General features: G+C 45.6%; 2 long non-coding RNA genes across 3 annotated transcripts; both read right to left on the reverse strand.

The window, feature by feature from the left end:
* Window positions 1–11,997: 11,997 nt before the first annotated feature.
* LOC131487698 (uncharacterized) lies at window positions 11,998–29,469 on the reverse strand. Of its 2 annotated transcripts, none has more exons than XR_009249895.1 (4): window positions 28,528–29,469; window positions 26,315–26,981; window positions 21,996–22,574; window positions 11,998–12,404 (listed from the first exon to the last, which is right to left on the reverse strand). It is a non-coding gene; the product is annotated as an uncharacterized LOC131487698 (long non-coding RNA). The 2 variants fall into 2 exon arrangements; XR_009249894.1 differs by having other exon boundaries at window positions 22,745–26,981.
* Window positions 29,470–30,365: 896 nt separating this feature from the next.
* Window positions 30,366–55,523, reverse strand: LOC131487699 (uncharacterized). Its single transcript, XR_009249896.1, has 5 exons — window positions 54,468–55,523; window positions 50,221–50,295; window positions 45,164–45,307; window positions 31,842–32,076; window positions 30,366–31,461 (listed from the first exon to the last, which is right to left on the reverse strand). It is a non-coding gene; the product is annotated as an uncharacterized LOC131487699 (long non-coding RNA).
* Window positions 55,524–72,089: the final 16,566 nt, after the last annotated feature.

Consider the following 72,089-nt stretch of genomic DNA (forward strand, 5'->3'; position numbering starts at 1 on the left):
AAGTCTCCTGGAGAGGCAGGCTGGCACCATGAACTGGCGCTAAGCCCGGACTAGTCTCCACATGCTCTGTAAGCCATGCCTGGGGCCAAAAGGCAGTGTCAGATGAAGCAAATGGGGACATAGAATCTCACTAACTTCTGTGAACTTAGCAGAGATCTCATTCTTTCATACGTGATACCTGTCTATATTCCAATTCTGCTGTCTCTCCCCTTTGGTGCTTCCTCTCTTTTTAAAGAGAAAGTTCAAATTTCTTAGCCCACGGGACAAAGGCCTTCATGAACCGACCGTGACTCCAGCCACTCCCTTGGTTATGCCCTTCTGTCTGCTGCAACCACATCAATCCACTTGTTTTTTGGACTCTTCCAAAAGGCCTGCTATTTGTCCTTTAGAGTTCAGGTCAAGCATCATTTCTTGGCCTTTGGATGGATTTTCTGGGATCTGCACACCTACAAAGGCCTTGCAGACCTTTCCTCGGAGCACGTATTGCTTTTCTAATCATGACCTTATCTTGTTCACGGTATTGTGAGCGTCCTGAGAGCAGACCATGTTTCTTCATCTCTGGGTCCCCAACAAAGAATGGTTACTCTTCAACTAGTGCTGGAATGAATAAATGATCTGTTGCATCACTCAGAATCACTGAATTCTATTCATTAGAAATTAAAACTAATGAATAAGAAGAGAAGTGGGGGGAAGTTAAGAGATTGTCTCTGAGTTCTATTCCTAAGGAATTCAGAATTTTAGCACTGCTCAGAGAGGAAAGGAAAGATACCCCCCCCCCCCTTGCCCGTATTTGATGAAGGCGGGAAATCTGACAGTTGACTCAGTTGACTAGGAGTATAAAGCCTTGAGAAAGGACAAGCATACTGCTCAGGAAGAGCTTAAAAGAAAAATTATCATTAAACAAACACTGAGGGAGAGGTGCCTTCGGTAAGAAATAATGCCCTAAGAATGCATCAGGCTTCAGAACAAATAAATCTAGATAAAGAAGGGATTGTATCAAAAGGAACACGTTTTGTGAGCTGAAAAGTTAGGAAGGATGATTCATAGTTTTGGGTTACAAAGTACAGTAGATAAATCAGTGACATGGTGGCAAAGAATCTGTAACTTCTTATTATGGCGTGCTGTTCGCTCCGGGGGAAGAAAGGTATTGCGCTCAGTATGATAGGACGTATGCCACATAGCTATTCAGTTGATAAGGTCAAAGAAAGTGTCAGTACGTGGCATTCCTTCCAAGTTGGCCATAACACCTGTCATCAAACAGCACTGGTGTGTTAGATTCCCCCAAAAGGTGGTGTTGACTTGCGGCTGTGCTGGTTTGCCCAAGGATAACTGCAACCTGAATTGTTATACTAGTTCCCGGCTCAGCCCCACCCTGCTCCAAGAGGACTGAAGACGGAAAAGACCCGAAGGGCACAGAACGAAACAACGTCTAACACCCCATGATGTTTTAGCGTTGAAAAGAGGCCCCATTCAAGACCTTGGGCCCTAATGGCCATGAGCTTAGACTCAAGATGGCTTTCTACATTTTCATCACTACCTCTCTGTAGTGAACTGGCAAGAACTTTCCTCGTAGAGTCTTGTTGAGTTTGGGGTTCTTAATGGGCCTGTTTTAGAAATGAGTGAGCATGTTGTCTTTCCTGTGCAAAGATCTCCCTGGGCTAGGATTGGCTTCAATGAAAGGCACTAAATGCACTTGCTCTTGAGGGGAACAGCCAGGACATCAGAATGGGGCGGTCAGGACCTCAGGGTGGCTATGTTTGCAAGACCCCTGGAGACACAGCTTATTTCTTGAAATGGGTCTTGGGAGTGGCTCTCTTTGGCAGGTTTCTTGTGTTCCCTCATTCAGTATCACGTGAACATTTCTTACCCCGAACGACATCCGTACGCTGACAGGTCGGTAGGAGGCGAAGAGATCCCAAGCTGGTCGTTTTATCTTCGTGATTCTAGGCTTTGCCTTCCAGAATCATCCTGATTCACACCACTGCCACACAGTGCTTGTGCTTATCCATGGTAATAGGTGTCCGAAATAACGCGGGAGAACCAAGCAGGTGGTGGAGAGGGCACCGGCTGGTTCTCGTCTTGGTTCCTGCTAACTGCTATTGACTGGCAGATAAACTGTGATTCTCACCTAAGCACAATAACGTCAAGGGAGCTCGGTCCTCAGATCTGCCTATTATCCTGTATCTCTCCTGGTCTCTAGTACCTAGCTTACGGCCAGAATGTCTGAGTTCAAATCCCTTTGCACTACCCGCTGCATGACAGTTTAAGCTGCTCGACCTCTGCGTGCCATTCTCCTCACCCAGCAAATAGGAGGCACAATTACAATACTCACTCATAGGATTCTAAAGAGGATTAAATGCCTTAATACATGGAGAGTGCACGTTAGGTACTATTATTTTTAAGTCCTTCTGGAGCGTGCGGTTCTGATCTTCAACATTTCGGTTACAAAGCGCAGAACGTACAGCGGAGGGGCGCCTGGGTGGTTCAGTCGGTTGAGCGTCTGACTCTTGCTTTCGGCTCGGGTCACGATCCCAGGGTTGTGGGATGGAGCCCTGCACCAGGGCTTAAGATTCTCTCTCTGTCCCTCTGTTCCCCCACCCTGCTTGAGCGCTCTCTCAAGTTAAAAAAAAAAAAAAAAAAAAAAAAAAAAAAAAAAAAAGAACGTGCAGGTGAAAGAAATATGACTGACTGCCCAGCCAGCTTCTCATTTGTAAAGAGGAGAAAACTAAAATCTAGAGAAAAGACAGGTCTTTCCCCAAAGTCAAATGGCTATTAGGGACAGAGTGAAACCTAGCTGTCCATGGATACTGGGCAATGAGAGGAACAAATTTTCGTGGAGTCAATTGGCCACTGCCTAGATGCATTAGTCTTGCCTGCTTAGTTAGGTCTTCTGAATGGCCGTGAAGTGAAGGGCTTTACCGTTGAAGAATATGATGCCAAAATCCAAGTGTGTGAGCTCAGGAGACATAAGGGTTTCAGGGGGCAACATTACAAATACCAAGTGGCCAGAGGTCCCATACTTCGAGGGCCATGGGACTTTGCTTTGGAGGTAATTGATGGCCAGGGAGGGACCGGGAGAGGAGGAGCTGCAAGTGTATTTGCCAGGAAGGGCTAAGAAAAGACCTGCAGTCCATATTCATACGTGGCAGTCGAGCAGTGCAATTGGCTTCACCAGCCAGGTGGTAAAACGGGCGCCTTCAATCTTTGGTCCTGTCTCACATATCTACACTAAATCCCCCCCAGCCCACCCCAAGATCATGACTATCCTTGTCGACCAAAGTAGGCCTTCTGACCCCTCTTTACCGCCTCTTCCCCCATTCGTGGTTCCTTGACGACGCTCAGAGTTCATTTCCGTGTGATCAAACCTGGATATAAAGATTTGAGATGGGGCACAGCATGGAACAGCCATGGCAGGAAGAGAAGAATTTAAAATCACCCTTAGAGTAAAAACAGTCCACAGATCCGAGCGGTGAGCAGAGCAAGCATTATGCCTTTTTTTTTTTTTCTTTTTTTTTTTTTTTTCAAGCAACTGTCAATTTTGCTGGCTGGGTGGTCTCTGAGAGCCAGGGACCCAGGGGCACCCTCAAAACAAGAGAAGAGGTCCTCTCCAAATCTGCAGAGCACATCACTCCTTTATTTTTATGGATCAAGATAGTCTCGAAACGCTCGCAAAGGTTCAGGATCCCTTTTAGGGTGTCTCTTTTAAGTTCTCAGGAACTGGCAATTACCAAATTTTGTCAGTTAATTTACTTCATTTATTCTTTATGCCCCACTGAGCCCCAGCACGTTGGGAAGTAAATGGTATTTTCTTCTAGAATTGAGCCTGCAGACATGTGGCAATAGCCTAGGGTAGCCCTGGTGTTGACGACAGGGGGGCTCTCCCTCTGAGGTCAGGACAACCTCCGGTTGACCTGCCTCCCCCTTTCCTCCAAACTCCAGCTTCCTTGCAGCTGAAGATGAAGTGGGGTAAGAAAATGAATAGCCTGAGAAAGCCTAGCAGGATGTGAGTAAATTAAAGAATTGGGTTTTTTCCCTTGGGTTTTTAGGCAAAGGGGAACCTACCTACTCTAAAAACTTAAATAAAAAGTACCAACATGAATGAATGTAGGGGCAAGCCCAACGCTGAGATACCATTTTTGCTCTAAGGCAAAATATCCACTGAGGGAATTTCCTCCTGTAAAAAGAAGAAGAAAAGAAGGGTTAGAAACCGCTGCTTTCACCATTCTATCTATGCCTAATTTTCCACTCTTCTAAGATAGGGCTGTGGAGGCTAATCAAGGAGAAAAATGATGGGGCACCTGGGTGGCTCAGCTGGTTAAGCATCTGACTTTGGCTCAGGTCATGATCTTGCGGTTCATGAATTTGAGCCCCACGTTGGGCTCTGTGCTGACAGCTCAGAGCCTAGAGCCTGGAGCCTGCTTTGGATTCTGTGTCTCCCTCTCTCTCTGCCCCTCCCCCTCTTGCTCACTCTCTCTCTCTTGCTCTCTCTCTCAAAAATGAACATTTTTGTCATTGTGTTGGGTGGTGAAGAAACTAATGATTTGAGCAGACTGACATGAACCAGGCACTTGAATGTGAGGCAGAGGTCACCCATAAGGATGGGGAGGGAGTATGACCCCTATGTTACTAACGAGTAACAGAGTGATGACCTTGGTTGCTCCGAGGAAGAGGGATCTGGCTTTGGACTCGCCTGCCTCAAGCACTACACAAGCCAACTATCTCGGGTATTTTACCTGCTGACTTTCTTTATCTTAAGGGGTAGAGCTGGCTAAACATCTCAGTAGCCCAATTTCTAGGTCCCTGTGTTTTGAAAGAAGGCAGCCAACATCCTGACCCTACTCAGTTTCCTGATTACCTTGAATCAGGTGGCCAGGAAAGCCCCAGAGATTTCACTGTCTGATTTCTGGGAGTCAATTGCAAGAGAAGGTTAACAGCAGAAAACCCAAAGAAAACACAAAAGCTAGTACCTTCCAGGAGTAGCTTCTTGGTCTCCGGAGTTAGTGTCTACATGTAGCCAGCACCATTTCGAATGATGTCCCTTGGTTTGGGGAAAGGCACGTAGGGCAGCGTAACCTTTGCTTTCCCTCGGAGGTTTGCCTACTTGAGGGAGATGTTGCTTCTTTTCGTGTTGTTGCTTTGAAACACAATCGTCTTTTATTTTGCTCTTGCCACGGAAACTCATAAATAAAGGGAAGCGTGATTTCTTAACGGCCTCCATCTTCAGACGAACTTCTCCGCCCAATTACCTGGGAGAGCACACAACTATTTGGAGTAAAGAAAAGGAGGAGGGAATGTGAATATTGGAAGTACTGGTCAGTAGACGTCTGGGCTTCATGTCTGGAAAATAATGTACCCTTGTGTCGCTTTCGGACATTTGGTGTCCTTTTATTTGCAAAAGATACAGTATATGCATTATGCTTTTAATTTTTTTAGAAAATGGAGTTAAATCCATTTTTTGGTGTGTGTTTTGGCCATCCTTCGCGTAGCTTTTTTGCGGGGGCGGGGGGGTTGTGCACAATTACTTTGACGTGGTGTCACATAGGCTCATTCCAGTGGAATCCACTTAGACAGTCCTAATGCTTTCGGTCCAGCTGTGGACATGTGGTTTGATTTACATTGCGCTTGGATGGACCATGTGTATGCTTCATTCCTGTGGAAGACATAATTTGCAGCAGAAGGCTTGGGATAGCAGCATCCTGCTTTGCAAAATTATTTAAGAAAAAGAAAAAAAAAAAAACTTGGTTAATTCCAAAATCTTCAACTGCCCTTCAGATAGGTACCACTTCAAGAGGTTAACCCAGTGTGATTCTCAACCCTGGGTCTCTAAGAGCCTCCCCTGGCTGGAACATTGATCCCTTCCACGTCTTCCAGGAGATGAAGATTTCAGTCCCAGAGATTCCCAGCATGTCTTGGATGGGGGCCTTGGAATGGATGGATGGATGCATGGATGGACAGATGGATAGATTTTTTTTTTTTTAAAACACAGATGATTTTGTGGCCCAGCCATGGTTGAGAACCACTATGTTAAACAATGTGGTCTTTTAAAGGCAATTTGCTTTAATGATAAATCATACACACAGCTAAGGACATGATGAGAAGGAGATGCTCACCGAAATAACAATCAAATAATGCCCATGGTCACCAGGGGGCTTGCTTCATGGTTATAACCAACCGTGCCCTTATCTCATGGGCTAATTCGGCTTTACATAAAGGTAAGTGCTACAAAACTCTATTACGTTTCATTGTGTTTTGGAGATCAGACACACGGGGCAAACTCACCTTCAGCTGCTAAAAAGTAAATAAAAAGACCACCATTTTCCTGGCTAAACCCGGCCTCATGTGCAAAGCTGACAAGGATTAGTCCATAATTAAGAGTTGTCAATTATCTGGATAGTGGTTGGCTGGTTCCCGATAAATACAGCATCGGTTAGAGATGGACCCAAGCTTTATGGGGTTGCTCGGCACATACAAAAGATACATAAGCTGATAACGGCCACTTACCCCGTGCTAGGTACCCTTCCAATGCTTTTCCTAACATCACCTCCCAACGTCTCTATGAGGTAGGTAGTATTGTTCCCATAATATAAATGGGAAACTAGGTACAGGCAATTGCCCACCACTGAGCTGGGATTTCTGGGATTGGAAAGCAGATCTGCATGGCCCCAAGGCCATGCTGCAACCACTACACCGTCTGGTCTCGTCCCTGCCCTGCGGAGTGGGCCATATTGGAACAACAAAGACCACGGGGCTGACAGCCAGGTAAGCACTTGAGAGAAATATGTCGAACTTACACACAAGGATGTGCTCATACCACCCGTCATAGCAAAAGGAAAAATATTCTTGTAAATACAGCAGTGATGTATTTCCACTGGGCATATATGGTGGAGTACTGCTAAAGCCGGGTGATTTTATTTACCTGGTTCTCTGTATGTTTGAAATATTTCATTGCTAATCATTCTTGGGCAAAGGGAAATGGAAACAAGCCGATAAGCTCATCTGCATTATGAATTATTCAGACAGCTTTGCATAAGTTGGGGCAGATAGTTGCTGGTACAACCTCAAAAAAGAGAGAAGGTGGCGAAAGGAATGTTTGCGAATTAACTACCAAAGGAAAGAGACATGAGACAAATGTGAGAAATAATTAAATCACCTTGCTCTCTGTGCCGCTCCCAAGCCTTCTCCCCACGCAGCTCTTCGAGCTTAACAGCTGAGAGCAATTAGCCAACAATACATTCTAGTAGAAAAGGGATCTTGTTAAGTTTTGAGCTGGACCCCAGTTCTGGGTGTACTGCTTTCACAAATTACCTTAGTGCTTGTGGACTGGAATTGCACTGCTTTAAATCCTCAGAATGATGAGGCCAGCTGTTCCCAGTGGCCGTTCAGCCTTTGGAGTGAACCTCAAAGTCAATCCTTCGCTAGGGGAGGAGTCTTCCAGATTCCAGCAGCTTTTGTTCCAGGCAGAGCACATCTCATTGACCCTTCCCTCCAAGTTCACTGTGACCCTGGAGGTTGTGCTTTGATTTTTGACTCGGTCTGTGAAAATCATAAATGAAGTTTCGTTGTCTCGTCTCCTACGCCAGAGCAGCTGGCACATCTCAGCAAATGTTGTTGCACGGGCGGTACACAAGGAGTAGCCACTTGCTGTGGTCACATTCTTCTTTGAATTCCACCTGGGGTTACATAGATGCGGATGCTTCTTCAGCAACGGATTCGAATCCTCTGGTTTTCCAGCTGGTTGGCCATTTTGCCGTGACACTCTTCATGGATAGCAAATGCCAAGCACATTTCATGCGCCATCATCAAGTGTCAGAAGACACAGAAGTTTAGTATTTAATTTTCCACCAAACATACCCTTTTAGTTGAGTTAAAAATATACGGGTTTTTGTTGCCTAAAGGATTTATTGCAAAATTGTCAAACAAATAGTCATAGAGTTAAACTGCATGATTAATGACAAAAGCACTGCACAAGGCTATTCTGACTACTCCCTAGAAATTCGCTAGTAGAATTGGGCAGTCGCTATTTCTTGCACATAATTCATAAACACCTAACCTATGATTTCCATTCTCCTCTGACTCCTGTGAATGGTGGCCTGGCATTTTCATCCATCTCATAGACTGTGGCAAGTCCCGTTGCTACATCAAGTGGCTCACAGGGATGGCAGCCGCATCAAATGGGTGTCCCAACATCACTGGAGACCAGAAGGAATCAAATCGTCCCTAAGCCCCTCTAGCTGAGCTCTTGAATAAGCCATGTTAATTATGTGAGTAGAAACCTGATTCCACTTGCATGAAACTCTGCAACAGGTGAAACTAACCTATGGTGGAAAAAAATCCGTACATGTGTTGCCTCTGGAGAGTGAGGGCAGAAGTGACTGGGAAAGGGCAGGAGGGAACTTTCCCAGGTGATGGTCATGTACTAGAGCTTGGGAGGGTTGGATTACACAGCTGCATGCATTTGTCAAACCTCAGTGGATGTGCAAGATTTGCACATTCCATTGTACACAAATTATGTCAAAACAGAAGTTAAAGTGCATGATGAAGTGTTGGGGGTGATATGTATTGACCCCTACAAGTTTACAAAAAAAGCAGATAGATGAATGGAAAGAAGAATAGATATATATGTGATAAAAGAAGCATAATGAAAATGTTAATGGTTGAACGTAGGTGGTGGATATAGACTGCTCACTATGAAATTATTTCAACTTCTTGTTTGTTTGAAAATGTTCATAATAAGGGGCACCTGGGTGGCTCAGTCGGTTAAGCATCTGACTCTTGATCTCATTCCAGGTCTTTATCTCAGGGTCATGAGTTCAAGCCCTGCATTGGGCTCCGCACTGGGCACGAAGCCTACTTTAAAAAAGGAAAGACAAGAAAATTTCCATAATAAAATGTTTGGGGGATGAAGCAGCTTTCGTGTATATAATGGTCCAGAGAGTAGAAAGGACCACCCTTGTCTGTTCAGCCCCATCTATACCCACAGATAACAATTCTCGTTGGTATATTTTACATACACACGCATATCTACAACATATTTAAAGGATATACACCAAAAAGTCTTTTATTGAAAAGACTGTCCTTTCCCCATTGAATAGTCTGAGCACTCTTGTCAAAAATCTTTTGACCTTATATGTGAGTGTTTCTGGACTCCCCGTTCTAGTCCACTGACTATATATCTGTCTTTATGCCCACCCTACACTGTTTTGTTTATTATAGCTTTGTAATCAGTTTTGAAATTAGGAAGTGTGAGACTTGTAGCATGGTCCTTCTTTTTCAAGATGGTTTTGACTCTTTGGGGTTCCTTCAGATTTTATATGAATTTTATGGATTTTTCTATTTCTGGAAAACACATCGTTGGGATATCCAGAGGGATTCAATGGAACATTGAATCTATAGATCACCATGAATGGTATTAACAACAATGTGTCTTTTTTTTTTTTTTTTTTAATGTTCATTTATTTTTGAGAGAGACAGAGACAGAATGCGAGTAGGTTAGGGGCAGAGAGAGTGGGAGACACAGAATCCGAAGCAGGCTCCAGGCTATGAGCTGTCAGTACAGAGCCCGACGTGGGGCTCAAACTCACAAGCTGTGAGATCACAACCTGATCCGAAGTTGGACGCTCAACTGACTGAGCCACTTAGGCACCCCAACAACATTCTGTCTTCTAATCCATAAACAATGGATGTCTTTCCACTTATTAGTGCCTTGTCTAATTTCTTTCAGCAACATTTTATCGTTTTTGGTGTATAAGTCTTTTGCCTCCCAGGTTAAGTTTATTACTAAGTATTTTACTCTTTTTGATACTATTGTGAGTGGAATTATTTTCCTAATTTCCTTTGAAATTGTTCGTTGTCAGTGTATAGAAATGCAACTGATTTCTGTGTGTTGATTTGTATCCTGCAACTTTGCTGAATTTGTTTGTAGGTTCCAACAGTTGTGTGGGTATGTGTGTGTAATGTTTAGGGTTTCTACATGAAAGGTCATATCGTCTGCAAATAAAGATGATTTTACTTCTTCCTTTCCAATTTGGATGCCTTTTATTTCTTTTTCTTGTCTAATGGCTCTGGCTAGGCCTTCTCCTATCGTGTTGACTAGTAGTGACAAAAGTGAGCATCCCTGTCTCATTGCTGACCTTGGAGAAGAACCTTTCAGTCTTTCGCCACGGCATATGATACTACCTGTGGGATTTTCATATATGCCCCTTAGTATGTTGAGGTCATTCCCTTCTATTCCTACTTTGTTGAGAGCTTTTTCATTACCATGAAATGGTGTTAAATTTTGTCAGAGGCTTTTTCTGTATTATTTGCGAAGATCCCATGGGTTTTTCACCCTGCCTTCTGTTAATGTAGTGGAATATGCTGATTGTTTTTCATATATCATATATCGAACCATCCTTGCACTTCAGAAATAAATCCTAATCGGCCATAGTGTAAAATACTATAATATGCCGTTAGATTCTGTTTCCTAGTAGTCTGCTGAAAATGTTCACACTGATATACAATACTGGTCTCTAGTATCAGAATAATGCTGGCCTCATAGAATTAATTGGGAAATGTTTCCTGCTTTTCCATTTTATTTGGAAGAGCTTGAAGAAGATTAGTGTTAACGCTTCTTCCAGCGTTTGGTAGAATCGAACAGTGAAGCCACCTGGCCCTGGGCTTTTCTTTGTCGAAAGGTTTCTTTGGTCACTACTTCATCCTGCTTTCTAGTTATGGTTCTGTTCGGGTTTTCTATTTCTTCATGACTCAGCCTGGGTAGATTTTGTGCTTCAGGAATTTGCCCATTAAATGCAAATTTTAAAGGGATAATCAAGGATGTAAGTGGCGAGAACTTCTGCTCTCACATCCCCATCTATTCAGTTCCTCCCTTCCCCCACAGGTAGCCAAGTGTATCCATTTGGTGGGTAGTCTTCCACTGTTTTATATGCTGTTACTGTAACCTGAAGATATTTGCATGTTTGCCCTCCTTTTTAACACTAAGCGTTTTTTGTTTGTTTGTTTGCTTCATTGTCTTGTTTTGTTTGTTTGTTTGTTTGTTTCACCTGAGATTGTATTAAAATGCTCTCTCCATTGTGTGCTTCCACTGTGTGAATAAGCCATACTTTATGGTGGGACGAAAATGTTCCCGGGTTTAGAATTTCTAAATGATGGGACTGCCACCTCGGCATTTTAAAGATTTTATTTCCTTTTTCCTGGCATGCCATGTTGCTGATAAAAAGCCAGGGATCCCAAGCCAGGTGCTTTGCATACACTGTTGCTGTCTTCTCATCGTCGTATAAACCACACTTTACACATAAGGGAACTAAGGTTTAGAAAGTTTGACAGGCTTTCTCAGAGCCACACAGCCGTAATCCCAATTGCTCATTACTTTTCAGGTAATCTCTTTTATTTCTGGTTGTTTTTCATCGTCTTTGACAGTTTCCTCACAAATTGTTTAGGTGTGCATTTATTCTTATTGATCCTGACCAGGACTCTTGGGTACATTTTCTGAGATCTGAAAACGTGCGTCTTTCTGCCATTTTGGAAGTTTCTAATCTATTATCTTTTTTTTTTTTTTTTAAATGACCACTTTATCCTCATCTTCTCTATTCTCTCCTTTTGGAGTTCTTATCAAATAAGGGCTGATATATTATAAAAATCCAAAACCCACCATTTATATTGGGTTCCCAATGAATGGGATAGACTTTAGAATTGTGCATCATGGCAGCCTGATTTTATATCTGCTGGATTTTCTCAATCTAGCTTTCATATTTTCTATCCAGCCTTTTGTATTTGCCATCTGCTTTCTGTGATACAGTCTAGATAGTTTCCTCAGTTCTGTCTTCCAGTTCACCAATTTTCTCAGCAGCTCTACTATCCTGTTAATTCTTTATTTTATTGACTGCATTTTCTTTCAATACTTTTGCAAATCTGTCTTTTCTTTTGCTGTACTTTCCTCTGCTCTCACTATAGATCTTATTGCCTCCTTTTAAAAAAAATTATTTATTTTTGAGAGGGAGAGAGAGAGAAAAGAGAGGGAGAGAGAGTAAGCAGGGGAGGGGCACAAAGGGAGGGAGAGAGAGAATGTTAAACAGGCTCCGTGCTCAGCATTGAGTGTGGTCCCATGACTGCAAGATCCTGACCTGAGCGGATATCAAGAGTCAGACATTGAACCTACTGAGCCACCTAGGCGCCCCTCCTTCCTCCATTCTTAAAACTCCTTAGTTACTTGAAACATGATGATTTTGTTGTCTCTTCTAGATTGTTCTATCAAGTTCAGCACCTCGGGTGCTAACCCTTTTGTTTATGGTACCTGATGATTCTCTCTAATGGCATTTACGTACTCACATAGTTTATCGTTTAACTTCCTTTGATGTTGTGAGCTTATCTTCAACAGAAGGCCCATGTCCTCTGGATTTGGGAAGAGCCTGTAAAGAAATGTTTTGTTTTAGTTTCTGCTTCCAGGGCTTTCAGTGGTTCTACAGCAGTTTTATGTTAATTCCTCAGATAAGACTTTCAGACAACACAAGTAGGAAAAATTCAAATACCCCACCTGTGTTTGCTGTGGACTTGGAGTGTTTATATCTTAAGTGCAACTTTTTTCTTCACCTATGACCTTGGCACATGGCAGGCTTCCTTGGTCTGTTTTTGCATTTTTATATAAATAATTGTATTTTTATGTAATGGATCAACTCTTGAAAATTTTTATGAAAATCAGTCATCCTTTAAGTGCTATGGTAGATGTTTTTGAAAAGTAAATAATCACCTTCTAAATGATACAAGTAAGGCGTTATTTTATTTTAATGTTTATTTGTTGATTTTTGAGAGATAGAGACAGAGAGAGAGAGAGAGAGAAAACGTGAGTGGGGGAGGGGCAGAGAGAGGGGAAGAGAGAGAATCCCGAGCAGGCTCCATGCTGTCAGCACAGAGCCTGATGTGGGGCTCAAACTCATGAACCGTCAGATCAGGACCTGAGCTGCAATCAAGAGTCAGATGCTTCACCAACTGAGCCACCCAGGCCCTCCTAGGACGTTATTTTCAATTTAATTTACTGTTGCCTATTTACCTAGGAAAGAAAATGATTGGCCAGTCTTCCTGGACCCCTCTGTATCCATGCCACCCGGCCTCAAACAGCAGATTCAGCAAGAGCTTAAACGTTGTTCAGTGACTCTCAGCTGTCACCAAAATTCGCTTAAGAAAAAAACAAACAAACAAACAAAAAACCAAAAACAAAACTAAGGTGTTGGATTTGCCTATGACTTTGGAGGTAGCTTGGGAGTTTGGGGTTTTCTGACCGTGGGTCCCCGAGGCCCTCTTTCTGGTGGTCCTGCCGGCTTCTTGGGAAAAGTCAAGCTGCCTTCTGTTTTGGGTGTGGCTCCCGAATTTTCATCTGTAAGCAGAGTGACTCATTTGTTGGGCTTACTTAATAGAAAGTGGTGGGAAGTTGTGGGAAGTGAGCTACTTGCCAGGAGAAAAATATAGTACTTTGGGGGTTTCTAATGGCTTTCCTGAGACAAGGTGTCTGCTGAGCTGAACCGGCATTAGCACTTTGCATGGGCGTTTTCTGTGTCTGACAGAAGGCCCAGGGCTGGTAGCCTCGGATGGTTTCCACGAGGAAGGAAGCTCACGCTGCTGACTGCAACCCCCATGGGTGGGATCCTGAGCCAGGTGCTTTGCAGGCATTATCCTCTTTTCAATCGCCCTACAACCCCCATTTTGTAAATTAGGGGACCAAGGTTTAGAAGGTTTGACGAGCTTGTTCACAGTCACACGGTCAGTAAGCAGGTCATGGGACTGGGAGTTTAAAACCCGTTCTCTTTCTGAATCCGCTGGGCCTGGAAGGATGTACAGGAAACTCATAAATTCAATTCACTGCTGGGAAAGTATGTGACGGGCTTAAATTAGCAACTGGACGTCCTTAAGAAAAATTAAAGAGAAAACGTATGCGGTGAAGGGAATTTTTTGTTAGCAAAAAAAAAAAAAAAAAAAAAAAAAAAAAAAATGTTATCGCTTTTTCTGTATTTCCTGTATCTGATGCTCCTTCTTCCTGGGGAGACCGGGCCCAGCGTGAACATTCTTGCGCTCCATGAATCTTGCTTTAATAAATCCTCTCAGTCCCTGGACGAGGCTAAATTCTGATGCCCAGGATGAGCCCAAGCAGACGTCAAACTAGTGTGTCATTTATGAGCCTCCGAGCTAACTCCCATGAACTGTGACTCACTGGGCTTCTAATTATACCTTGTCCTGGCTCCTCAGATAATGGGTTTGTCTCAATGGTTTCCAGGGACAGATTAGGTCAATCCTGTATTTTGCGAGTCTTGGGTGTTCTGCCAATTTGTGTTGTTCTTTGTGTAAATAGAGGAGAGATTGACATGCAGTCAAGAATTTGAGTGGGGCCCCTAAAGTTTTCACCATCACGACAATACCTCTTAGCAAGTGCACCCAAAGTTCAGGGGTCCGCGGTGGAGTTTGGCAGTCCTGCTTCAGGTTTCGACACTAGAGTGTACAAGTCCTCAAAGGGCTTTGGCACCAAGAGGACATGAATACCCCGGGGCCATGATGGTGGTGATAGGTAGATATACTTTAAACTCCACAGAGGCGGCAACTCGGGGGACGGCATAGGTAATATCCGTGGACACAATAAAGGGCAGAGCCACAGCAGGAGACATCAGATGTCATCTGACCTGTGGAAACTGACAGAAGTCCCGTCAGTATATGAGAAGCACCTCCTGGTGACTGTTGGGAGCAACGGGGGAGATGACAAGAAGCCTCTGAAACTCAGGCTGCGTTGACACAAAGTGCTGAGACTGGAAGGGACCCGAGAGGCCCTCCGCTCGATCGGCCCGCTTTACGGACCGGCCACAGCTCAGAGAGGCGAAACGGTTTTCCAACATTGCACCGCTGGTTAGAACTCACTACTTTTCAGCCCCCCAGTTGGCACCTTTGGTGCCCAACAAATATCCAAGCTTTTCCTCCAAAATGAAAAGATTTTCTTGGGTTTACCAATCAGTTGACTAAACTTGAGGGAGTGTTTGGGGGTCGTTTAAAAAGATATGGGCGGGATAACTCGGTGGTATGTTTCCAACGGCAGGAGCTCCAGAACATGACTGACGTTCTAAAGCTCTGTATCTATACCGTTCTTACAGAAATGTGCACAGAGGGCTTGAAGCTCAGGGCTCCGAGAATGGGTCTTCACTAAGACCTTTCCCGTTCCGTCCTGCCTATTGCCCCTCTCCACCGATGCCTTGTCGACACCGACCAAATCACTCCTGGAGACAGCGCAGGATGGGGTGAGGGTGAGGAAGAACTAAAAGAAGGGCAGAGAGGGGCCTGGGGACAAGTCACGGCCTGAGCTGGAGTCAGACTTGTGAGAGACCAAGACCACAGGCTGAGTCTGGAAGGTCAGAGTCAAAGTAGAACCCACGTCGAGAGCAGGGAAGAGACAGGGGTTGAGGGAGAATGGGAATGACCCAAGGGAGGAGGGTCTAGGCCTGGAAGGGCAGAGAGATTTCCTCTAGCGTCAACACTCATCAGCTAGTCAGAGCTCCCAGAGCAGCAGATTAGGGGCCACGTGTGGGGGGATAGTTCTGTGACAGGCCAGTGGTGTCCACTCTAGACAACAAAGGAAGGGTACATGCTATGTATTTGCAGAGTATGGTGGCAGTGACGAATGGTCAAGAGCGCAAGCTCTGCAGACCTTCTCAACTCTACCCCTCTTGACTGATGACCTTGGACAAGTCGCTTGCCCCCTCAATGTGTCTCTTTCCTAATTTGTAACAAGGATGAAAACCCATAAATGGGTTGTGAACATCAAACACAGTAACAAAGGAACCGAATCTAGACCAATGCCTGGGACACGGTCAGCACTAAATAAATGTTAATTATAATTGCATTGCTATCCCTGATCATGGATGAGTACCATGAATAGCTCTGGGGTATCTGCCATATGTAAGGGTGAGGATCAAATTAAAAGGCCATAGCAAGCATGGAGTTCATTAGACTTCTCTCTCTCTCTCTCTCTCTCTCTCTCTCTGACAATATCTATAAGGTATTTTGAATCTAGACTATTTAAAACAAAGCTTAAAAGTTTGTTTGGAACTGAATGCTGGGTGTGGGGAGCGGGGGGATGGCTCTCAAAACAATGTAGAGTTCATAAAAACAGCCTCTTCCTCCTCCACATTGGTGCTAAGTGTGGGCCTTTGTTTGAACCACTCATGCTGCTTCGTTAGCTTACTCTGGTTATTTTCCATCTGCAAACTTTTGAAAATCTTCTCCCTGAACCGGAAGTGGGGAAAGGGGGGATGGGAGTGAAGAGGTTTTAAGCAGGCAGGCCCGGACTTTGTATTGTGTAATAGACTTTGCTGTGTACAAAGCAAATAGGGGTTGGAGCTGGTTGGGCCTCTTCTCTGAACTCCACATCGTTGCCCTACTAAGAGCTGCCAGCTCACAAGTCTACTGCTTGCTTCTAGGTCTGTCAACCAGAGACAGTTTGTTCGCTCACACCCCGTGTACCTCACTCCCAGTGGGGAAGAGGTGTCCTCCCCATTCTCTCCTGCCCCTTTGCTAAGTATGCTTTCTTGCTAAGCAACCGTCTCTCTCTTTCTCCCTCTCCCTCTCTCTCTCATCCCCTCTCATCTCAGCTTAGATTCCATGGACCACCATTATAATCACTCTCTTGCAAATGCCCCCAACTCCCTTGCCTCACCCTGTGTCCCATGCATCTGGCAAGACTCCAACTCCTCAACGAATGCAATGTTCTACCTCGTCCCTTCTCTGTGCTTCTATCTGAACAACTGGACATTGCAGAAGAAAATCAAGGAATGACGTTCGCTGGTGTCACTAAAAATTCATGATCCTAAATCTCAAAACATGTCTAACCATTCTACCACTCTTCTCTAGATGAGTAGCCTTCGTGGTTTCCGAGGTGACTCTTTTGTACTCAAAATACACTCTCTTCCTCTACTTTCCTCTGGGGCCCTGCCTGGCCCCCCCCATACTTCACTAAGAAGGTAAAAGTGACCAGACAGGCATTACCTTAATTTCCCTAAGCAAGAAACTACAAACCTGTCTTCACAGTGCCCATCTCCTGCTGGCCTCCTGTTTCCAAACACAAAGTGTCTCCCATCCAACCAAAGACCCGCCTTCTCTCATCCTTGCAAGGACGTTGATACTTGACCTATCACCTTCCCTCCTCTGTCCCCAATGCTTCCCTTTTACCACGTTATTCCCATCGATACATAACTATAACGTAAGAGTATTTATCTTAAAAAACAGCTTGAGAGTCCTTCATTAACTTAACGCCCCCCCCCCCACCAATTCTGCTCTCCTTAGCCAAAATTCCCCTAAATTTCCCACATACCCCACATACTCTATTGCATATCTTCTCCCACTGAAGCTTCAGCTCAGTCCAGACTGGCTTCCGTTCCCACTTCGTACGTGAAGAAGCCACTTCTGTCAAAGTTACTGCCAGTTAGTAACCCTCCTGGGAGCTTCCCAGGTGTAATCTGAAGCTGGCCCCCTTATGCAGAGGGCAGGGAGAGACCAAAGAAAGAGGCTGCCCCTCCAGGCTAGGAAGTGGCAATTTAATAAGCGAAGGGGACTTACTTGGGCAGCAGCAAGACGAATGGATCCCCGCTGCCAAATCTGAAAAGTTTATAAAGAGGCCTTAGTTGGGTTTCAATCATGAATACTGCACACACACGTCATTCTTAACACCACATCACTCTCTTACGGCCATGTCCCTGGAGCAGCTCTGGGAGCAGGAGAGGTAAGCAGAACCCACGTTCCGAAGACAGGGTAGGGGGCGAGGATGGCTCGGGTCCAGCTCATGGGTCAATCGTGGTCATGTCTTCTCGCTCACCTTCCCCCATAGTTACCTATGACCTTGAAATTCAAGAGATGTTTTTTCTATCCTCTTCCTAACCCAGTTGAACCTCCACTCCTTGAAATGCTTTCTTCTTTTTTTTTTTTTTTTTATTTTTCTTTAACGTTTTTTATTTATTTCTGGGACAGAGAGAGACAGAGCATGAATGGGGGAGGGGCAGAGAGGGAGACACAGAATCGGAAACAGGCTCCAGGCTCCGAGCCATCAGCCCAGAGCCTGACGCGGGGCTCGAACTCACGGACCGCGAGATCGTGACCTGGCTGAAGTCGGACGCTCAACCGACTGCGCCACCCAGGCGCCCGAAATGCTTTCTTCTGTTGACTTTCCTCTTACCTCACCATCTGACCCTGCTTAGTCTCCTCACTGGTTTCATCTCACCTCCCCAGTGTCCCAACAATAGAGTATCCAAGATCAGTCCTGGACCCTTCCTATGTATATGCTCATCTCAAGTTTTTACATACTGTCTATGTTGGTGTAGCCATCTCTATGTTGATGGCTCACGAATTCCTATGTCCCATCTGAAAAGCTCTCATGAGACCCAGACCGTGATAATAATATTATTAACAATAGTAACAACAAAAGTAAATAAAACTCAACTGTTGACCGCATGCCAGGCCTGTTTGAAACCCTTCACATGATGGAATCATGGATCTTCATCCCATACCTTTGAAGAAGGTACAGTGTAATCCTCACTTTATAGATAGGGGGACGGAGGCAGAATGCTTGTGCGTTTTGCACCCCACAATTGGTAAATAGTATTTCTGGAATTTTAAACCATGCAATTGATTTTATCCCCTGGACATACATTTTAATACCTATTCATCCAGCATGTTTTCCTGATATGTTGCTCAGGACAGAAGTCTGAAAGCCATCTTTGGATTATTTCTTTTTCCCATACTCCACTTTTATTATTTTATTATTATTTTTTTAAATGTTTATTTATTTCTGAGACAGAGACAGAGCATGAGCGGGGGAGGGGCAGAGAGAGGGAGACAGAATCTGAAGCAGGCTCCAGGCTCTGAGCTGTCAGCATAAAGCCCAACACGGTGCTAGAACTCACAAACCGTGAGATCGTGACCTGAACCGAAGTCAGTTGCTCAACCGACTGAGCCACCCAGGCGCTCCCTCCCACACTCCACTTTTAATCTCTAGAATTCTTTGTCATTTCAATTTAAAAAAATGCATCTTGAATCCAATTCCTCCTTTTCAGTTCTCCGGCCATCACCTAATCCAAGGTTTGTCTATGTTGGTATTTTTGACATTTGGGCCTGCATCATTCTTCATTTGGGGGGCTATCATGCGCATTTTTAGGATGTTTAGCAGCATCCCTGGCCCTCTACCCACCAGATGCCAGAAGCAGCCCCCAGTCGTGACCATCAAAAACTGTCTCCAGACATGACTGCCCAGTGTCCCCTGGAGGACCGAGGTCAACTTGGTCCGAGTCCTCACCATCTCCTCACTGAACGACAGTGATCTCCTACCTGGACTTCTTGCTTCAAATTTTATCTGTATTCTTGTTTTGTTGTCCGCAAAGCAAACAGAAAATGGAAACAAGATCATCATTATTCCTGTCTAAAATGCCTTAGTCCTTGCCTATTGAATTTGCAAAAAGTTGAAGAAAAAAATATCAGATTTTTGAAAAGGCTTTGTGTGATCTAGCCTCTGCCCAGCTCACCGGTCTCATCTCCTGTCACCTCCCCTGTGCCGCACCCGCACAGACCTCTCGCCGCTCCTTCCACCGGTGGAGCTTTCTACCAACGCGCTCTTCCCCCCTCTGCCGGTTTGGCTACTGTTTTCTCCACTTCTCAATGCGTCTCATACACACACACACACACACACACACACACACACACACACCCCCTCTGCATGCTGCTCCTACTCTATCCTGTGTTATATGAAACTGGCGACTTGTCGTCCTTCGGGTCTCTGCTCTAACGCTACCTTCACGGAGAGATGTCTAGTTGCTCTAGGCAAACATCTTCCTGGTGGCCCCCTGCCATTATTGTCCACTGCTGCACCGCCCTCCGCTTCTTGTTTTATGTCCCTCGTTATTTGTTTGCTTTCAATCTCCCCTGGCCTACAAGTCCCATAAAGGCCCAGGCCATGTCGGTCCCGTTTACTGCGGTGATCCTGATGCCTGGCCCGGGGACTGGCACATAAAGACACAGCCAGTCGCTCAGTGGAGAGGCGGGTAAATGCACGTCACTTAGAATAATTTCCAAGACTTCCCCCAAAACCCCGATGATGGAGCACAGTGCACTCTTGGGGATAAGGATGTGAGTAAAGGAGGGGGATTTAGCCGCCACCAGGAGATTAATCGAAGCCGACATGGTTTGTCTTGGAAAAAAGGAAATCCTAGCGGGGCTACCACTGTGCATTCCCGAGCTATGAACTGGTGTGCCCCAGGTCAGGCTTATTATTTCTGGCCCCAGTTACCCACTACTGGCTAGGTCCTTGGGTAGCATGGTTTTCCCCCTTTCAGTGTGTGGTTAGTCACTGGGGGGAAGTACCCCATTATCAGTTGTGCTGGACCTCACATCCAGGATGTGAGGAAACAGGAATCAAGTACAACTCCCTGGGAGCTATTTCAACAGCTGTGGTTGGTGAGGAAGTTCGTCTCTTCCAGAGCCAGCTTCAGGGTAGAGGAGCTGCGCAGCAGGGACAGTATTTTGAGACTTCCTTCTTGGAACACACTTGCAGAATCCTCCCTGGTGCGTGTGTGCTTGGGTGTGTGTGTGTGTGCACGTGTTTGTGTGTGTGTGTGTGTGTGTGTGTGTGTGTGTGTGTGTAACGCAGGCACCTGAAGTGGACTAGACAGACATATCCAGAGTTAGAAGACTCTTTAGGCAATACTTAGCCCAATCTTCTCATTTAATAGAGGGGCTTTGAGACCCTGAGAAACTTGACTTACCTAATGTCACACATCTGGTTAACAGAAAAGCTGGATTCAAGTAAAAGTCAGGCCTCCTTCTACCACATCCTGCTGTCTGAAAGGTTCATTTCAAAGCATAACATTTGAATTTTTTTTTTTTTCTGATTAAAGAGTCATAAGGAGATGAAGAATTCGGAACTGCCACTCTGAATGCTCTGGGTTTGGCTACCTCTTGGAAAAACCACTTCCGGCTTCCCTTCTAAGAGGCAGCACCTGGCGAGCCCCTTGCCAGAAGAGGCCCATCTCTGGGTGAAACCTCAGTCTTATCCTCTGACCTCACCTTAGCCCTTGCATCCCTACCCTGTTGGTTTTGGCCATGACTTATTAACCACCGGGAGGCCCGCTGTGGTTCCTCTTGCCGCCCAGTGTCCATGGTCCTGCTTTAGCCGCTGGCCAGTCCCTGCCATGACTCTAGCCTAGTTCTCGCTTGTCATGAACACCTCTGAGCCATGCTCCATACCTGTGGACCCAAGCAACCCATCAGGCCTTAAGAGAATGCGAGAGTCCGGAATGACCCCATCTTCCTTGGTTAGCCTCCCGCTTCCCTGGAAATACTGAGAGCAGTGGCCACCACACAGGGTCCCAACTGGGTCATTTTCATCAACCTGTTTTATAACTTATTAAATTTTGTGAGCCACATCAGATTTGTATTGGAAGTGTCCAAAGGAATAATAGATATGAACATAAACAATGTGTTTACTGTGCCAGAAATTGGCAGAAGAGGCCAGATAATGTGAAAAATAAGGGCTATGCTCTACAGCCCAAAGTGGGTCCTTTCAGCTAAGAGTTTTTCTTTTTTCCTTTTTTTAGTGTTTATTTTTGAGAGAGTGTGGGGTAGGGGCAGAGAGAGAGAGAGGGAGACACAGAATCTAAAGCACGCTCCAGGCTCTGAGCTGTCAGCACGGGACCCAGTGAGGGGCTTGAACTCAGAACCACGAAATCACCACCTGAGCCAAAGTCAGACGCTTAACCGACTGAACCATGCAGGCGTCTCAAAGAGTTCTTCTTATGTGTAAGATAAGACCCTTAAAAGATCTGACTGGAGAGGTAGCTCTGCAAGGAATAACTATAGATTTGGCTTTTTTGGAGGAGATTGAAATACGTGGTGGATGCTCATTTTGTTGGCTCTCCACCTTCCTGCTCCCCTTTGGGGGAACTTCCCCACCCCGATGTGTTTTGCATTGGTAGAACCCGGTGCCCTACCTCCTCCTATAGAAGCCTGAAGAGGGAACTTCTGAGTTCTGGCAGCGTGGGCTGTAACCTCCGCTTATCCAGTCAGATGCTCCTTTGCAGGACACGGAGTCTCTTGATCATGGCGTAGGATGGAGGGACACAAAGAAATACTTTAATCAGCAGAAATGGTGGTAACAGCAGAAGGAGGTCAGCTAGACCACCGGTAGTAGCCACAACATGTCTTGAACGAGTTCTTCCTAAGACATGATCTTGACGGTGCTTACTGTTCCCTGGATCCTCAGACCTGCTCTAGTTTCTTTTTCCCAAGCCTCCCTCTCCCGCCTTCCTGCCTATTCTGTGAACGTCGCTAAACCCTGACGACAAATATCGTTTCTGTTTCAGTTAATCCAGACTTGATTTCTGTTTCTTATGCTCAAGGACTCAGGATCATACAACACAGAAGAGGTGACTTGACCCTCCATGGTTAATTCTCCATGGCACGGTTAAGTCGTGGCCTTTAGAAAACAAAACAGAGAGGTACCTGTATGGTCTGTGGTCTCCAAGGAGATGAGAGGAGTTGTGGTTATTGATGGCTGTTGATCCTCAGATCTGATCACCACAAAGATAAAATTAATTGAATGCATGCATGAATGAATGAATGAATGAGCGAAATCTTTCTTCGGAGAAAAATTAACTCCGCGTTGAGCTTCCGGCCCAGGGAGAGAACTTAAGTTGGAAATGACTGCACCGACGACCCTCAATTTTATAATCCCATTTACCTAAGAGGTTCAGAGTCTTCCTTGGCAGCGAAAATACTCTATCTGATCACTGACATACAGAAGAGAACTGGATCCTGGAAGTCCTGGTTCCTTAACCTCTGCTTCCTTCACATGTTCTGGAAGAAGGGCACCGGAAAAGGGATCAGAGGCAGCCGCAGACAGTCCTGGCTGAGAGCTCTGTTCGGGAGGTAGATGAAGACAGAAGAAGGATCGATTGACCTCTGGTTACTTGAGTCACTGGGGCTGTCGAGCACTGGGTTTATGTCATGTTCATGGATCCACCCTGAGACAGGTAGCTCCCGAGTTAGATGCTAATTCCCAAATATGATTGAACATGTTGCAGAAGGAACATTAGGTGATCTGCCGTGTGCCATCGGGCAGCCCTGTGGAATGCAAATTCTTTTTTGAGGCCTGGGGACCAGGTGAGCGGACTCCTTGCAGGGGCCCCACCCCCACTGCATCATTTCAGGGGCAACACCCCATTTTATTCATGGGGACGCTTTACCCATCCTCCTCTGTTGTTGTCGTTGGCTTGGTTTGTTCTATTTCAGTAGTCTTGCAACGAGCACGCATTTGCAAGTGTTCTAGATCACGCTGCCTCTAAAATCTAAGCCAGACAAGCAGCAGTTCTGGAAGACGAGAAGGCATTTCCTCTTCTGGAAAATGAAGGTATGGTGGGCTCAAGAATTCCTGAATACATTCCTCCGGGAAGGCTGGGGCAGGGCTTTGAGGAGCTTTAAAGGCACAGGCTGCTATACACGCTGTCCTTTGCCTCCCGAATGGAAAGCTGTGCGCGCCTTGGTAGAGGGATCACCTGAGGGCGTGTGGGGTCAGTGTTGGAAATCAGCGGGGAACAGGCTTGATCTTGACAGAGAGTAAGGGTGTGGGGAAGTATCTTGAACTAATTCTGAGTCACCAGGAGACCGATTTTTCCAGCAGGGGGAGGATCGAAAGAGGTAGGAACACCCAGTTCAAGCTGCTTCACCTTGGGTGTATCTAAGAGGGCAATCTGATTGATTTTGCTGCCTAGCAGTGTTCTCATTTTGAACGTGCATCCCCCTCAGATCAGTGTCTTAAAGGTGCTGCCTTGTATGGCTATGATCAAGGGATAAGTACACTTGTATTTAACATAAAAATCTGAGAACTTTCGTCTTCAACTACTCGCATTTAAATCCCTTGCTGCTTCTCACTGGGGCTGGGAGAACAACAACAACAACAACAACAACAAAAGAATACAATTCGCTTAGCTACCCACTTCAGAGACAATCTGGGCTCATCTTTAGGTTGTACCGTTCCTGCCCAGGTGGTGCCGCTGAGAGGGAACGGACCATGGTACTATCTTGTCTTCACGGTGCCATTCTCTACAAATCTCCGAGCCTTGTTTTCATAGCAGAAGCGTGTTTTCCTCTGTTGACCAGGTGTCTGAGTTACAGAGAAGGATGGATCCTGAAGGGTCCTAGTCCCTTAAGCTCTGCTTTCTTCCGACTTTTGGGAGGACAGACATCGAGGAGGGATAGAGAGTGAGAGGGTGTTAGGAAGATGGGCCGGGGATCCCCCATTAGGAGTCTGTTTACGTACATGGTGGCCCAGACTTTCGGAGATCTGGGTAGAGACAAGGGTGAAATAAGACTGTGTTTTGGAAACTGTGGTAAGAAGGAGGCAATGACTCAGTGCTTACTATCCCCAGAAAGTGATACTGCTCACTAGGGAGGCTTTGGGGCAAAGCCCGTACACGTATCTGGAGGTGGAGTTGGAAAAGCAGATTGGCACCTGGGAATTTGGAAGGAAAGGCGTGGGGGGGTGGGGAGAGAGACTGTGAATGAACAAAACGGGGAGGGGGGGGAAACACATTGGGGAAACAGTACCGAAAATGGGTCCCCGAGGTGGAAAGAGCTGTCAAAACAGAAGCAGAACTGCTGTGTTGTACTGTTACAGAAGGGAGATTTGCAGGTTGTGTGGGAAACCCACAGACACTTATTTCATTTTCTTTATGCTTCTAATTTTAATTTTCTTTTCACTCCAGCATGTGTGAAATAATTGTGGTTTAGAGCAATGTAGTCTTGGGAACCTTAGGGCTATACTTAATGTCCAAGTTTAGGGTTTAACCAAACATAGCATACCTGGAAACAGTCCTTTATTTATCAGTGGCTGAAATAGAAGCTGAGTCACAGAAGTGACACAAACACATGTGGTGCCTTTCTCATACGTCCTAAGTCCCCGCGGTGTTGACGAGCCTTGCCTTTGCCCGCTCGGGCCTTGCAGTCTCCTCTCCACCCACCTTGCCCGGGGACAATGCCCCTCACACTGGTCCTTCTCTGATTGTTGCCCAGACATCAGGCCCACATGCTGACGATGGACCTTCAGAGTTGAGCTAGAGAACATTCCAGCAACTAAAGCGTCAGCAGCTCCACTCGTTGTTCTAAACATTGGAGCTCAGTTTTGAAATATCAATTTTGCTTAAGTTGGATTTCATCTGTGCTCAAAGGGGAGAGGGAGAAAGGATCCATCTGGTCTGGAAAAAGACATTTATTCTTTTCCCACCGTGTAGTAATCAACGACAGTCACTATGCACTCTACCCCTAAGCCCTACCCCTGGTACAGAGGAAGGAATGGGCTAGGACGGAGCGTGCCGCTCGCTATCTCAGTGGCTCGGGGGCCATTAAACACCGTGGGATGGATTTACACCTGTAAGCAGGGTTGCGTCATCCCTTCCTTTCCCACACGTTCTTGCTATCGTAGATAAGACTGAGAAAGCTCCAGTGCAAGGTGTGCCTACATCAGGGGAAATCAAGATGATCCCTTGGGTGCAAAGAGAAAATACTAGAGCCTCTATTACATTCATTTAAAATTTTCTACTTTTGTGTGTATGTTACAATATGCATTATATATTAGTATGTTGGTAAATATACTATCTATCTATCTATCTATCTACCATCTATCTATGTCATCTATCGTCCAGCTACCCATCCTATCAGGGGGCGCATTGAGCAGCATTGTGGAAGAACACACTCCTGGGAGATTCTATTTCAGTAGATTTCAGGGGAGACTGAGGAAACTGTAGTTATCGGACGCATTTATCTTCGTGAAAGAACCTTTTCTTAAATGTAACCTCACACACAATCCTAAGAAATACAACAGATAAGGATGGGACCACTCTTCTGAAGGAAGCTGGAGGCAAGGCTAGGGGATGGCCCGGCTTTCCTTGTCTCCCATCTCCCCTCCGCTCTCCTTGGTCTACGTAGGCTCTCCCTTGGAAACCATCATGGTAGCTTCTGGAAGATGAATCTTTGGAGGTTAACTGTTCCCGTGTTTGAAACTGAACTAACAGGCCATGGCCCCCATTCTCAGGTTTGATGTCGCAGATAGTTTCCACTAGCTGGATCGCTTTCGGTCTTTTTCTTGATGCCACTTGCTCAATACACCCTCATAGCCCAGGCTAAGTGAAGGGACTGACCTTAGAATAGACTCCTTCTTCCTAAGGCTCCTTCCCGAGGCTGCTTCCTACCATCCTGGGACTGCTTCATCTTTCTTAGCAAAGGGACTTCCCCACAGTAAACGGGCAGGACTCACCTGTTCACGAGGGTTCACGTTCGTCGGCAGAGGATGGCCAGACTGCTGCAGCAAGCCCTTCTCTGATCTTATTTCAGATTCGCAAGGCGCTCCCTCTGCAGAAGGAGATTCTGCTTAAATGAAACGCAGTCCCATATCCTAGGGGCACCTCACTTTTTAGCTGATTCAACTATACTGACGTATGGTTATAACTTTCTTTCTAATGTTGCTGGTTGAGAGATGGCCTATTTCCCAAGGGCAATTCACACACTGTCATTTATAGAGTTCTGTTGTCTTCATGAAGAACCACGAAGGGTAAAATCGCCTCACAGAGTCAGGGGGAAGGTGGGGTGTGGCAGATACAGATACACTACCCAGCTACCCCTGTAAGATGGGACTCCCTGCCCAGCGATGGAGAGGGTAGCTAGCTCACAGCCTCCTCTGTGAGCAACTTTTGAGCCAAAGTCACACACGGTTCTGAGTGGCACTAGCCAGTAAGTGAGCAAGGCCATGGAACAAAGACCTGGCCATTTCCTCCTGATGAGGACTCGGATCCAACAGGCGCTTTTGCTCCGTATCCTGATCGGGTGCCTTCCTCATGACCATTCTTGCTTCCTCACATTTCCTCCCAGGTGTTACTCCCCCCAAAACCTTATGTACTCCTCGTTCTGTCTCGGCATCTTCTTCCCTGAGAATCAGAGGCGGGGGAGGGGGGAGGAGGAGGAGGAGGAGGAAATGAGAACCAAATACAGGTTGCAATAGATCGCTTAGGTTTACAGTCCCCAGCCCCCGGGCAGGAATAGCTTGTGGGGAGCCTCAGAGTTATTGCAAGGAGTCTGTAAATATACACACGTGTCTGTGGCCTGAATATATCATATATTTAAATATTTTGAATAACAGATGTGCTGTTTTTCAAATGTAGGAATCAAAATTCACTGAAGTCGTTTTTTAAATAGTGCATTTTTAGATCGGTGGTCACTACCAGTTACACACACACACACACACACACACACACACACACACTCACACATCCAGGGACATTCTCTGTCCCTGCAAGACAGAGTTGTGTGGAAGACACTGGAGAGGCCCCAGTTCTGGGGGCAAATGGTAGAGTTGAGGGCAGTGCGTGTCTGAAGCAGACTTTCCAAGAGAAGAAGGGGCACTGAGAGATGGCGAGGCTGCTAATTACCAACTTCCTTGCCCTCATCAGCTTGCCCCAGGTTGCCTATGTGAGCATAACACCTTTCCTATGTCCGTGGGTGTCATCTGAATGTTACCAAGTCCTATCAAACCTTTGATCTTATGTTATTCGTAAGATCTTGTCTGACCTGCCTTGCCTCGCCAGCCTCTGAACACTACTTTGACAGTGACGTTGCTAGCCTAGGCTGTTGGGTTTCCTGCCACATTTGGGTGTCTGCAGGGCTGTGTAGACCAACATGGCAGAGATACACGCTGCAGAAGGACGTCGACTTTGGTTTCAGCACGAACTGATTAGATCCTGGACGTTTCCCAGGCTACTACTTTTGTTGGCCTGGCACACTCAGGCCGAGGTGAGCCAAGGCTGGGAGTTTTGTGAGCGTTTTCGAGCTGAGTGTTTACCCCAGGTCTGTTAGCCATCTGGGCCTAGGGAATGAACTGGGGCACCCTCTCCTTTGAGTTCTTGCACCTTTTCACTCTGAGCCAAAAATATTTGTGAAGAGCCACTTCCGCGCATGGTGAGTGTGGGATGTTTACTCTCAGACTCACAAGTGTGACACGTGGGGGTCAGATTAGAACAGAGCAAAGTCTAAGAGTCTGGCCAATTGACTCTAATGGACTTTTTTTTTTTTTTTTTTCCTTAAAAAATGGACGAACAGACACGTGGCTTTCTAGTCCGGGGCGTGACTTTGGAGTCAGACCGCTTGAGTTCATATGCTGACTCAACCATTTACCAACTATGTGGTTGTAGGCAGCTTACTTAATCTTCCCGAGCCCCAGTTCCTTTACCTTGAAAACAAGGACAATCGCATCTACTTCAATAAATTTGAAGCCCCTAGGGAGCGCTCAATAAATATGAACGATTACTGTTTCTGCTGTGCCGTAAAGAGATTCTGGGAAAGAGGTCTGGTAATTTGACATCTCTGACCACCATTGTTATTGTCAGGAATAGTCCTCCAAGAGCGAACGTGATGTACTGCCACTTGCTTTGGTTTTCATACCCGGAAAATGAGACTAAGGTTGCGGGCTTTTCATACCTTATGGGATTTTGAGATGCATCAAATGCAGGAAGAGATGCCTTGAGATGTAAAACATGTCCTCTGGAGCTGGGAGATCTTGTCCACGCTTGTCCAGCAGCAGTGGCTGTGGCGGCAATCGAGGGTCCTTGCCCGTCCTGCACCGTTCGTGTTGATGTTGCCTCTGCGCGGAGCTGTGATGGAGAAGAAAGATTTTGCTAGGGTGGGTGGGGCTATTCTTCCGGCACTGCCTGTGACACAGCCCCGTGTGGTTGAGAGCACTGCTTTTTGATGTCCGACGACCTTTTTCATAGGGTCTGAGGTGCTTCTGCTAGAGGTGACCGATCTCTGAGGTCGATGCCAGAGCCTGCTTTATAGCTCGAGGACCATAGGATGAGCAAAGCCAGGTCCTACAGCAGCAATGCGTGAGACTCGGGTGGTGGGCAGGCCCTCACTCCCTCTCCTCTCTGAAGGGTCCTTTTGAGAGGAGATGTTTGGCTGCCCCTGGGTGAGACATGGTAAGAAGTTTGCATTCATGGAAAAAGGAAGGGGGAAAAAAATCGCCAGTGCTTTCATACGACCCAGCATGTCACAGTTCCTATTTAAGGGGGAGGACTCATTTTTCCCTAAGCTGAAAATATTTGGGCTAGGATGTTGAGGCCGAGGGTGTGCGGGGAGAAATTGACTTTCTATCCAGAGCCAGACAGAGATGAGCATATTCAATGAAATATTTGGGGTTCTTATCTGAGGGGGAGTTCTTTAGTTCCAAGCAAAGAAACACCAACATGGGCTAACTTAATCCAAAACTAAATTCAGGGTGCCTGAGCGGCTCAGTCGGGTAAGCGCCTGACTCTCGATTTCAGCTCAGGTCATGACCTCACGTTCGTGAGTTTGAGCCCCATGTTGGGCTCTGCACCGACAGCATGGAGCCTGCTTGGGATTCTCTCTCCTTCCCTTTGTGTCTCCTCCCTCCTCCCCCATGCTTTCTCCCTCTCTCTCTCTCTCTCAAAATAAATAAACTGTTTTAAAAAATTAAAAAACACACACACACACACACACAAACACATAGGGTAGCTATGGAATCTGGCTTTGTACAGGACAGGAAGCTGGGAAACCTAGGTCAGAGAAACGAATGGGCTCCCCTTTAGCTAGGGTTCCCTTATGTCACTTCACACAGGATTTCTCCTCCCTGGAGAGATTTAATCGGCCTTGCTTGGGGACAAACCACTGCTTGACCCGCAGGAGGTCAGGCACCTTGCTTCAGGCTTTGTCAGAAGTGCGAACAGAATGCTGAGCAGGCTGTAGAACAGATGTCTTCCACGGTCTCTGCTTTTTACCATCAGCCTCATCACTATAATTAGTTCCCTGAGGCTGCCCGGTTTTACGTGCATCCGAGTGGAGTCGACACGTTCCTGTTTTAGAGCATCCTTGATAAAAGTCGCCCGCGTAAAAAGTGGATCACAATCTTGTCGCCCAAGACGAGATGCCTGCCTCGTCTTGCTGGCCCACCTGGAGAACAGGTGCTTGGGCCTTCCCGACGAGGTCCGCCTACCTCGCCTTGCTGTCTCTTTAATAGCTCCGTGCTCGGGGTCGTAGAAGCCTAGGCCTCAAGGCCCCTGGTTACCCGGCCTAACTGTTGCTTAAACAGCAAACTAAAAATAAGTGTGCCCGGGACCGTTCATGCTGGCAGTGACAGTTGGACGGCCACCTCACCACAAAGACACTTGTCATTTGGGGGTTTGGAAAAGGGAAACACTTAAGTGCTAGTTTATCGGCCCAAAGAAGCTATGACAAAAAAAAAAAAACAAAAACACAACACCCATCCCACCCACAGACTTCTGGTCAGAGTGTCAGCTTACAGGGGCAAGTTTAGCCTGTTATAAATTAAAGGCATAGAGATGTTGCTTTATTTGCACATTTGCGGAGGGAAGAGGGGACGGTGCAATACCGCAGCAGCTGCCTTTTAGAAGTTTCCAGGGAAACTCTGAAAGAGAACAAAAGCGTTTTCTTTTTAAAGTGTCAGAACATTTGCAAACTGCGGAGGGGCAACGAAGAAAAGCCTGCGATGATGTGCAGTGTTCGTATTTCGGTGTGGCTCCAGTCCTGGCTTTTAGATGAGGAGGAACGACTCAGGGGTCAGCGGCGCGGTGCCGTCTCTGACCCCTTCCAAGCCAGTCCTGTCTGTCCGCACTTGGGAACGGTGTCCGAAATAAAGTAAAACTTTAACAAGGGCTTTTAGCACAAGGACCGTGTGAACGCATCCCATTCAGAGTCCTCGTTTATGCACTTAACTGGAACGTGTGATGTTTTGGAATTTCCTTGCCACTATCATTCTAATGGCTTTATGATAGTTCATCCGATGGCTGTTCCGTAACCTATGAAAGCAGGCCCCGGCCTTGGACGTGATATCTTACAAGGACTGCCGTGACGGACAACTTTGTGCATAAACCGGAGCACCATCTGTCAAAGAAGAGTCCAGCCTCGCCACCTGTCGGGTGTGGGGCTTCCGCACTGTCCCCTCTCTCTCCGTTAAAAAGCAGTGCTTACTTGAACGAAGTCTAATGATCCGTTTCGTGGGTTATTCTAACCCAATTTTTCTTCACTCTTGTCCCTCTTCTCATGTCTCGGGAAGTGATTTCTCACATTGTGAGCAAGCGCACTGGCAAGTTAAAAAAGAGGACAAACTTTGGCTTAGGTACCTTTTGCTAAGTAGTAGAAAACAGGTGATGCAGGACTGTAAGAGCCTGGGTGAGGTTTATTTAAGAAAATCAGATGGGGCGCCTGGCTGGGTGGCTCAGTCAGTTAAGCGTCTGACTCTCGATTTCAGCTCGGGTCACGATCTCACTGCTCGTGAGATCAAGCCCCACGTTGGGCTCTGTGCTGGCAGCCGGGAGCCTGCTTGGGATTCTCTCTCCCTCTCTCTCTGCTCCGTTTCCACTCATGCTCTCTGTCTCTCTAAAAATAAATAAACATTCAAAAAAAGGAAAATCAGGTTTAGACACTGCCTTTAACAATATATTAAGTACTCTTGTATTTTCTCCAGATACATTTTATGTTGCTATTGTTTTGTATACTATCATTAGACACAAAGTAACTGCGTGTGTGACAATAGCAGCTGACAACTCTTGTTTTAAGGCAGGGAAAAAAATTTACAAGCCCACATTCTTATTCCTCTGAAAATAGCTCTCTTAAAAGCTCCTGGGGGCCCCGATATTGATATTATTACTCTTTCCTACTTCATTTAACTAATCACCTAGGCGTACAATTTTAGAGTATCTACTAGAACAACAATGATCAAAGCAGTTAACAGGAACTAACATTAACTGAGCGCTTACCGTATGCCAGGTGCCGGTCTGAGTCTTTGGGTGGATAGACTGATACACTTGATCTTAGCAGAGGGAGGATGTCTAAAATGCAGATCCAGCGGGACTCTTTGAGGAGGTTGCAGCCACGGGAACGGCAGAAGGAGACCACCCCGGCACGAGCGAAGGGCCCCAAGTGTGGAGGCGCATGGCTCTTCTGCTGTGGCTGGGGGTTAGTCAGAGAGTGGGAATATGGCATCGAATCCAGCTGGAAGACAGGGACGAGATCCAATCCTTATCTTAAGAAGCCCACACACATTTTCCATTTGGAGGTGGATTGCACACGAAGTGGGGTGTGCTCACAAAGCACAATTGATGCTGTTGAGGCAGTGGATGGTGGTAGCCTGGTGGAGATCATGGAGTGGACAGAAGTAGACTCAGGATGCATTTTTGGAAATGAAATTGACAGTACTTGCTGCTAAATTGCCATAAAGGATGCAGGATAAGGGGGTAACAAAGACCCAGCTCCGGGTTTCTTATCTGAGTACGAGGCTAATGGTGCCATATTCTACAATGTGCAAACCTGAGGGAGTAACGGATTCATGGGTAGGGAAATGGAAGGTTCTATTCTTACCTTGTCATTTGCCAAAATTGATACTCTGACCAAAAATAAAGAACACAAAACTGGAAGGTTGAACTTTGTAGTCATTTTTTGTTTAGCAAGAAGAGACCAGGCAGACCTAGGGCTGGGTTCAGACACACCTAACTAGGATTGCCCTTTTCAGGTTGCGTGACCTCAGTCAAATTCCTTGGCCACTCACCACCATTCGATGCTTCAGTTTTCTCATCTCTAAAAAGGAATTAATGTCCAGTGTCCCACAGAGCCGTTGATAGATTGTGTGTATGGCTCCTAGCTCAGTTTCTGGCACATAGCAATTCCATTTCTTTCTTTCTATTATTATTAATTTATTTATTTTTAAAAAATTTTAAAGTTTATTTATTTATTTATTTAGGGGAGGAGGGAGAAGGAGAGAATGAGGGGGGAGACAGGCAGAGAGAGAGAGAGAGAGAGAGAGAGAGAGAGAGAGAATCCCAAGCATGCTCCACGCCATCAGCACAGACCTGGATGCGGGGCTTGAACTCACAAATCATGAGATCATGACCTAAGCCAAGATCAAGAGTTGGAGGTTTAACTGACTGTGCCACCCAGGCACCCCGATAATTCCATTTCTTAAATGTTAGTTGCAGTCCTTTGAAATAACCTCACAAGATAATGCTATTATGTGCAATGAATTCTTCCTTGTGGGGTTCCTGTCCATGCCTTAGCCTGGGTGACAGGCTATGACATAGATCAAAAACACCTGAAAGGCAGTGGTGCCCCCAGATGTCTCTCTTACCTGCTGTCTGAAGTTCCACATTTAAGTGTTTCATTCCTTTGGGAAGGCTTGAACTGAAACACCCACCTAATTTTATTATTGTTATTTTTTAATTTGTATTTTAAGTAGGCTCCGTGCCCACCATGGGGCTTGAACTCACAACTCTGAGGTCGAGAGTCACATGCTCTACCAACTGAGCCAGTCTGGCACCCCAACCCTTACTGAAATACCAATGGCCTTGCAAAAGAGAATCGTTTAAAGCGTATTTGTCAATAACAGAAAGTCACCATAATATAGTGGTTAAGCACATGGATGCTGGAGCCAGGCTGCCTGGGTTTGAATCTCATTTTTTGTCACTTATGAGCTGTGGGACCTTGGGCAAGTTACCTGACTTCTTTGTGTCTAAGTTCCCTCACAGGTGAAATTGGGACATTAATGATTCCTACCATATGGTCACTAAATGTTTTAATGGAGCTAATGTATGTAAAATGATGCCTAGAAAATAGTAACCACTATATAAGTACGTGTTGAATAAAATACAGAGAGTTCAGGTGTCAGCAACAGATGACTTTGAGGAAGCGAGAGAAAGGCAAGGCTGGGGAGGCAAAGGGGGGGGCTGAGGTTGCCGGGTCTCTGGAGGAAACAGGAATATGACACCGTGGACAATCATAGCAGAAGGTGACAGCAGACCCTTCTGCTTCTCAGTTTTGTCTTGTCAAGGCCCCAAAGCAAAAATCCCAGCGTGGCCCCAGTCCCAACTACCAGAGCTCAGTTTTTCCCACCTGAGACGCAGCCTTGAATCCAGGGTGCGCCCTGGCAAGATAACATGCTTTTCTGCTGTTTTTGCTTCCATCTGTGGAACTCTCTACCTGGAGACACGTCAAGGTGTCCTCTACCCGCTTGATGTGGCTTGAGTGCGTGCTTTCCTATGGCTTATCAAGGTTTTGACGGAAATCCGGCCATAAGACTATTCCAAAGCTTCAAGCGATGCTCATCATTTCCGATGTTATTTGAAGTGGACTGGGAATGTGTGAGTTTCCTTTCTTGTCCCCTCTTAAAGGAAAATGCTTGGTGGGTTGTTCTACCTAGGTGACAGTTGGTTTTTATCGTTAATCTCCTACTGAGCTAAACTAGGAACAGAGAACATCGGCCTTTTGAGAAAAATAGGGCGGGAAAAAAATCGGTTCTTGAATTCCCAAACACCCGGACCCGTAGTAGCATCTAAGGAATACCCGTCTGTCTTTTCCAAGGGCAGTGCGAATGTGAAGGAGCTAGATCGCTCAGACCCTGCTGCTGGACTGTAAAATGGTACGGCCACTCTGGAAAGCAGTTTGGCTGTTTCTCAAAAAATAAATATATAGGGGAGGGTGGGTGATGGGCATTGAGGAGGGCGCCTGTTGGGATGAGCACTGGGTGTTGAATGGAAACCAAGCTGACAGTAAATAAAAAAAAATATAATAAAAAATAAAAAAAAATAAATACGCAACTGCCGTACCACCCAGCGATCGCACTCGTGCCCTCTTATCCCCATGAAAGGACAAATTAACTGTCACAGGAACACCTGTACTCAAACGTTCATAGCAGTTTTATTGGTAATACCCTCACATTGGAAACAACACAGGTGTCCATTCGCGGGTGAATGGTCCTACAAACTGTGGCATCTCCGTCCCATGGAGTATTACTTAGCAAAACAGAAGGAAGGAACTGGAGGCATGCCTCCGAGGTATTACAGGCTCAGTTCCAGACCACTGCAATAAAGTGAGCCAAATGACTATTTTGGTTTCCCAGGGCATATAAAAGTTATGTTTACATTACACTGCAGTCTATTAAGTGTGCAATAGCATTATGGCTTAATAAAAAAAAAAAACAAGGTGTTTACCTTACTGACAAGATAATTTATTGCTAAAACTCACGTAATGTTGTGATATTATGCCGTAGTTTTTGCAAGGGGTACCACTGGAAGAAACTGAATACGAATGGAAGGGAACTCTCTGCATCCGTTCTTAAAGCTGGATGTGAGTCTACAATTATTTCCAAATAAAAGTTTAGTTTAAACCAAGGAGAGAGGAGAAAGACTGTTAACTATCCCCAGACTCACCTTGAACTCTAGTAAGACCTAAATAATGCTTCTCAAGTTTCCCATATTCCACGCTCAAAAGAATTTCTAGTTATAGAAAGACCTAACCAGATCAGAAGTCAGGCAAATGAATGTTTTCCTTGCCACACAGTTATGCCCTCAGTTCACCGGCTGTTCCTTATGTCAACTCACTCATTCAATGAGCATTTATAGTGCCACTCCTACGTACCCAGGACTGTACTAGGTGCCGTGGGTCCAGTGAGACAAATAATAGACTGTCTGTACCTGAATGGAGCTTACATTATAGCGAGGAGATGAACAATATATAACACACACATAACGAGACCATTTCAGGGAGTGGTACGTGCTAAGGATCCGGTAATGCAGGCAGTGTTAGCAGATGGAGCCTCTTTTGAGAGGAAAGTCAGGAAAAGCCTACCTAGTAAGTGTTTTGATCTGAGACCTAAATGACGGAACAGCGTCCCAGAGCTGGGGAGAAGAGCATTGCTGTATAACCTTTGGAAAGGTCACTCTTGCAGTGTAAAGAATACGTCGAAAGGCAGCAAGAATAGAAGTGAGGAGACCACTTCACAGGCCATTTCTGTGATGGTTCCCTCAACTAAGGTTTAGCAGTGGAGACAATGATGCCGCTTTCTGGGATGAGAAAGACTGTGGGGGAAGGAAGGAATCGGTTTGGTTGGAAGAAAGAAATCAAGAGTTCTGTCTGGTCATGCTCATTTTGATATGTCTGACAGACATGTGCCTTGGGTCACAAACATTGTTCAGCCTCCTTCTTTTCCTCAGTCCCACCTTGTGCTCCATCAGCTCTGTGCATTTCCCCACGTCCAGACTTGAATGGCATATCACCCTGCAAGGTGGCTTCCCACATGGCGGCAAGGGTTGAGATTACACATACCAGAAGTATGGAGTTAGCAACCTGAGGGTGGACCGTGAACAAAGGGAAATGGGGCTAAAAAGGAACCCGACAAAGTCTTCATGTTTCCTCCTCCTATGGACAACCCAAGGATATAATAGCCTCAAGCAGCTCTTCCAGAGAAGTCCCATATGTTGAGTGAACACAACTTCTGAGTGACCTCCTGGGTCTCTTGGCAGCCTTCTAAGGTGGAAGCCAGAATGATAATGCTGCTCAGCACATCGTATCACACCTCTGCCTCCTTTCCTTTTTTTCTCCTACACTCAATACCAAGGACTTGCACATCCTGATTAAAACGTCAGGATCCTTAATCCTTGCCTTGGGCTCTGTTTTACAGAGGACTCAATTAAGACAACCTCCAAACGGAGATGTTAATTAAGAAGTGAAAAGTCTAGAGCGCAGGAAGGAAGTCAGGATTGGAACTACTAACTTCCAAAACTACTAACTTGGGAAACATCAGAAGTTGTATAGTACTTAGGGCCAGAGGGCTAATGCAGTCACATTGAAAGAGGGTGTGGATGGAAATATGGGGCAAAGAACGACCCTGAGACACCCTGAAACCTAACGTTCGGGCGGGGGGGGGGGTGGCCGATCCAGCTGAGGAGAATTGAGAAGAAATAGCGAAGTAGAAGGAAATCTGAGGATGTGGAGTCAATCGAGGCGAAGGAAGGAGAGCATGTTGCAAGAAAAATGGGAGTAAACAGGTGGGTCAAAACTAGCTGAGAGGTCTAGAAATATGAGAGGCACTGGGTTAGGCAACAGAGAAATGAGAGCCTTGAGGAGAGCAGTTTCAGTAAGGAAGTAGGATTGGAGTAGGTCGAGGAGAAAACGGGAGATGAGGAAGTGGAAGCAGCTTAGCAACATCGACAAGTCTTGGAAGAAATTTAAACGGAAATGGGGAAGAAATAAAGTGGGTTACAGCAGGGCACCTGTTTGCTGGGCATGATAGCCGGAAAATGTGCGTGGGAGAAGCATAGCGATCGGTCGTCAAGAGACCTAAGTTCTAGTCCTTTTACTTCCACGAACCAGCGAAGGGGGCTCTAGGTAAATCAGTTCCCTCCCTGGGCATCAGTTTCCCTCATTTGGGAAATTCCTTCAATTTCCATCAATCTCTCGGATTCCTTCCAGCTCGGAGGAACTATGTCCCGTGGAGACGGTGAAGCTGGCAGAGAAGGGAAGTAGGGTCCTCAAGATGACGGGGAGGGGAAGGATTTAACAAGATGGTGCATGCGAAGCACTTAGCAATGCGCCTGACTAATAGTAAGAACACAACATGCTTCATTTATTACTAGACGTAGTAGAATAGTATCAGTAGCAGAAACTTGCAGAACATTGTGGTGCAGTGTTCTACTTACACACAAGAAAGTGCTGTTTGTATAAAAAAAAAAAAAGGAAGGAGGAGAAGGAAGAACGGACCAGACAGTGTCTGGCGAGGCAGTGAGGACCGCGCTAGAAGCAGCCGGCGGAATCAGTTGTGGTATAGCCTTTGTGACAGTGGCTCAGAGCTGGTGGCTTAGGTGACGGGAGGCTCCACCGAAATGGAAAGACATTCTACTTTAGGACACGCTTTGTATTTCATATAAAAAGTAAGGTAGGGGTACAAAGAGCCAAGAATAGCCAAGACAACCTCAAAGAAGAACAAAGCTGGAAGACGTACTCAACTAGATATGAAGAAGTTTTTAAAGGCACAGTACTGAAGACAGTGTGGCGTTGGCACAACAATAGACAAATGGGCAGAAAAGAGTCTAGAAACAGAGCCATGCACACGTAGGCACTTGATTTATAAGAAAGGCAGCACCTCAGAGTAGTGGAGAAAGGACAGTCTTATCAATAAATGGTCCTGGGTCAAATGGATATCCAGATGGAGAAATAAGAATAAAATTCAACTCCTACCTCATACCAGGAAAAAAAAATCAATCCTCTGTGGTCTGTAGATTGTAGGTGAAAACTTCTAGTGATAGCATAGGAGAATAACTCTCAAATACCCATAAACAGGACACAAAAATACTAACCATAAAGAAGCGCATCTATGTATTGCATTTTATTAAAGTTAAAAATGTTAGTTCGTCCAAAGATACCATTAAGAAGGTAAAAAAAAAAAAGCCAAGTTACAGAGTGAGAAAGATATTCTGATAACTGATAAAAGGCTCACATTCACTGTATACAAAGAATTCTTGCAGAAGAAAAGAAAGCTACCTCATTTGAAAATAAACAGGCAAAAGACATCAATAGGTACCTCACAAAAATAGAATGGCCAGTAAACACATGAAATGGTGCTCAATTAGTCACATGAGGGAAAAACAAATGAAAATCATATCACTAAACACCCACCTGAATGAAAATGAATATAATTAAAATGACAAATAATACCAAGTGTTGGTGAGGATGTGGAACAGCCAGAAAAAGTACCCTGCCAGTGGGAATCTACAATGATACAGCCATTTAGGGAAAAGTTTGACGTATCTACTAAATGTAAATGTGACAAAATCCATCAAATCTATTCCTGGATATTTATCCAGCAGAAATGAGGGTTTATATTCATCAAAGACCTGCACAAAAACATTCTTTGTAACATTATTCATAATACTCTCAAGATAGAAACAACCCAGATATTCATCAAGAATGGAACAAATAAGACACTGTGGTATAGTCATTGAATGGAATACTCTACACAATGAAAATAAATTAACCATCACTATACTCAACATTGAGGAATCTCACACATACAGTGTGGAATGAAAGAAGCTATTTACAGAAGCCTACATTTTGTCTGACTTCATTTATATCAAGTTCAAAACCTGGAAAAATTCATCTCCAATGTTACCAGTTAGAATAGTGATCCCCTTAAAGAAGAAGGAGGTAGTAGTGGGAAGGGTGTGAGGTGAACTCCGGGTGCTACTAAGTTCCATTTCTTGACCTAGAAGGTGGATGCCAGGATGTGTTTTCTTTGCAATAATCCATCAATAACTCACTTAAAGTTCGTGCACCTTCCTGTATGCATGCTCTACTTACAACAGAGTCTATCTAAAGAAATGAAATTCGAGGGGTAACACTCATTTTAACAAATGACAAAATATTTCTCCCCTCCTTGTTGCCAGCATTACTCCCCCAGCCACATTCCCCACTGCATGAACTTGTTGTTCTCACCAAATGAGTCAGTCACAATGGAAAAAATTTAATGGACTTTTACAGATTCTTTTTTCAGTATAATGTCTTCCTTGTAAGGTCTTTAAAAAACACGACCTTCAAATAAAACCACCAGACCTCACCCTCCCTCACTTTATGGGTATGAATGCTGAAATGCTGGGTCCAAGAACAATACTCATCCTGGGATCAGAAGGTGAATGTGGATCCGAAATGTATGCATTCGTTCACCTGATAATATTCCCCCCTTCGCTGGTTCATGGAAGTAAAAGGACTAGAACGTAGGTCTCTCGGCGACCGATCACTATGCTTCTCCCACGCACATTTTCCAGCTGTCATTCATTCACCTGATAATATTCATTCACCTGCTGTAACTCAGATATTATTCTAGGCACTGCAGATACAACAGTGAACAACAGAAAACATCCTATTGTGGTAGAGATAGAAAATGCACACGAAAACAAGCAAATCCCATGCAGAGAAACAAGGCAGGGGGGCATGGGATAGCAGGAACCAGGGGTAAGGTTTTGCCACGTGTGGAGGGTGGTTAGGGAAGTTCTCACCCAAAGGTGAGAGATCTGAAGGAGAAGAGGAGCGACCATGTGGGTGTCTGGGAGAAAGGTGCCCGGTGCAGAGAGAGCCTCAGATGAGGGCAACGGCCAGGGGGCCAGTGGGACAGGAGGGGAGTGAGCAAAGACCAGATCAAAGATGGGAGTCTAAGATCACGAGGCTTCCTAGGCCAGTCTAAGGGCTTTGGGCTTCCCCTCTGAGATGGGAGCCCGTGGAGTGTTTTCAGTAGAAATAATGACCTGATTTGACTTAAATTTTAAGAGTCACTCAGGGTGTTGGGAAAGAATAGACAGAAAAGCAGTAAGGGCAAAACAAGTGATTCTGTGACACAGGTGAGAAGCGATGGTTCCTTGGACCAGCTGTGCAGACAGTGAGAACTGGATATATTTTATGGTAGAGATAAACAGGGTTTACCATTTGGGTTATGAGACAGAGAGAGGCCAAGGGTTTTGTCCTGAGCAGCTGGAAGAACAGATTTCTCGTCAAAACCAACATGTGGGTGGAATGGGTGTGAGTAGAAGGTTCTGAAATACTGTTTGCGCATGTTAGTTTGAGACGTCTATTAGCCATCCAAGGGGAGATCGCAAGGATGCAGTGGGAGATAATGAGGCTGGAACTCGAAGAAGAAGTTGGGACTGAACATGCAACTTTGGGTGTTGGTGTATAAAGCCACGAGGCTGAATGAGATCACCTAGGGAGAGGATATAGGCAGAAAAGAGAAGTTGTCCAAGGAATGGCCCTCTGAGATCAGCCCTGCCCTAAATTCTGCTTCCGCTGCAGGAAGGCGATATATCCTCATGCTGGAAGAATTGGCCTCATTTCGCCTTGTGCCAGATGGCTGATTCACACTACAGGTGTGAGGATAAATGCAGCAATACAGTGTCCTGGAAATTAGAACCCAAAGGAGACCAACCAGTTAAAATTAAAATTTCTAGTTAAAATTTCTCGTCTCCCTGACCCCAGTTCAGTTGGGGTTTGAACTAGCAGCCTAGAGGCAAGCTTCTCCATCCTAGTACAGGTTTGCCAACCGCCCATGGCCTTCTCCTCTGGGGTTCTCTACGCCTGTCTCCAGGTCCCGCCCAGGGTATTCTTCTCACCCAGAAGAATGCTTAGTCCCTGGCCAAGCAGGACATCCTTTCACACTGAGCTGGAGACTGAGGGCTGGAGAAAGGGGCCCTCCAAGGCAGCAGGGGCTTGGATGGGAGCCATCCTACACATTTTACCCATTAGTTGCAAATCCTTTCATAATGTTTTCCATTCCCCTTATAATGAGTCATCAAATGAGCAGGGCCTCTGCTAGAAAGTTCATAAGAACCTTACAGGTTTTGATGGTTTGAGCAAAGAGAAGAAATGGCTGATGGTAGCCTTGCAAGGCTGCAGTCAGAACCTCTTTTCAGGGTTGCTCTTTATTTCTAAAACTAGATTACAAGGGAGATAAATGAAGAAGAGTGTTGAGGAAGCAGCTCTCTGAGTGCTTCCTCAGCTTCCCCGCTTCCTCAGCTTTGGTGTCACCACTCAGGCTCCCTAGGATTTATCGGAGGGAGTTCCAGCCAAGAAAAGCACCCACGGAGAGGAGAAAAGGTGGAAAAACAATAGCAGCAGAGATGGTGTTTATTGACGGAAACTTTCCAGCGCCCCACCTCACTTTCCAGAGACGCCATTTTTTTCCCATCTTAGCTGTCATTCTTTAAAATGATTCTAACATAGACTTGGTTGACCTGCCCACTCCTGCCCTCTCTTAGCTTGATTCTCTTTTTCCTTTTGTCTTCCTCTTTGTGGTAAAGGAGCAGTGGACAGACATAGCTGTTCCACAGCTTTTGAAGTCCCAGTTGGCGGGTGCCTGTCCCAAGGCCTCCCACTCTCCTTTTCTCTCACATTCACCAGAGACTCTACTCTTTTGCTTTTCTACCCAAGAGGGAAGGTGGGCCAAGGAGCCCACTACTTGAAAGCAGAGGCAGTGTTTATGTAGCTGGTGCCCAGCTGTTTCAGGATGGGGTTCCCTCCGAGTCAGCTCTGGGAACTCAGCACACAGTGATAAAAACTGAGGAGTTTGTGATCCCTGGAGAGTTGGAAAGACAAAACCCATTTTCTCTTATATTCAATCAAGGTCCTGGAATACAAAAGTGAATTACAGTTTACTCTCTGCTTCTCATAACTGGGAAGAAAGGAGATATTTTTGATGTGTCTAAACTCCACATGCAAACATTTCTGGAAGTCGGTGGAAAGGGTGCCTTTGTTGGCCCTTCTCCACGAAATGGTTCCTACTATGTATCAGGGGGAATTCTTAGCAGAATCCACAGAGGCAAGCATTAAAAACAATCTTTTGTGCTAAACAAAAATTTGCTAAAGACATTGATATTACTAGGTACCCTTTCTACTCCAAAGAGCTACCTCACGGTTCAGGCATCCAAAATTTTCATTCCTCATTTATTCATTCAGCATCTTTTTATTGAATGACTACTAGCCCAGGTTTGGTGCTGTGTGCCTCAGAAAAAATGGAGAACAAGGCAGATGAGTCTTACAGTAAAAATGATGGGAGAGGCAAAGAAAATAAACACATCCAAATTATTACACATTTTAGTAAGTGTTATGAGGTATCTGTGGGCTCCTAGCCCAGAGGGTGAGGTTTGATGAATTACAGGCTAAACATAGAAATAAATGTGACTTGCATTAATGACTTGCTTTTACATGTAACTTAGGAAATATTCTTTGGAGAGTCACAACAGGATTTTAAAATGGAATCGCTTGCCCCAGAACTATAACATCAGCATTATCCATGATCTCACGAAGGCAGATCACATCTCCTAAAATGCCTTTCGTGTGATGTGGCTTTGCCTCTGTGAGGGAGAGAAATCAAAGAAACAGCCCAATTGCCCCAACGACAGACTCTACTGGTTGTCTACCCAACAACTGTCTATCCAACTCGCCCGCCTCCTTTTCCGTGATCTTGTGTAACGTCTGCAGAGGTCTTTGTGACATTGTTCCCGAGACAATGGTCTAAAATTCACTATTGGGAACTTGTTTGGGAAAAAAGTGGATAATGTCATCTCCTTAAGAGAGGTGGTATTATGGAGGTCCAAAGGAAGCGATGTAGTTTGACACTTTCTCATCTTATATTGCTTTCCTGGACTTAGCGAATGAAATCTATACCATAGCCCTCTGCTGGTCCTTATTTTAGCTCTCTGTTTTAGTTCTAGGGAGGGCTCTATAGTTGACCCAACTTGATACAAATCTCATCAGCACAGGACTTGTTGACCCACTCTAGTTCCTTCTCTTTCTTCTGTATCACCACTGACAAATGTGGACTCGTATGGGTGGTGCTTCCCCAAGAACACACATCAAGCTGAGCATAAGGGGGATGCCTCAGTGACTGGGTCATGTTTGTAAGGTTAGTTCCTGAATTGGTTTTCAGTCTCCACTTCTCCTCTCATCTCATCTTGATGGTGCCCTTACCACCTTTGCTGCCTACTAGTCCCATCCTGGAAAACTCCCTATCAATTAATTTGGTCCTCAGCCCGCCTGCTCCACATCTCATACTTGGACTAACGCTCTCCCTTGTGAACTAGTGTTATAGCCTTTTGTTCTGAGCTGCCAGCATCCTTTGTTAGGGAGAAACCACTCCTCTCCTCTCCTCTCCTCTCGTCTCTGTCTCTGTCTCTCTTCCTTTAGGTGCTATGTCACATGGTCTAGTCTATATCCAGCACAAGAGTGGGAGTGAGGACAATCATGCAATTTAAAATCGAATCTGACTCTAAAACTTAACCAATAAATAATCCTATTGGTGAAAACTGGGTAGAAATAGTGAGGACGTGTTTGGGCGGTTAAGCTCTGTGGTTGAAAGAAATGAGGAAAAAACCAACTGAGCAGTGTAGGTAATACAATAACCAGTGGCCAGTCCCCTTGGAAAGGCCAATGGGCCTGGTTCTCCACTGTGAAGTAACTTGGTCTTGATATAATCATCTCTTTGTGTTTCCTGAGCAGCTATAATCATATCTAGAACTGCTGCTGAATCCAATACTTCTGGGGATGAGCCCAGGTTTGAATAACAGCTATCATATAAAGAATGAAGTTATTATGCAGCTAGGTGGCCTCCTAGATTAGACTGTCATCAAAAGAACTTTTTTTCTGGACACAGGCAGTGTTACCCTTTAGGAAAACCCAATATGAAATATTACGTAAACTGGAAAGTGACTATCTGCTTTTTAAAAGGAGTACCATATAATTCTTTTAAACCTGGAACAAAAATATTGCCTGCTGGAACACATTATTTTTCACACACACACACACACACACACACACACACACACACACGGAGAATAACTCCAAAATAAACAAACAAAACCAAATGAGTGACTCCACTTATGGGAAGGTAGAGTAGATAAAGTTTTCCGTATTCTTCCTTGGAGGAACAACTGAAAAATACAACTAAAAACCCTGGACATTATATATTAAAGAAATGTAAGGAGACGCTAAAACGGGAGAGAAGAAGGTATATTGTCTAGGAACATTGGGACCCATGGGCAAACAAAACATTGATGAGTTTTCGTCTCATATATCCCAGCCTTGGAGCTGAAGAAACTGGCAACCTGGAAACGCCAACAGGTGCAACCACACACACACACACACACACACACACACACACACACCAAAAGTCTACTCCCTCTGGCCAAAGTTGTAGGAAATGCGTAGCCTAGCAAGATAGAACACTTTTAGATAATAACTTCTTTACTCTAGACAAACACCACCAAAAAAACTATGACCCCACTCCCACTCAGCAAAGACCTGGTGGAAAGCTTAGACTCCACCTTCACCAGGCTGGAGCAAGCCCCCTAACATTACACCCCTACTTCCCCGATTCCCTCTCAGGGTGGTGTTAAAAAAAGCTAAGTAGGGAGCTAGGACTTTCATCCTGCCAGGTGGTAATTAGAAGCCCCATTCCAGTATTAGTGAAGACCAAGGAAACCTAGACTTCCATCCCCACTCAGCAATAATGAGGTGCCACCACCAGGCCCCCAAACAGGAGTGGTGGTAGAGGAAGCTTAGTGAAGAATCAGTACCACTGTGGCAGAGTGTGGCCACTCTTCCAATGGTACCAGTGAAGGCTACGTGGGAAACAGTAATGAGACACTCATCTTCCTCCAGGGAGATACCAGTGGAGGGGCACCCACCTCTGGCCAGCAATAATGAGGAGTCCCCCTTGGGTATCAACAGAGGTCAAGTGGGAAACATGGCAGTAATTAGGCAGTGGACTTACCCCCTTCTCCTGCCAGAGAGATGTCAGCAGAAGCCAGCCAAAACAGAAGGCTTCGATAAGACTCAGAGTCTTATTGAATCATTAAGATTCAAATGCCTAGGTTCCAATTCCAATCATTCATCATACCAGGAACCAGGAAGATCTCTGAAAGAAAAAAGAAATTCAATAAATACCTTCACCTGGATGGCAGAACTGTAAGAATTATCTGACAAATATTATATGGCAGTCCTCAGAAAAATGCTTCAAGGAGCAATTAGGAACATATCTGAAACAAATGAGACTATTGAGTAGCTCAGCAAAGTCTCAGCAAATAAATGCAACATATAAAGAATCGAATGGAAATTTTAGAACTGAAACATATGATGAGTGAAATAAAGGCTCAGTGGATGGGCTCAACAGGAGAATGGGGAGGACAAAAGAATCAATGAACCGGAGGATGAAACAATAGAAATTACCCAACCTGAGCAACAGAGAGACATATGCTGGGAAAAGTAAAACCAGAAATGAACAGAGCCTCAGGGTCAGTGAGACTGTAACAAAAGATTTAACATTCATGTCATCAGAGGCCCAAAAGAATAGAAAGAGGGCAGGGCTAAAAAGAAGGACCAGAGGTTGGAAACTTCCCAAATTTGGCAAAAACTACAAATCCACATGTTTAAGAAGCTGAGAAAACTCTCAAGCAAAGACTACTCAACCAAAGCCACCCTAAGATACACCACAGTCAAACTTCTGAAAACCAAAGATAAAGAATCTTGCAAGCAGTGAGACAGAAGCAGTGCCTTACCTGTAAGGGGAAAACAATTCAAATGACAGTAGATTTCTCAGAGGAAACTGCGGAGGCCAAAGTGAAGCAACACATTTTCCAAGTGCTCAAAGAAAAGAATTGTTAACACAAAATCTTATATTCAGCGAAGATACCATTCGGTAACAAAGAGGAAATCAGTATATCCTCAGATAAAGGAAAGCAAGAGAACCTGTCAACCAGCCTTACCCTAAAAGAATTGCTAAAGGAATTTCTGTAAACAGAATAGAAGTGGCAAAAGAAGGAATCTTGGAACACCAGAGAAGAAGATGAATGGACATGGGAGGCACACATATGAGTAAACACAATAGACTTGCCTTCTCCATTAGAGATTTCTAAATTATGTTCGATAGTTGCAGCAAAAATTTTAACATTGTTTGATATGGTTCTCAACCTATGTAGAGGAAATATTTAAGACAATTATAAATGGAGAATGGTAAAGAAAAATAAAGAGTAATAAAGTGGCCATACGTCACACAAACTAGTAAATGTTGATGTCAGTAGACTGAGATAAACTATGCATATACAACGTGATACCTAGAGCAACCCACAAAAATACTGCTATCCAAAGAAATGCACTCAAAAAGACTACAGATAAATACAAATGGAGTTCTAAAAAAATGTTCAAGTGACCCCCAGGAAGGTAAGAAAGCAAAAACAGGGACGTGAAAAACAGAGTAAAGGAACAGACAAGACACATAACGGCAGACTTAAGCCCTGAGATACAAATAATTATAGTAAGTGTAAGTGGTCTACATATGCCAATTAAAAGGCAAAAAGTGGCAAAGTGGATTTAAAAACATGACCCAACTATAAGCAGACTATAAAAATCTCCAAATATAATGATGTAGGCAAGTTGAGAACAAAAGAATAAATGGGTAGACCATGAAAACATTAATCACGTGAAAGTGACCACATTAGTATGAATTCAAGTAGACTTCAGAGCAAAGAATATTACTAGAGCCAGAGAAGGACATTCTATTGATAAGAGAGTCAATCTACAAAAAGACATAGCAATCCTAAATGTGTGTGCACCAACCAACAGAGCAGCAAAATACGTGAAGCAAAACCGATGCAATTGGGAGGACAAAAAACCAAATCCATTGTTATTCCGGGATACTTCAACATCCCTTGCTCAATAATCGACCGAATACCTGGAGAGCAAATTGGCAAAGATGTAGGATTCAACAGAAGTTTCTTTTTTTTTAAATTTTTTTTTTTTAACATTTATTTATTTTTGAGACCGAGAGAGACAGAGCATGAACAAGGGAGGGTCAGAGAGAGGGAGGCACAGAATCTGAAACAGGCTCCAGGCTCTGAGCTGTCAGCGCAGAGCCCGACGCGGGGCTCGAACTCACGGACCGTGAGATCACGACCTGAGCCGAAGTCGGACTCAACGGAAGTTTCAATCAATAGGATCTGACTGCCATTTAGAGAGCACTCCACCCAACGATAGCAGAAAATATATTCTTTTCAAGCGTCTAAGGAGCATATAGCAAGATAAACCACATCCTAGTCTATTAAACCGAAACAAAATAAACTCTCAAAAGGCCTTGTTAAACGGATGAAAATATAAACTACGGAGTGGGAGGAAATATTTGTGATATAATTTGTGATCTATTTGTGATATAATTATCTATTTGTGATATAATTTGGATCCAAAATATATAAAGAATTCTCAAACTTACTATAAACTGGCCAAAAAAGCCAATTTAAAAATGGGCAATATATTTGAACAGACAACTTGGCAAATAAAATATCAGATGCCAAATAAGCACATGAAAAAGTTCTCAATACTATTAGTCACTAGAGAAACGCAAATTAAATTATATAGAAATATCACTTACACACATATTCGAAAGGCGAAAGTGAAAGCTGTCTGGCCGTACCAAGTGTTGGCGAGGATGCAGAAAACCTAGAACTCTCACACCGGACTGGTGGGAATGCAAAGTGGTACAAACATTTTGGAAGACAGGTTCAACTGTTTGCTAAAAAAAGTTAAACACACGCCTAACATGTGATTCAGCCATTCTGTTCCTGGGTATTTACCCAAGATAAATGAAAGTGCCTAAGCATACAAAGACCTGTTTATGAATGTCCATAGCAGCTTTATTTTTAATAACCCCAAAGCGGAAACATTCCAAATGTCCATCAACAGGTAAATGGGCGAACTGTTATCAAGTGATCACACAGCAACAAAAAGGAGTAAAATATTGATGCACATTTCAAATGGATTGATATCAAAATGATTTTGCTGCATAAAATAAGCCAGCCAAGCAAGAATTTATAATGTATGGTTCTATTTATATAAAATCCTAGAAAATGCAAAAGCAGACCAGTGCTTGTCTGGGGATTGGGGTGAGGGACAGATGGGGAGAGATGGGAAGGAGGGATTACAAAGGAACATAAGCAAATTGGCAGGTGATGAATATGTTCTTTATCTTGATGGGAGGGATGGTTTCATGGGTCTGTACATATGTCAAAGTTTATCGTACTATATGCTTTAAATGTGCACGGTTCATTACAGGACAATTATAAAAAATACACCTGTTAAAGCAAAGTCTATGCTAATAAAATTTGACCGTTGGTCACAATTATTACAGAACTCTTTACCTCAAGTAGTATTTGTTGAGCATATATCTAATGCAATCAGTTATAATCAAACCACAAAATAACAGTAATGTAAAAAATCTCTTCCAAAGTCATCAAAGTTAATTGCAACCTTTGACTGGTTTGAAGGAGTTCAGACAATTATCAAAAGATAATTCAAAAATACTCTTTTCTAAGAAAGCATAGAGAGTTTTAATTTGGGGATATAATGGTTATTGCAAATTTGTTATAATGAAAGAGGATAAATAGAAACAATTTTTTAATGAGGGAATGAAGGCTCCAAAATTATAACTCTCTATTTAAAATAGTCTTTGGCTTACAAACCCTTTAACTGCACTCAACCTTTGAGATAAATACTTACCCCATAAAGTAAAAGGATATGTAGAACAAGGTGGTCAAACTGACCCAGAGCAGCAGCCAATGTCAATTAACATTATTGAAAATGTTTGTGCAGTTTTTTTCAAAGCCGTTGTCCTTTCCTTAGTTAAAACTTTATTTTTTTTTTAAATTCATTCACTAGATCCCAAAGTCCTACCCTATGAGTAGGTGGATTTATTTATTTTTTTTTTTTAATTTTTTTTCAATGTTTTTTATTTATTTTTGGGACAGAGAGAGACAGAGCATGAACGGGGGAGGGGCAGAGAGAGAGGGAGACACAGAATCGGAAACAGGCTCCAGGTTGCAAGCCATCAGCCCAGAGCCTGACGCGGGGCTCGAACTCACGGACCGCGAGATCGTGACCTGGCTGAAGTCGGACGCTTAACCGACTGCGCCACCCAGGCGCCCCATGAGTAGGTGGATTTATTCACGCAGGTACTGAGTTGCTTGTGAAATCTGCCCTGCTTGCTCACACCATAATAATAAGGTTTTTCCGAGGTCATATTATTACCTCTAATAACAGCATCAATACAATTTATAATGCTGATTTTTCTTCATGCTGAAGCACTGCATGTGTAGCCCTGAAACTGTGCACTGGCTGATTTTACCTGGTTCCGCCTGGGTTTTTTAATCAGCTAAGAGAGAAGGGTTTTCTCTAAATCCATAGCTATTACAAGATAAACCACGCCTAGCTCTGTGGGTAGTGTCATTGACTTACTATGCAGCAGTGATAAGCAGATGAACATTCCTCCAGACCCAGTCTAAAGCACAGGCAACTAAATCTTAAACTAAGATAGTATCTATGGAAAGAAAGAGGGTGGATCCTTATTGTAGTGTGGAAACAAAAGCAGAAGTTGACTCACTCGAGTGTGCTCATTCTCTAGACATGCTAGGACCTCAGAGCCTGGTAGAGGAAAAGAGAAGAAATCTGGGAACTGCCAGGCTCAAGACTAGGGCACCAAGATTGTAAAATAGGACTGGCCCTTAATGGGGTCCTGGAGCAGCCATCGACATAATAGCAGGTGAAAAAGATGTGGCATAGGGCAGCATCTATATCTACGTGGAAGCCTTGGGGCAGAAACAGCTGCCCCAGAAACTAGGGTCTGTGGGCCTGATCTGGCTTGTCCTCTGTTTTTGTAAATAAAGTTTTATTAGGACATGTCTGTTCACGCTACAGTGGTAGAATTGATACACTGTAGGGTTTACAAAGCCAAAACGTTTTATATCTGACCCTTTAACAGAAAATGTTTGGTAACTCCTGTCCTACCGGAGGATGAGGGTTGGAGTCAGCATTGTGGTCCCAGCTGCCATGTTTGGTTTGAAGACACATCCTAGGTGTGGGCTGAGGGAAAAGAGGGAAAAGATAAGGTATAGGCTGGATGTCAAAACCATAACTGAATGCTCTAGAGTTCAGTACCTCAGGTACAGGCAGAAACCAAGGCAAAATTTCATTCCTATTGACAGGACAAACACGGTGGGAATCAAGTCAAGAATGAGGTTCGGTAGAATTGTGGGATTCAAGCTTACCTCAGTTATGGAAAATACCAAGTCTAGGACAGTGAGTCCAATTTTAGTGACCGGCTGGTGGTTGTGAACCAATGGTCAGTTTTAAGTGCTCAACGCTCGCTCACCAGAGCTGGAAGGCAGAGGCTGCCGCAGAAAGAAGGAACTATCAAGTCCAAATAATTTGGATCTTTCTTCTAGAAAATAGGCGTATGGTGTCATCCTCTCTATTTCCTCTTAAGTATGGTAGCACGTCACCTCATCAACCCAAGGTGATGAGATTGAAATGTCTCCTGGGTCGGGTAGCCAGGTTTAGCAAATAAAAATACAGGACACTGAGTTTAACTTGAATTTCAGATAAACAATGAAAACGAGTTAATATTAGTATGTCTGACACATAGCATTTGACACATTTATGATAAAAATTCTTTATTTGGAATTTAAATTTAACCGGAATCCTGCATTTTGTCTGGTAACCTCATTCCTAGGACACTGGGCACCTTTGTTATAAACCGTGACTAAACAAACAATGTTTTGACTTCTGGGGCAGCAAGAAATTTCTAGTCCTTTGGTTTCTCTTCTAGTCTTTTTTTTTTTTTCCCCCTTCTCCCTCTCTCCACATACAGACTTCTTCTTTCTCACCTCTTTCCAGTTCCTCTCTATGACTTCCTTTCAAGGGCTGTCTGGCAGAAAGGACCAATGACATGTACCCACACTTCCAAGAATTATAATATGGCTTCAACTGCCATTGATTAAACCAAAAACAAGGCTGAAAACTGAGAAAGAAGAAGTCAATCTTCTTAATGTGACTCACAGGAAGGAAACCTGGTGAGCAGACAGTTGGATGATAGGCTTCTGACTCACAGAAAATTTCTTTGCTAAAGATTTGTAGACATCTATCACCGTTAGTTTGCCATTGACAAACCACTAACATTTCCCTAGGAGCACACAGAGCCTTGGTTTGAAAAAAAACAAAACAAAACAAAACAGAAACACCTGGGTTTAGATTAACTGCTGGGCACTCGACGGTTCCAAACATTGGATTAAAGTGGGCATTCGGGGTATTTACAGAAAGCCTCAGGTAAAAAACAGAAGGCTCCAGGAGGGCCACGCTCAGGCTCGTGGTTTTAAAGCATTACGCCAGCGTTGTGCTCGGTGAAGATGTTCTTAGGAGAGATTCAGGAGAAGTCACGTCTGTGTGACTTGTCCCATGCTGCAGTCAGTGGAGAAGCCTCACCTCCAGTGAAGAGGATGTGGGCTGAGATTATTATTAGTCTCAGTGCTGGCTTTAAGAGCTTGGGTATTTTGTAAGATATGTCGAAAAGATTAAACTGGTGTGATTTTGCCAACCCCCCCATCGATCATCTCTCTAGCAACACTTTCACACGGTAGTGGTGTCGGAGGTGCCCGTTTGGGCCTCCCTTCAAGAAAGCACTGGCCGTTCAGCTGTAAGGTGTGCAGTCAGCTTACAGCCTCCAGATATTAGCACCTTAGCCTCTGCTTCGTCTTTTGAGCTGGGGCAGCCCCCAGCTAATGGCTGAGCCACAGCCAGTGATAGGCCTGGCCGTTTCTTTTCAATGTGAGATTCCTCTACTGAGTGATCTGTGTTCTGGAATCCCCCACTGCACTGGCCAAAGCTTAGAGCGGTCTGAGGCTGTCCCTGTCCAATCTTGCTTTCTCCATCTTCTATCTTCACAAGTGTCACTCCCTGATAAATCTCTTACATTCTTAATTCTGTCCTAAGTGTCTGCTTCTCGGGGCGCACTTGACACAGCCATCAGGGCCCCAAGGAAGTGGGCAGGCCAGGTGCCAATCTAGCAAAGGAAAAGATATTTTGAGGGCAACATTCTTACCAGAAAGGAAGGCATGGGGAAAGGCCTACTCTTTCCTGCCCAGGACGGTACAGAAATGAGAAGAGAGGTGGGGGCAGGGTAAGACCTTCACATACTTGGGTGCCTCACCTCCTCCTTGGGGCCAAGCCTTGTTGGGGAGGGAACCATGGATGTGTTCAGAAAGGTATGGGGAGACTAATACCATTGGGGCAAGTGAACTATGTCCCCCATATAACCTGGAGGAGGCTGGAAGCGTCTACCGGAAGCCCCACATTTTTCATGGCTTGAGTAGGACACGGCAGCGTTAGAAGATGGAGGGAACTTGGCAGTCAGCGATGTGATATATCCTTGCGTTACCACGTGCCCTGCTGAAGGTCAGGGATGGTTGGCAATGCAGAAGCCTGAGGTTTGGAAATGGAGGCCAGTGAGATCAAGCAGTTTGATTTCTGGGAGGAAGGGCAGCATCAATGTCCCGTGACTACAGATGCCATACCATGCCAATAAACAAACTAGACCAGGGGCGACTGAGGATACTAGCTGGGTCCAGAAACCCAGCAGGTGAGGCCACCAAGACCAGAGTTCGCCATGCTTATTCCCATACCCATAGACACATAGTAAGGACGCCTCCATCAACCAGAGGCTCAGGTGCTATGTGGGAAGACCAGGGGATAGTGGAAGAGGCCAAGATATGCTGACTGAGTGTGTAAGTCCAGGCTTTTCCTCCAAGTTCTATGTGGTTGGGAGGGGGCAAAGGTTTGATCAGTGGTAAAAAAACAAAGGAGCTGCATGTTTTTCCATGTCTGAGTGTGTCAGAATCAATTGGTGACCCCATTGCCCTTGAATAAAAACATTTTACGTTTTGAATGTTAGCCCAAGCAATGGAGTTAAGGAGAGGTCAGGCTTAGCATCTCGTAAGTCATAGCTGAACAGCAACTTCCTGCAGAGAAACCTCCACGGGTTGGATAAATTACAGATTTGTGTATGGTGACTGTTGGGCTGCTCTCTGGACCGCATTTTTCAAAGGATGGGAGATAAACCACTGGTGATAGCCAGGGTGATTTTAGGTTGTGTGTAAACACCATCAATTAGCACTGAATCACACCCAAGTATCCCATTTTCAACTTCTCCAATTTTTCGGCCCTTCTAATCACATAAGAGCAAGTTTTGGCGGTAGCCTTGTCTCTGACCTCATGAGCACTTTCCAGTTCCCGTCTTTAACAAAGTGAGAGCAGGCGTCAGACTCAGAGTATTGGTGGCCTTCCATTCCCAGTCCATTCTGCATGAGACAGCCACCAGGACCCTTCAACAGAAGTCAAACAGTGCCCCTTCTCTACTTAAGACCCACCAATACCTCCTCATTTAACTCACAGGGAAAGTCCAAATCCCTTCAGTGGTGCCGAGGCCCGACTTGAACTGACACTTTACGCTACAACCCCATCCTCTTTCTTCCACTCACTTCCTTCCCTTCCTTGCAGTGGCCTCCTGTTGGTCTCGAGTATTCTTTCCCCATATACCAGCACAGTTCACATCTCTATCTGTCAGGACTTGACTCAGATCCCCCTGGTTATTATTATCCTAGATGGCAAATCTCTCCTCCTCGCCCATCCTTTTCTGCTTTTTGCATGCGCACGCACGATATTATTTCACTTACTGGAATGTTTTTGGGTAATTTTGTCATTTGGTAATAAATTTGTCATTCTTATTTCCTGCCTTTGTCGCCTGAATGTGAGTCCACGCGGGCAGAATTTCTGTCTATTGTGTTTACTGCTGTATCCCCAGGCCTAAAACAGAGCCTGGTATATAGCGAATTCTCATACATACTAATTGAATACATGAGTTCTCAGCTTGCTCCTACTAGTTATTGTCAATATCATGTCTTCCCTTTCTCAGTGCCTTGCTTTTTAATTCTCTTTCCTTTCCTGGCAAAGCAAATGCAAACAAAACAACAACAGCAACGACAACAACAAAAGCCCGCTAGATGCTATCATTCATGGAAATTCTGATACGTATTTACATATATATTTATGTTACAGATCTTCCTAAACTTACAGTGAGATTCCGTCCTAATAAACGCATCATAAATTGAAAATATCATAAGTCAAAAATGCATGTAACACCCCTGACCTACCGAACATCATAGCTTAGCCCACCCTACCTTAAACATGCTCAGAATACATACCTTAGCCTACAGTTGGGCAAAATCATCTAAGGCAAGGCCCACTTGATACTAAAGTGTCGGCTGGCTCCCTCGTGTAACTTATGAGTACTGTACTGAAAGTGACACACAGAAGGGCTGTGTGGGTGCAGGCTGGTTGTGAGCTTGACCCCCGCGATCGTGCGGCTGGCAGGGAGCTGAGGCTTGTTACTTCTGCCCAGCGTCACCAGAGAGGATCATACTGTGTATCATTAGCCTGGGGAAAGATCTAAATTCAGAAGTCCAAGTACGGTTTCTACTCAGTGTGCATTATTTGGGCACATTGTAAAGTCGGACACCACTGAGTCAAAGCATCATAAGTCAGGACTGTCTGTCCATTTTCCTTCTAGATGCGAGATTTGGCTTGTAGAACGTCAAGGAAAGAGAATGTGGAACATTCTTGGCCTAGCTGGTCTCTCTTATCCCCCCCGGCTCCCATACCTCTTCTCTCCCTCCTGGCTGCCCCCTGCCTTTCTCCTGGTCAGTGATCCACGTGGTGAGCTCTTTGCTTCAGGAGATTGCAAATCTGGTCAGGGAAGGCTGGAGCCCTGGGCTGGGTGTCCCGACTTCCCCACGCCGCCTGGCTGTTCGGCCCAAGAAACATGTGCCAGGCTGGTTCTTCTGGGGCCGCGCCTCAGCGTCGCTGTTGTGCTAGACTGAAGCACAAACATGAACCTAGAACCCTGGAAGGGAGAGTGCGTCCTGGGAAGCCACCGCAGGCCCGGCTCCGCCCAGCTGGCTGACTCCCATTGTTTCCCCTCACCACAGCACCGTGTCCGTGTTGTCAAGGAGATACGCAGGAACATTCCGATGGGAAAGAAACTCTTCAGAGCGTGGGTGGCAGCAGACAGGCAGTCATCGAGGACAACACCCTGATCCTTGGCTCCGCCCCTCCTCCCACCCCCCAGAAGGAGCCACACAAGGGGCTGGAATTCGAGGGGCTGACTTTGGAATTCAAACCCGGAGCTGGGCCCACACATACCCCTCGGTTCTCGGTACCCCCTTGAGAAGGAGGTTCCTGCTGCTGGATTTGTGGACTTCTCCAAGCCTTGGGGGTGGATTTGCATTTTAAGAAGACACCTGGGTTTCTTCAAGGTTCAGGGAGATTAGTGGCTGAGCTGTTCTTCTCTCCTATGGATGTAAGGCTGTGCTAGGGCCCTTGATCACCACGGAGGCCCTGGGAAAACGGAAGGAGAGAGGCCAGGGCAAAGCCCCAGGGCCTGGGATTCCTCCTGTGAGTTCACCGGCCTTCAATAGAGCAAGGTGCACTGCGTGGAGACATCCACACCAAACTCCGAGAAGGAGCACTGCCGTCCAGCCGCTAACTCTCATGACGAGCTGCCCCGTTTCTACATGCCAACCCCTGAGTCACGGATCCAGTTTGACTAGCCTTTGGGAGCACACAGTAATGACATAATAATGTCACTAAGCACACCTAGTGCTCGCATCTTTCCAGAGCTTGTGTCCGTTCTCGTAATCCTCTGCACGGGAAGAGGGCTTTATTTTCCCTGCTTTGAGGACGAGAAGATGGAGGTGGAACAAGCTTCTGCAACCACAAAGTAGAAAGACAAGCATTGCAAGCCCGGGTCTCATGATCTAAATGTGGGGTGTTTCCCAGTCCCTCCTGGTAGATGAGTTCCTTAAAAACGAGCTGCACGAGTCTGACGCCTAAAACCACAGGGCTTACTGATGTGGCTGCAAACTGCTGCTCTGCTCGGCCAGAGAGAGAAAAGCCAAGTAGAAGAGGAACCACACTGCCCTGGAGGACATTAGCATGTCTCACACATGCCGAATATTTACATGTGTTCCCCCCACGGTCTCTATGGCAACCGGCAGAGGTACAGAAATGCTTGGTTGCTATTTGTAAGAAGGCAAGACGAGGGTGCTCCAAAGTCCTCTTTCCCCCAGCGAGCAGGGCTATTTCCATCCACCGGCTTCATGACTCTCCCAGCAGCCACTTGGCATGAAGATCTCCAACGGCAGGGAGCCAGTGAATGGGGCCAATAGGCATGTGGACCTTACAGGATGGAAGGACCTCATCTCCCGCTCCCTCTTCCAGGCAATTATGCACAGAGTCAGGAAGGGATTTAGTTATTAAGAAGTCTCAATGGTGAGGAGCTGAGAGTTTGTGGTTTCCAGTTTTCAACCACAACACTTAAGGCGTGTCTCCATTTTTCTTACGGTTTCCAGGGCATACCATTATCTAATTCTCCCGGAAGAGTCGACATGGCTTTACGATGCATGTATATCGCTGATGTGCACTGAGGCTCCGAGCCAACAGGCAACCTCTTTCTCAGAAACCTCCCTCCTCCGACCTCTGTCCCGCATCGTGCCTTGAAATTGCCCCCTCCACCCTTTCTGCCACAAACACTGCATGGAAATCTGTGGATGGGAATGAGGTCTGCGTGGCCATGACTGAAACCGTAATTCAGCTCCACATAACGTGCGACAGAATAACTCTCAGCACACCGGTTTGTGACTCGTACGACTTCTGTGGCGTTTGTCAGTGCCTTGCGTGTCGAAAACACCATTCTGCGTGCTTTGGGGAAAACAAGGATAAAGATGACTCCCCCAAATCTTACAAGCTAGTTTAGCTAGGCTCATACACAGCATTGAACAAAGCATTATACCCTCCACGTGGGACTGGCACATCTATCAAAGCCCATAGGAGAAAGAAAGCCCCTCTGCAAATGTCCCAGGGGAGGCTGGATTCAAGGGCAAGGAGCTGGTGCTGTCATCTGAGACTTGTGCTCAGGAGACCTTGCTTGAGTCTAACACAAGGCATTGCTATAGTCTTGCGTTTCTTAATTCATCTTTGAATCTGTGTTTTGTAAGTGAAGTTTGATGGGACAGTGAAGCTCAGATCACTGGCGATCCTGCCCCCTGCCCCCACCTCCTAGTGCCCCAGACCTCACCCGACTGCCTTGTCCCCACCACCATTCCATGAGTGCTGCCACCTGCACCCAGGGCGGCTTGCCAGGCCTTGTCTGCGGGCAGGATGTCCCATGCTCCCATCTGCTCCCAGTAGGAGACCTAGGAGCAGATTCAGCGGGGGATGCGTTGGGGCATGCACCCCACGACCTCTTGGGGGAGAGCACGGCAGTGCTGTCCCTGCCCTGGGCTGACAGTGCCATGGTGCATTTGACATGGCGGGGTCTTCTCATCTACCCCAATCTGTGTACGCTGGAGGCTAAAATCCTCTGGGGGGCGGGGGGTGGGTTGAGGCGGCCAGAAAGGGGAAGGGGAGATTCTCCACCTGTCTGCCGTATGTTCACCTTGCTCTTGAACACCACAATTGTGTAGCCGGATGAAACATACTCCAGCGACTCCCCATATGCAGGTCGAAGCAGGTCTTGAATAGCTGTCATGAATAAAGCCAATCCTGACTTCCTACCAGTTCAATTACAGCAAATAACATTCTGTTCCCCAGAACCCATTGAAACCATAAACATACCAAAACTAATTATGGAAGCGAGACGTGAGTACTATGAGGTCACCTCCTAAGTACATTTAAGACATTTATTTGATCTATGTAATATATCAATACAATCATGATCTTACTCTATGTTTATGCATAAAACGAGTTCCATGTCCTAAGCTCTCATAAGCATTTGTTTATTATGGAAAATCAAGCACGGTGTAAAATTTACACCGAACGCGTGCCTTGTGGGAGACCTTCTTGCAAAGACTGGACTGACTGAAGCTTTGTTCTCTCAACTTGGGCAGACATTTTAAGTGTTGAAAAGTGTCACTTTGATGATGATTTCTTTCAGCGCTTCCTTTGGAAAGGAAGAGTTACAAATAACAAGGCAGAGCATCAGATTCCCCTCAGAGGTATATTTTTAGTGAAATAACACCTTGTAAATTTTCCTCTTGTGCTCAACAGTGAGGCGGCTGCATAGAAGGTCTGTCCAAGCTGACACATGTTCACTGGGAGTCTGCCATGATTTGAGCCCGACCCTGGGCTGTGGGCAACATGGGGGGGGGGGCGGCGTAGAGATAAATAAAAGGGTCCCTGCCTCTAAGAAGTGTATCAGCTGAGGAAGAGACATCAATTTGTAGAAGGGAGCTGGCCAAAGCCTTAAGTCTTTTCGTAGCGGCTCCCTTCACCCGGAACACCATATTGTCAGCAGACATTTCTCTTGGAAAGGCACTGTCTTGGGTCAACATGGAGACGACCCTGTGGAAGACCCTGGAAAAATTAGCCGTAAGTAACCAATATTATTGAGGGCTTGCTACATGGGAGGCACCAAGCCACAGTCCAGGAATATAATCCCTGTTTTCAAGGTGTCACGGTAAATTAGAGGAGACGTGTGTGTAAGCAAATGACAAAATAAGGTATGCATTGAAACTGGGCATGGGAAAGTGACGGTCAAAAGTTACCTAACCTTAAATTGCATCTCTGACTAGCTGGCTCACTGACTATAGTTAAGCCCTGTAACTTCTCTGGGCTCTGGTGTATTTGTAAGTGGGTTTGTGGCTGAGGGGAGAGAGCTCATCTATCTGGTTTCCAAGCTGCCTTTCTTTATTCCAATTGCCCGTCTCTTTGAACCTCCTAGAAATAATCTGCGCTCCATAGGCAAGATTCTCCTTGACCTGTGTTATCAGTTTTCTAGGGCTGCCATGACAAAGTACCACAGACTGAGGGGTCTAAACAACAGAAATTTATTGTCGCAGAGTTCTAGAGGCTGGAAGCCTGAGATCAAGATGTCGGTAGGTTGGTTCCTTCTGAGAGCTGTGATAGCGTCTGTTCCATGCTTCTGCCCTAGTTTCTGATGGTTTGCTGGCAATGTTTGATATCCCCTGGTTTATACAGCTCTGTGTTCATGTTCATATGGTGTTTCCCAGGGTGAATCTATGTGCAAATTTCTTTTTTTTTTTTTTAAACGTATACCAGCTTCTTGGTACCCTCGGTCCATCCCTATTCAATATGATAAATCTTCTTCATTTCAGTTGCCAGCTGTAATCAGTTGGAGTGATTATCTGGAAAGTTGCACAGAAAAGGGTTGTGAATTAACATCCAAGATTAATGGGAAAGGTGATTGGAATTGGTTTGGATTTTTTAATGGGTACCGGACATAAGGAATAGGGGGGTTTGTCGTGTATCTGCTCACCCAATGAGCAGAAGGCTTTAAAATCCTGCTGCTCATTCCTAAAGGAGGGATCTCCCCAAAGAGTAAAAAAACTGCAAATAACTGCTTTTTTTTTAGATCTCTCCAATTGAGATGATCCCCAAAAGGTGGTTGCCCATTTACAGTCTTGATGCATTCAATAATCCTTGTAAGGCTGTTCAGGCTAGCCCGGGAGAATGATCAGGTCTTCAGTAGGACTCAGCTAGTCCACGATAGGCGTGAAGGGAGTTAAACCTTCAGAAAGGCGTAATCAGTCTGTACTTCCTGAATGTCTTCCCTGTTGAAACTGAGAATTTGCTTTGGCTAAAGAGTTGCTGCTGGAACCAGATAGCTTCTGGAGGCACCAAAAATGAATCCTCACTCCCACTCTTGACACCTACCACATCCAAACCACCAGATGATGACAGCTGCTGTAGAAATCTAAGCAAGTGGAGTGATGCCCAGCTTGGTACAAGAGCCAAGTGATGGGGAGTGACAGGAAGTTGGTTGTCTGTGTCATTGTGGATACAAAGGAAGTACTTTCAGGACACAGAGGGGAAGTGTCTGGGGACCCTAAAGCCAGCTTTGACTATCCAAGGATGTCCTTTGTTTTTGCTTCATCTCGTAAGGTCCTTGAGGAAAATCTAGCAGACTGACCAAAGCCAAAGCCCGTTCAACACAGAGAGCATTTCAACTGAGGCTTTTGATCCTAAGACATTCAACCGAATTACGACTATCATTGATTTGAAACTTTTCCCATCATGAAAGGGAATCAGGCTCACATCCAGGCACTGTTTCAAATGTTTCCCACTGGTGAAAGCCACATCCTCTTCCATGGTATGGTAGATAGATTGCATTCATGGCCCATTTTCATGCCTCCCTGCATCTACCCCTTTAGTAGTATCCTCTTACACTAATTCTTGGTTTGGTCATGTAATCAACTTTGACCCCAACAGAGGCTTGAAAAACACTAGTCCATTTCTGCCTACCCTCTGTGACCCTGGCCCTTCTCATGAGAACATTCTCAGGCTAGTCTGCTAGAAGTAAGTCAGGAACACATGGAAGAGAGCCAAGTCGTCCTGTCATCTTAGACTGGGCATCCCCAGTCACCTAACAAACTGACCACAGCCACATAGGTGAGCCCAGCTGGCATCAGTCAAGCTGAACCCAGACCAGGAGAACCGCCCAGCTGACCTGTAGACTTGTGAGAAATAAGGAATGGTTGTTACTTTAAGCCACTAAATTTGGGACTGGTTTGTTATGTAGCAATAACTAACTGCTACATATGATCTCCCACATGTAGGGCTAAAGAGGGAGAATAAAAGATTATGTGTAAGCTGTGGTGTCCACCGCTAAAATTCAGTCGTGACTAGGAAACTCTGAGGAGCTGACAGGGCAGGTCTAGTAGAAGGTTATTTGCATGAGGTGCCTCCCAGGAGGGAACTCATCCCAAGGGAAGAACAAGTCAAGCAGAGAAGCTTGGGCTGGGAACAAAGACTTAGTCATCAGAGGCTGAGAAAATCCACCCTAGTGTCTATTATTCTAATGGGTCTTTTGGCTTAAACTCAATGAAGTCTTGTCTGACTTTTATGGTGGAGGGTACAGGAAGAGTATGGGCAAAAGGTATCTCCAGAACAGCCCTGTAGGACACTGGAGTACAAGTTCCCCAGCTTTGGGATCGGTGTGGAAAATTGTAGGGCTAAAGCAGCAAGAGGGGATCTATGTGAACGAAACACAGCTTTGGTACCCAGAAGACTCCAGCTTTGGTAACCAGAAGACTCCAGCACCTCCATCAAAGATAGGGCATCCAGAAGAAGACTGAGCTACCTCTGTCTAAATAGCTACCTTAATTCACTGCTTCATCCATTTATGCATTCAACCAACATGGGGGGCTATTCAGACTATATCAATTAAGTTACATTGAGGGGAGACAAATGCATTCAAAAGTTAGGGTCTCTCCCGGTAAGGAACACAGAGACTGATTTACATTTAAAACCAGATCTTATCTTGTGTGCTCTGATTGATTTGTATCGACTGCTGAGAGCACTCTCTTGAGCATTTGAGGGGTCACATCCTGATTCCAAGGAGTGCTGTGATTGACTAGCAATGTCTGCTTTGGCCACATATTTGTCATCCCGGAGGTTGGTCTAGTTTTACATCCTGGCTCCATAGTAGCATTTAGTTATAGACCCATGAACTAGGCCTCTTGCATGTATTAGATGTAAAAGCCATCTCCCACCACCTGTTTCCACCTTGGCTGGGTGACAAGGGGCTGGACATATACTGAGAAAGGTGGTTCTGAGCATTTTTTTTTTAATGACAAAAGGGCATGATAATTTCTCTCATCTGTTTGTACTGCTCCCCTGTAAGTCAGAGACGTAGTCCTCAAAGCGGGGATGGGGTGGAGTGGGGTATGGAGCCCAAACCTATGCTCCATGGTGACAAAAATTGTCCCACCTTCCTCCAGCAGAGGATAATGAGTTTGAAGATGTCAGGGACAATAACCCGGCCTCAAAAATAAGCACTAAAATATTATCAGCCCGTACTGACTTGGCGTCGTATGAGCAACAAAATAAAGAAAATCCCACCAGTCAGGTTTCTTGTATTTACTGGGTATGAATGTGGATGATCTGCTGACAGCCTTGGGGAGCCTGCAGGACCGGTAGGGTGCCAGGCAGAGCTCCCAGCGGGCATTTAACGAACACCGTGGAGGGGTCCTCAGTCGCTCAACCGAGGAGCTCGGCCGGGATTTGGGTGCACAATCCTTGGGCGACTGCAGGGGAGAGAAAAGGCTCAAATTCACTGTACCAAGTTCGCTGTTCCTAGATGGCTTTATGAGCCACCCAGAACTCAAAAGGCTGAGTACGTAATAAGAGCGTAATCGGATACGGCTTCCATAAATGGCACGGCCTGTTCTCAAATCTTTGTTCTGCCATTCTCTAATGGTGTCACTCTGGGTAAATATCTTAACCCTTTTTTGTCTGAAAAATAAGGATAATAATAGTACCTGTCTTAGAGTTTTTATTCAAATAGAATGAATATGGGAGGTGCTCAACAGAATGGCTGGCATATGGTAAGTACTCAATAAATGAGAGCCAGAATCATCAGCAATTAAGTTCCGGACTCTTGGGTGTATCTCCCGCACCCCTTTTATGTCTTTTCCTTTCTACCCACAAGTGGTATCGCGTTCCAACTCCACGTAGCCAGAAGCTCCGGGCCCGCCTGGGGGCCCCGGGTCTCCCCTCTTCTTCTCCCCAGGCTTGCCCTAGGGTGTCTTGCCAACACAGGCCATGTGGCAGTGTGCAAGTTTCCAAAAGGAGATGCTGTCTGTCAGCGGCCCAGTTCTCACTTCCAGGTCTCTTTTGGCACGTGTCGCTCCAGACAAAGCCGTGTGTATGTGAGGCTCAGGCAACTGTGACACTGCATAATGAGAGGGAAGGGCAGGGAAGGAAGAGACAGAGCTCCTGCTCCCGCCAAAGCCAGCTGGCACCTTGGAAGCCGCAGTGCCTCTGGCCAGGGACTGTTTACACTCGCTGAGGACAGCACCTGCTGCTCAGAGGGGCATTCCAACACCTGAAACCGCAGGACCCAAGCAGAGCCACACCTGCCGGACAGCTGGGCCACGGTGATCTGGTCACCTGGCACGGACAGGGTGTTGGGTGTGGGGAACAAGTTTTAGAGAGAAGGATCCTGGGAGAGGGAGGTCGGAAAGATGGCTTCTGGTTCTTCCTCTCTGGGCTTCAGTTTCCTTTGCTGTTGACGAAAACAAGATGAAGAAACAGAGCGTCCGGCCCATCGTGTGGCGGAGCGGGGAAAGCACAGGGTTTGATGGACAAGTGTTCTGCTCCAACACGTGCCTCCGCTGCCTTCCGCCTACATAGTCTTGGACAAGTCCCACAGTCTCTCTGAGTAGGCCTCAACTTCCGTGTCTGTAAAATGGGCACAGTCACGAGGTTGATGGGAGGAACACATGGGATAATGCATGCCTCGGCCTTTTAAAGGAGGCGATTATGTACACAAATACTTCTTTAAAAAAATTTTTTTTTTTTAATGTTCATCTCTCTTTGAGAGAGACAGAGACAGAATGCGAGTGGGATAGGGGCAGAGAGAGAGGGAGACACAGAATCCGAAGCGGGCTCCAGGCTCCGAGCCATCAGCACAGAGCCCGACGCGGGGCCCCACCAACACTTCTTTTGCTTATTTGTCTTTCTCTCTGCGCCTCCTTTGTCCTCTGTCCTGTCTCCTTCCCACCTCTCATTTATTTCCTTTTTTCCCCCATACTTTACCTTCAGCTAGGGATTTTCAAGACGTTTCGGTCAACATGCCCTTAGCAACCAAAAAGAATAAAAAAGTTAAGCCTACAGTGCTCCACACAAGTGTGAAATTTCATGGACGTTGGCTGGCGAGCCTTTGTTTTGGCTCCATGATCCATCCATGGGTAGCAGTTATAGTTCTTGCTTGAAAACAGCAGAGGCCATTCCTGCAAGCTCAGGCAGAACAGGACATTTAAGGGCAACTGTGGATTTTAAAGGAGAACCAGAAAGTCGTGCTCTCCACGCACAGGAACCATGCCCAAATCATCCGGCAGGGGCTGCCCCAGTGAATCCCCAGGGGCATCAGGCTTGAACACAAATGCCACAGCTCATTCCAGATGGGTCTCCTCACTCTGATCCCACTGGAGATGATACCGGAGACCCAGCACTACTGCATGTGGAAAACGACGCTTCTGCCACCATGGTGCCAAAATGTGGAATCCTCCAGGGCCCCTCTCTTGGAGGGCTTTCTGCCAAGCTGAATGTATCTGCCTGGCATCACCTAAACACAACCCCTAGCCTAGCTACAAGGGAAAGTGGAAGAGTGAATCCCAGCAGGACTCACAATAGAAGACATTTTCCCAATAGAGAAAGACTTTCAGAACATACGATATGGTCATCAATAGGCCTCATTGATATATTCTATACTTTTTTTTTCACTTTTTAAAAAACTTTTTATTTATCTTTGAGAGAGAGAGAGAGAGAGAGTGAGCAGGGGAGGAGCAGAAAGACGGAGACACAGAATCTGAAGCAGGCTCCAGTCTCTGAGCCATCAGCACAGAGCCCGACGCAGGGCTCGAACCCATGGACTGCGAGATCGTGACCTGAGCCGAAGTTGGATGCTTAACCGACTGAGCCACCCAGGCGCCCCGATACATTATATACTTTACCGTTATTTTTTAAACTACCAACCTGCAAGTGAAAAGAATGTTCCAGAAACATATGCTCTGTTTTCCTAAACTTCGTGAACCTGTCATGGTGCATGGAATTCCAGGGGACAGTTACTCCAGATTGAGAAGCCAGGCCTGGGCCCTCCAGACGCATTGCCCAACCTCATCAAGTGTATCTGGGGTTAAAGATGAATCATCATCCCCCAAAAGAGAGCACAGTTTCCATCTCCTAAAAGTGGAAGCACATTTGAGACATTTTGAATAATGCCAGCTACGTAACTGTCCTGTTGGGCCAACGGATCTGACTTGTCTTAACTGTCTCAATCCCACTGCGTGGATCATCTAATGTTTCAATTGATATTGGTTTTTGTGGCTTCCTTCCAACCACCTTTTCCTGGGCAGGCTTACATCCTCTCTAGTGAAGATAACACAGGCCCATGCAGCACATCTTATGTTCAGTTTTGTTTACAGTAAGGCATTTCTCTTCTGTCCATGATTCCTCCTAGAATTGGAACCCATTGGGAGAAAGTCACAAAAGGGCTGGCATTCTTCTGGGAACTCTGACTTTTCTTCCTTAGGCGTTCTAAAGTTTCATCATCTTCATTAACAGAAACCCCCAAGGCCATAGTTGAATCCCAGAGGGAAACAAAACATAAATCAAATTTCCCTGTGGCTGAAGGTGATAGGGTCGGCGCCGGGAAGGTTAACATCTTTTCTGCAAAATACAGGCTAACATTCTCCTTAAAGCACGGTCCTGTCATTGTTTGGAACTGATTCTCTCTTGCAAACTCTCTCCAGGGAGTGGACTCTGAAGTCACTGGCCAGATTTCAAATACGTACATGCAGAATGAGAGATATTTTTCCAGTTGGTCACTAGAAATAGAACCCAGGCAAGAGCCCTAAAATTGGAAAGTACATTTCATTGCAGTTTTCCCCCTAAAAATAGAAAGTTAGCTTTGTCGTGCAAGAGGCAGGACTTGGGGCCCTAGCCCGGAATGGCAGGAAAGCTACCTGGCTGGCAGGCCATCAGGGTCTTAACTTAGTGAGATCTTGCTTCCCCCATTTGTGGGGGAGTCCGATCTCCTGAGAGGTGACATCAAGACCCTGAGCATGGCCCTCCTGGTGCCCAGCCCTGCTGTATTCCACACGAAAGGTATGATCCTTTCTGTCTTTCATAATCCTGCCCGGACCAGCATGCAAGGTTGGTTGGCAAAGCTTGCTTTTGGCACAGGTCTGGGGTCATTAGTGCTATGTGTACGAGCTCCAAGAAAAACCAATGTTTTGGAAGAGCCAGTAGATAGGTACTTAAGGTGGTGCCTGTGTATTTGCTGAATGGACAAGGATATGGGTGCGTATATTTTCACCTGGATTTTAAACGTGACTCGTGCTTCCCGAAAGCACACCAGACAGGGTGGCAAAAATGGAATGCAGGTGACAGCGAGAAGTCACCTTTCACTGGTCTCGCCGGCTACTATATCCTTCAGCTCTTCTCAAAGTGTCACTAAAGTATTTCTGAGCTCTCTTAGTGTTTTATTAAACGCTCTCATAAACGAGCCCTTGTCACTTCCATTTGGGGGCTGCTCGTGTCCTCTTGTCCACCTCTGACCTCTCCCACTGGAGTCCTGTGTCCATGATTCTTCAGCCAACAGGCACTGGAAGGACATACATGCCCAGGACCTTCTCCGTGCACTCAAGGCCACTGCTCAACTCATAGTACCTACAAATCTTTGCTGCTCAAGTTTTTCTCGTAGCTTGTCTCTCCCCAGATCTCTTACATTAAGTCCATATGGAGTCGGGCTCACTAATATAGCCAAGTGACATCACCATTACTGGGTCCAGAATCATCCCGCCCTTCCCACAATGAATGCTTTGTTATCAGGCCAAGCTTCTCTGCTGACATTCTCTCTCCCTAGAGTTCCTGGCCCAGCTCTGCTGCTAACTTGCTGACTGATCTTGGGCAAAGTGTTTAACCTCTCTGTGTTTCAATCTACTCTGCTCTAAAATATAGGAGATGCGCCAGCTGGTTTCTATAGTCCCACCTTCTCCTGCGTTTGATGACTTTTGGAGGCACAGTGCCTTATCAACCAATACACAAGAAGGTATTACATACCACCATGTGCGAAACACTGTCCAGATGCCCTGTAAATAAGGAATTACTATTTTCTTTCTTCTGTCTGACAAGAAACAGACCTCTCTGATTGCCACTGTCCTTAAAACCCTCCAATGGCTTCCCGTCATACTTAGAAAAACTCCAGACTTGGTGGCATCCTACCTTGGTGACATCACCCCATACTTCTTTCGCTCTGGTTTAATATATTCCATATGCACCAGCCTTCATTCTCTCCCTGGAACATGCCGCATCCTTCACCCCCTGGCTTTTGCAAGTGCTCACTGTCCTATCTGGACTGCTTTTCTCCAAGACCACCCATGATTGGCCATTATTATTATTATTATTATTCAGGTCCCCAGGGTGTTTAACATCCTTCCCCCTCCTCCCACCTTGTCCTATTCCAGGGCTTGGCAAATTATGGTCAGAGGCTCAGATCTGCTCAGACCCATTTATTTACATGCTGCTTGTGGCTGCCTTTGTGCTACAAGAGCAGAGCTGAGTACTATTTATGAGAGGTAGCAGCAGAGACCAGATGGCCCGCAAAGCTGAAACTATCGTCTGACCCTTGAAGGGGAAGTTCACCAGCCCCTGTCTATCCCATAGACTCTTTTCTTCACAGCACCTAGCAGTATCTGAATGGATGAGTCAGTCTCGTTCCTCGTTTTTCTGTTCTTCTGCCTCCATTAGACAGATGTAAGTGCCATGCAAGCCGATAGACTCATCTGTCTTATCTGGGTACTGTTCTCATCCCTTCAGTAGCTCGGAGCAGAGGACCGTAGTTGACTCCCTGGGTGCTGTCCTCAGTTCTTAACACAGAGCCTGCCACCGAGCGAATAAATAATGGTAGCTCAGCTGGATGTAGGTATATTTCCTTTTGCTTTATTGCAGCAACAGCGAAGTTTAGCACGAGACCTACAGTAAGTCCCACCACCTCCATGGTCACTTCCGTGCCCCCATTACCAACTGCTAAGCTCCTCTCTGCTCCCACCTCTTGCCACCATTATCCCTGTCTTATTCTGCTCTGACACTTCTGGCTGCCAGTGTCTGCTTACCTTTCACTCTTCTTATGTTTTGAGCCCAGCTCTTGCCCTTGGGAAGCCAGCAGCCAGCAGCCCTCCAGGGAACAGCTCATTGCTAGGAGGTCAACCAATGGACAGCACTGCATTCCGGTCAGATATTTCAAGGTGGGGCTGAGATGTGATGGGCTCGCAAACTCAACGCATGTTTGAGAGGGCTTGATACCTTCCCAAGTTGAGCTTTTCTATTTGGGGCTATTTGAAAAAGGAATCCAGGATCTAAGGGAGTGGAACTCAAATGCCAGGAGAAGTCTGGATCTTAGGAGCTCTGGAGGTCAGATGTGGAGACACTCTTGAGAATCATTCAGTGCTTGCTGAATTCCTCCACCAAAGCCCACGTGGTGACATGTGAGAATGATCATGTCCCCAGCACAGAATGGGGGGGGTGGTGGCACTTAAACTTCACCTCCCTAAATGCACAGTATCTCAACAGCACAATTAGAAACGTTGTGCTCGATTTCATAATGCATGTTAAAGAAATAATGATTTGTTTCTCAAACCTTCAAGCAAAACTCAAGACCCACATCCCACCATAGTTGGAGCCAAAGCTAGCGCTCTCCTGCCTGTGTCCCCAACCCCACTGGTACTAAGACAGTTGGGCAAGCATGGAAACTAAAACCCCTTTATAGATGAGAAGGATTGACAGAGGTGGTGATAAAAGTGGAGTCTCCTGACATTGAGGCCAACTCCGTTCTTACCTTCTTGAGAGGATGGCATGTGCTGAAAGGTCCCCATCTGCCCCTTCACTTCCACCTGCCACCCTGGTCCACATGCTCTGTAGTTCTGGAGGCTGACGTGTGTGCACATCAGCAGCCTCTCTTGCCCTCTGACATCTGGTTGATGGCACATGGCAGACGAGGGCAGGGGGGTGGAGAGCGGGCTAAGAGCGTGCTCAGAGTGTTTACTCCCCAGCTCCCTGCCAACCAGACCTCCACAACAGCTGTGCTCCTCTATGGAAACCAGCTCTCCCCTACGGCTTGAGGCCCCACTAGGTTCTGGGAACCACTCCATTCCTGTCCTCCTCCAATGCAGGAGTGGTGGTGGCTTTCTCATTAGTCATGCCCAGAGTGCTTTAGTATCCCAGCCACACGTTTGTGAATAGTACCCTCTTGAATTCTCTTCAGTCCCCTTAGTCAGAGTGCTGTCTGTTTTGTGCCAGGACACTGATAGTAAACGGTACCAGAAGTGGCCCAAGAAAACAGCCCTTCAAAACGGGAATCTGGGATTGGGTTGCTAAGACATTTATTAAGCACACATGCAACTATCTTGTGAGTGGAGGGGCACTGTTTATTGTGGTTTGCTGTGGTCTTAGGAATACTTGATCGTTTCCGCTATGGCAGGTGATGCAGTGGGTATTGTTTTGAGATCAATGGCTGTGGTTTTAGTCCCTTAGGTGGCAAGGATGATTATAAAGATTATGGTGCAGGCAGGCTATCTCTGGAGACCCTAAAAGAGTATATACGATGAAAAGGGCAAGTTAGAAGCTTTGAATATTCAACTGAGAATGCAGGTAGAAAATCAGCAAGCAGGGGCACCTGGGTGGCTCAGTCGGTTGAATGTCCAGCTTTGGCTCAGGTCATGATCTCACGATTTGTGAGTTTGAGCCCCTCATTGGGCTTGCTGCTGTCAGTGCAAAGCCCGCTTCGGATCCTCTGTGCCCCCTTTCTCTGCCTCTCCCCTGCTCATGCTTTGTCTCTCAAAAATAAATTTAAAAAAAGAAAGAAAGAAAATCAGCCAGTTGTGTGGTCTGAAAGGCACAAGTACTCTGCATGAGCAAGTGTCTCAGATCCCAATGGCATTTAGTCCTTCTCCTTGCAGCCATATGGATGCCTTCATGGAAATTTGTCATGGTTAGTTAAAGAAGAAGAGACAATAACGGATCAAGTTTATGGATGGGTCTGCATGGGATCCTGGCACCAACAGAAGTGGATGGCCACTATTACAGACACAGTCAGGGGTGTCCCTAAGAGACAGCGGTGATGGGAAATGCTCTGAGTAGAACTTCTGATGGGCCGGGGACTTGGAAAGAGAAGAACTGAAAGACTAGTGACAAGGAGGTTGGGGAGAGGTATGGGGATGGCTCTCTGGGAAGAGGCATACAGTGGGAGGATATCTGTGTCCTCTATACATACTCACCAAGGGCATTTACTGCGGATGGGGCTCCCAATAATCAAATGGACAAGGTGATCTGTCTGAAGGATATCAGTCTCTTCTAGATGACCCTATGCTTGCTCCATGTGAGAAACAGTCATGGCAGTAGGAGTGGGTGGCAATGTGGGCCCAACAACATAAATGTTCCCTTACCAAGGCTCATATAGCTATCAACATTGCCAAGACCACTCTGCCCCAAAAAGAAACAACTATAAGCCTGTAATGTGTTTCCATTCCCCGGGGACCAGCCTGGTAGCAAGATGATTAGCAAGATGAGTCTCTTTTATTATGGAGAAGGCAGGCTTTTGTCCTCATAGGAAAAGACACCCATTTCATTTACAGAATTTTCTTTCCTTACCCTCAGTTCTGTGTAGCATTATCTTTTGGGGTGGTATAGAGAGCTTTATTTGCTAGAGTGGTGTTCCATATGACATTGACTCCAAGTAAGGGAATCATTTTCTAACAATAGTACAGCATGGGGTTCATGACTACAGAATTTACTGATGTTTCCATATACCCCAACAACAAGAAGAAGTTGGCTGGATGTGTTAGTTATCTATTGCTACTTAACAAATGACCTCACAACTTCATATCCTAAAGCAGCAAATATTAACTCCCAGTTTCCAGATGTCAGGACTATGGGCATGGTTTCTCTGGGTACTTAGAGCCCCTCACAAAGTTAGAAGCCAGATATTGGCCAAGACTGTAATCATCTCAAGACTTGACTAGGGTTGGAGTCACTCACCCACATGGCTGTTGGCAGGCTGCAGGTCCTGGCTGGCTATTGGCTGCAGAAATCAGCTTCTTGCCATGTGAACCTCCCCCAGAGAGCCGCTCACAACAGAACAGCCGGATTCCATCAGAACAAGCCAACAAGAAAGCAGGAGGAAGTGAGGAAGACAGAAACCAGAGTCTTTTTGTAACTCAATCTTAGAAGTGACATCCCATCCCTTCTGCTATATTCTATTCATTGGAAACAGGTCACCAGGTCCAGCACACATTCAAGGGGAAGAGAATACACAGGGGCATGAATACCTGGAAGCAGGGATCATCGGGAGGCATTTTAAAGACTGCCTATCACCCTGGGAGTAATAGTAAGACAGCCTGCAGAAGCCTCAGTTACAGATCTATCTGTCAGGCACTACCCTGTGAGGTTAGGGTGCTGTCCCACAATCTGCAGCATATGACAAATAGTGACCATATGGTACCATTGCCCCACCTGGAGAATGCACAGATTTGGAAAACCAGGGTTGGTGGTAAAAATGCCCCCTCTCATTGTTACAAGAAATAACCTTCCTAGAAAAAAAATGTTGCCTCCTTTCCCTGAGTCTGTGAGCTTAATAAGGTTGGAGGTCCTAGTGCCCGAAGGTAGAATGCTTCCCCCAGGGACCACAGCTATTGTTCTAATGAATTATCAGCTGAGCTTGCTGCTGGCCATCATGGGAACCTCATATACCTGAACCGAAAGAGAAGAGAATCACTGTATTAGTAAGGAAAAATTGGCATGCTGCTACCCAATGGGGCCAAGAATGACTATGGTTAGAATTTGGGGGGATTCCAAACAGAGGAGACCAGGGGCATCTCCTGGTACCCTTTGCCTTTTAGTCCTGATCATGGGATAACTATGGCATGCAAATGAAGAGAGCTGCCCTCAGGACTCAGATCTTGTGGCAATGAAGGTTTGGGTCATAAAAGGTAAAGGATTTCATCCAAACATGGTGCTGGCAGAGGGCATAGAAAGCATAGAATGGGTGGTAGAGGGAAACTATAGTTATTACCTTAGACCTAACGGCTAGGTATAGAATTGGGATCTGTAGAAGCCAATTTTGTATCAATTATTTCTTTGCCTCTGCTTTCCTCCATGACCTCATAAGAAAAGCTCTGGTGGGGGGCTAAAGTTTTAGATCTCAGGTGACAGTGTGATAGAATTCATCACCCTGAAACAATACAATCATT

The sequence above is a fragment of the Neofelis nebulosa genome, chromosome 10 (genome assembly GCF_028018385.1).
Source record: "Neofelis nebulosa isolate mNeoNeb1 chromosome 10, mNeoNeb1.pri, whole genome shotgun sequence".
NCBI classification, from domain to species: domain Eukaryota; kingdom Metazoa; phylum Chordata; class Mammalia; order Carnivora; family Felidae; genus Neofelis; species Neofelis nebulosa.